Source organism: Schistocerca serialis, chromosome 2 (genome assembly GCF_023864345.2).
Source record: "Schistocerca serialis cubense isolate TAMUIC-IGC-003099 chromosome 2, iqSchSeri2.2, whole genome shotgun sequence".
Taxonomy (NCBI): Eukaryota; Metazoa; Arthropoda; class Insecta; order Orthoptera; family Acrididae; genus Schistocerca; species Schistocerca serialis.
In genome coordinates, this window is record NC_064639.1 from 688,932,816 (window position 1) to 689,004,904 (window position 72,089).

Genomic DNA, 72,089 nt, shown 5'->3' on the forward strand with positions numbered 1-72,089 from the left:
AAAGCCCAGAGTGCAGATTCAGTGGCTTTAAGAAAAGAACTAAATGCCAAGTCAGGTGCTCAAAGAGCAGATTTAAATACTCAAAATGCTTCTTTACGAAAAGAACTAAATGATCAAAGTGCTTCTTTAAGACAAAAACTAGGTGATCAAGGTCTTAAGTTACACTCAGTAAATACACAATTGAACACCAAGTTAGATGCTCAGAGTGAAATATTAAGTAACCAAAGCAAAATGTTGAACAATCAAGCAGCTAATATAGTTTTGTTAAAGACTGAATTTGACTCTTTAAATAATAAGGTAGAAAATCTGAAATTAGATTTAAAGAGTGAACTCACCAGTTCTTTGAATACTCACGATGAACAACTATTGACTGAGTTTAACCAAAGACAGGACGAGCACTTTCAGGATTTAACTAAAAAATTAGAATTTGACATTGAAGATAAATGTAATAATGTAGAAATGGGACTTGTCAAAAAATTTGGATCATTTCAAAATGTATGCAATCTTACATTCAATGCGCTAAAGCAAAGGTTGCATGCCTTAAAAGACAGCACAGAAAGGCAGGATAAGATGATCCCTATAGTCCAATCGCAAATTGTAGGCATCAACACTCGAGTTGATGACGTAGAGAGAAATTTTAATGAAAAAGTGGTAACCTCAGACACACTAAATTTAAGTGGTCTGGAGGAACAGGTTGAGGAAATGATAGACAGAAAAGTTGCCGTGAGGGTAACCTCCAGCAACTTGTCTACAAGTTTCTCTTACGAACTCAATGACACTAAGAAAAATGTCAGTGAGTTATGGAAGGAATTTAAGCTTATGCAGGATAGAGTAAGTAACAGGGTGACTTCTCCTAACACCATATTAATTAGTGAAGTCATAACAGATTTACAATGGGGAGCGAATTCAAGATTGTCGAGGCAGTTCCAAAAATTTAAGCCAGACGGGGACATACATCTAACTCATTTTTTGAAACGATTTAACCAAGCCTTGCCTAAAAACTGGGAAGACTAAAAAAAATAAAAATAAATAATAATAATAATAATAAATTTTCAGTGTTGTTGTTGTCTTCAATCCTGAGACTGGTTTGATGCAGCTCTCCATGCTACTCTATCCTGTGCACGCTTCTTCATCTCCCAGTACTTACTGTAACCTACATCCTTCTGAATCTGCTTAGTGTATTCATCTCTTGGTCTCCCTCTACGATTTTTGCCCTCCACGCTGCCCTCCAATGCTGAATTTGTGATCCCTTGATGCCTCAGAACATGTCCTACCAACCGGTCCCATCTTCTTGTCAAGTTGTGCCACAAACTCCTCTTCTCCCCAATTCTATCCAATACCTCCTCATTAGTTATGTGATCTACCCATCTAATCTTCAGCATTCTTCTGTAGCACCACATTTTGAAAGCTTCTATTCTCTTCTTGTCCAAACTATTTATCGTCCATGTTTCACTTCCATACATGGCTACACTCCATACGAATACTTTCACAAACGACTTCCTGACACTTAAATCTATACTCGATGTTAACAAATTTCTCTTCTTCAGAAATGCTTTCCTTGCCATTGCCAGTCTACATTTTATATCCTCTCTACTTCGACCATGCTATTTTGCTCCCCAAATAGCAAAACTCCTTTACTACTTTAAGTGCCTCATTTCCTAATCTAATTCCCTCAGCATCACCCGACTTAATTCGACTACATTCCATTATCCTCGTTTTGCTTTTGTTGATGTTCATCTTATATCCTCCTTTCAACACACTGTCCATTACGTTCAACAGCTCTTCCAAGTCCTTTGCTGTCTCTGACAGAATTACAATGTCATCGGCGAACCTCAATGTTTTTATTTCTTCTCCATGGACTTTAATACCCACTCCAAATTTTTCTTTTGTTTCCTTTACTGCTTGCTCAATATACAGATTGAATAGCATCAGGGACAGGCTACAACCCTGTCTCACTCCCTTCCCAACCGCTGCTTCCCTTTCATGCCCCTCGACTCTTATAACTGCCATCTGGTTTCTGTACAAATTGTAAATAGCCTTTCGCTCCCTGTATTTTGCCCCTGCCACCTTTAGAATTTGAAAGAGAGTATTCCAGTCAACATTGTCAAAAGCTTTCTCTAAGTCTACAAATGCTAGAAATGTAGGTTTGCCTTTCCTTAATCTATTTTATAAGATAAGTCATAGGGTCAGTATTGCTTCATGTGTTCCAACATTTCTGCGGAATCCAAACTGATCTTCGCTGAGGTCGGCTTCTACCAGTTTTTCCATTCATCTGTAAAGAATTCGTGTTAATATTTTGCAGCTGTGACTTATTAAACTGATAGTTCGGTAATTTTCACATCTGTCAATACCTGCTTTCTTTGGGATTGGAATTATTATATTCTTCTTGAAGTCTGAGGGTATTTCACCTGTCTCATACATCTTACTCACCAGATGGTAGAGTTTTGTCATGACTGGCTCTCCCAAGGCCGTCAGTAGTTCCAATGGAATGTTATCTACTCCCGGGGCCTTGTTTCGACTCAGGTCTTTCAGTGCTCTATCAAACTCTTCACACAGTATCGTATCTCCCATTTCATCTTCATCTACATCCTCTTCCATTTCCATAATATTGTCCTCAAGTACATCGCCCCTGTAGAGACCCTCTATATACTCCTTCCACCTTTCTGCTTTCCCTTCTTTGCTTAGAGCTGGTTTTCCATCTGAGCTCTTGATATTCATACAAGTCGTTCTCTTATCTCCAAAGGTCTCTTTAATTTTCCTGTAGGCGGTATCTATCTTACCCCTAGTGAGATAGGCCTCTACATCCTTACATTTGTCCTCTAGCCATCCCTGCTTAGCCATTTTGCACTTCCTGTCGATCTCATTTTTGAGACGTTTGTATTCCTTTTTGCCTGCTTCACTTGCTGTATTTTTGTATTTTCTCCTTTCATCAATTAAATTCAGTATCACTTCTGTTACCCAAGGAGTTCTACTAGCTCTCGTCTTTTTACCTACTTGATCCTCTGCTGCCTTCACTATTTCATTCCTCAAAGCTACCCATTCTTCTTCTACTGTATTTCTTTCCCCCATTCCTGTCAATTGTTCCCTTATGCTCTCCCTGAAACTCTGTACAACCTCTGATTATACTTTCAGTTTATCCAGGTCCCATCTCCTTAAATTCCCACCTTTTTGCAGTTTCTTCAGTTTTAATCTACAGTTCATAACCAATAGATTGTGGTCAGAGTCCACATCTGCCCCTGGAAATGTCATACAATTTAAAATTTGGTTCCTAAATCTCTGTCTTACCATTATATAATCTATCTGATACCTTCTAGTATCTCCAGGATTCTTCCATGTATACAACCTTCTTTTATGATTCTTGAACCAAGTATTAGCTATGATTAAGTTATGCTCTGTGCAAAATTCTACCAGACGGCTTCCTCTTTCATTTCTCTCCCCCAATCCATATTCACTCACTCTGTTTCCTTCTCTCCCTTTTCCTACTCTTGAATTCCAGTCACCCATGACTATTAACTTTTCGTCTCCCTTCACTACCTGAATAATTTCTTTTATCTCATCATACATTTCATCAATTTCTTCATCATCTGCAGAGCTTGTTGGCATATAAGCTTGTACTACTGTAGTAGGCATGGGCTTCGTGTCTATCTTGGCCACAATAATGCATTCACTATGCTGTTGGTAGTAGCTTACCCGCAGTCCTATTTTTTTATTCATTATTAAACCTACTTCTGCATTACCCCTATTTGATTTTGTATTTATAACCCTGTATTCATCTGACCAAAAGTCTTCTCCCTCCTGCCACCGAACTTCACTAATTCCCACTATATCTAACTTTAACCTATCCATTTCCCTTATTAAATTTTCTAACCTACCTGCCCTATTAAGGGATCAGATATTCCACACTCCGATCCGTAGAATGCCAGTTTTCTTTCTCCTGATAACGACGTCCTCTTGAGTAGATCCGAATGGGGGACTATTTTACCTCTGGAATATTTTACCCAAGAGGATGCCATCATCATTTAACCATACTGTAAAGCTGCATGCCCTCGTGCAAGATTACGGCTGTAGTTTCCCCTTGCTTTCAGCCGTTCGCAGTACCAGCACAGCAGGCCGTTTTGGTTAGTGTTGCAAGGCCCGATCAGTCAATCGTCCAGACTGTTGCCCCTGCAACTACTGAAAAGGCTGCTGCCCCTCTTCAGGAACCACACGTTTGTCTGGTCTCTCAACAGATACCCCTCCGTTGCGGTTGCACCTACGGTACGGCCATCTGTATCGCTGAGGCACGCAAGCCTCCCCACCAATGGCAAGGTCCATGGTTCATGGGGGTAGGTTACCTTTTAGGAGAAGCATCATAATGGGGCACGGTAAACATCGAGAGTTTTTCATCTAGGGCCGACTATCAGAAAAGGTTTAAGGAGAAATATTGGTCAACAAGTGACCAAGGAAAGTTAATATCCGATTTGTGGGACCTAAAGTATAATAACAGTACATCGGGTACGATGAGAAAATATTCTGACTGGCATTTTACACGAGCAAAATATTGATATAAACCCATGGAGGAAGAGGGATTGGTAATAATTTTGATAAGGCGGTTACCCACTTACACTAGGAGAGACATATTATGTAGTGGGTGGAGGGAGGTAGAAGAACAGTTATCCTTTGTAGATGCAATTGGTGCCATAAATAAGGACCGAAATGAGAATGTACATCAAATTGGGAATCAGAACTACAGAAGGAATAATAATAATAATAATAATAATAATAATAATAATCTTAAAAGACATGAAACTAATTTGGCTAGATTACACTGGTATAATCAGAATAGTGGTAACAAAAATTATCAAAAAAAGACATCCACATTCCAATATAGGCCCAGTAACTACAGAGGAATTTATACCTAGTAATAATAGAGTACAAAATGGGAATGTCATACCTCGATTTGATAAGCAACCTGTGATTACAAAAAGTGAGGAAAACGTAGTGTGATCTGGACCCAGGGTCGGGACACAGGTCATAGAAATACATTAGAAGGCCTAAATCATAATAAATATGTTACTTTTATGAATAAGATACCCACCAAAGAATGGTTGTTACTAGAAGAACATACTGTTAATAGCATTAATCCACGACCAATTATAATTGGAAGGGTAGAAGATCTTGATGTTAACATATTTACAGGTTCGGGTAGTGAAGTGTCATTTATTTCTCGGGGTTTCTTTAACACATTAAGAACTAAGCATGACTTAGCTATAATACCAGTGACTGGAGTATATATAATTGGTATAACGGGAACTAAAAGTAAGGTTGTCAAATACAAAACCCAAGTAAATTGTACCATCAGCGATATTACGTGCCATCAAACACTCCTAGTACTAGAAAATATTAATAGGGATGTGTTATTTGGCTTGGATTGGCTATCAGAATTTGTCGTGTTAAATTTTGAGGGAAATTTGCTTTATTGTGGAAAGGGAGACTATAAATGTTGTGTACCATTTGTGGCTTTTTCCGATAATTCGGGTAGTATCAGTGATTATGTATGTAAATTTAAGATCAAAGATAATACTCCGTTCTTCCGTAAACCTTACCCAATACCGGTAAGCTTAAAGGAAACGGTTAAGGAGGAGAGAGATAAAATGATAGACAATAAAATAATAGAATGCAGCACGAGCGTTATAAATAATCCTTTGGTAGTAGTGAAAAAGGCTACAGGAGGTGTGCGGTTGGTACTGGATGCGCGCACCCTAAATAAACATATAGGAACTGAAAGAGATAGACCTGTTAACATCGACGAGTTATTGTCCAAATCTGAGAAAGCACAGTATTTTAGCCCGATGGACCTGACTGCTGGGTATTGGCAAAGCTGGTTACATCCAGATTCAAAGAAGTACACAGCATTTCTACTTGATGGGAAATCCTATCATTCTGATGTGTTACCATTTGGACTAAATATCTCGGTATCAGTATTTACACGCATGTTAGATGAAGCGTTAGGGAGACAGTTATTAAAGGATTTAATAATATACATAGATGATATACTGATAATCTTACCCACCTGGGACGAGCACTGCCTGACCTTGAAGAAAACAGTACAAAGATTTAAGGAAAAAAGTATTACAATAAAACTGTCTTAATTGCACTTTGTGTGGCAAGAGCTAAAATTCTTGGGATATGTAGTAGGTCTGAAGGAATTAAACCAGATCCAGAATGGATAGAGGCTATTAAGGAGTGTCCATAAGACAATTGAAGGGACTTCTTGGAATGGCAGGGTATTACAGACGCTATATACAAAGTCAAGAGTTGAACGACCCTTGACTTTTATGATACATTTGAAAATGTAAAGCGGGCACTATCAGAATCACTGATACTGCACCATCCGGTGATGGGTAACCATTCAAGATTTCAACCAATGCATCAGACTATGGTATAGCCACAGAACTTTTCCAAGGTGAATGGGGTTTGGGAAGTACAGACCATAGGTCAACAGCTTTTGCTAGCCGGAGTCTCAACATACATGAATTGAACTAAACAGCAACAGAAAAAGAATTATTGGCCATACTATAGAGTATACAAAAATTCCAAACACTAATATGGGGGTCCGAAATATATGTCTATATGGATCACCGAGCTCTGTCATTTTTAATGAATATTTGATTACTACATAGCAGATTGATGTGGTGGATGTTGCTTCTTCAAGAATATGACATTAAAATCCAGTATATAAAGGGTTCGGAGAATATTGTACCCGATGCTTTGTCTTGGCTACCAGTAGGCATGAAAGAACTAAAGTGTACGGAAGGACCTGGCACAATTTTTGTGATTAATTTTTTAACACTAGAATATACACTTAACAAAGTGCAAGAAATGGCTCAGAAAATAACAAATAACATCCCACATGATCCTTATTTTACAGATATTTTTGCTATGTGTGTTGTGAAGTCATTCCCTCCTAATCAAGATGGAAAATGGAAGATTGTAGGACATAATTTGTTCTGGAGAGACAGTAAGACAACCCAACATTGACATTTATGCATACCAAGTTTAGTAGAAGATGAGTTAGTGTGGTACGTTCGTAAGGGGTATGGACACATCGGTATAAGGAAATGTATTGCTCATATGAATAAGTTCTATTATTTTAAAGAGCTAGGACATAGAATAGAATCTGCCATTAAAACTTGTAAAATTTGTCAAAAGGTGAAAGAGGATAACACTCACGTTAAATATAAAATGTATCCAATCATTCCTAAAACCTTACATGACCTAACAGCTGCAGATTTCTTTGGACCAATTCCAAAAGGAAAGACAGGAGCGGCATATATTTTTGTCCTCATAGAGTGTTGATATAAGTACGTTAAGTTATATCCTATTTAGGAAGCAAACACACCAACAGTAATACACTGTCTGCAACAGTACTTTCTTCAGGCAGGAAAACCGAAACAGTTCCTTTCGACAATGGACCACAGTTTACTAGTAACAAGTTTAAGGAATTTATAGCATGGGAAAATATTTCTCCAATATCAATTTCCAACTATAATCCCTCTTCTACCCCTTGTGAAAGGGTTATGAAAGAAATTGGGAAGTTATGCCACACATACTGTCATGAAAAACATACACCATGTGCAACGAAAATGAAAGACTGAGCTTATTTTAAATGAGTTACCACATTTATCAACAGGCTTATCACCTTTCAAGGTAATAGGTACCCCATGAGTCAGTCTGTAAGAACATACTTGACACAGCACAACAACGAATGGGCAAATATAGCGAGAAGACTACCGAACTGCAATATAAGGCTGACGAGTTAGTTCTTGTGAAGCAGCATCTTCAGAGCTCGGCCTTAAAGAAAGAAACGCATAAATTTTTTTCGATGTATGAGGGACCTTTCCAAGAACAAACAATAATTCATCCTAAGGCACTATTTTTAGTAGATCCTATAAATGGATCAGAAAAGGGAAAGTACAATGTAAAAGACCTAAAGTTGTATATACCCCAGGGATGTTAACATTTTGTGTTAACGGGCGGAATGACGACTATCGGATCCCGAGTTGTGTTTGGTGTTACTTTCATATTCGTTTTTCCACACTGAATTCTCTTCAAATCTTATACTATCCTGTACTCTATTCTCAAATTCTTATACTGTCGTATAGTTTACTTACTCCTGCATACTCGTCTCAACATGGCAAGCAAGAGTTGCAGCAAATCAGTGATCTCATCATTATACAAAATCTTGCTTGTTTTATGGACACTGTGATTCGCCATTATATAATCACCTTAATGGATTTTGTTGTTATATCAAATCAGGACTGAAGCATATGGTAATGTCTCAGAATATGCAAGTCAACCACCCGCTCTGCTCTAGTCAACAGCGTAATGTTAAATAAAAGGTTACCCGGTGTATCTAAGCCAATACCATGTTCCGCTCTAATCAGCGATAATCTTAAGCTTTGCCTGCAGTGGATTGCCGATTAGGTATATCCGCATTTACATCCAGAACACTTAATACCTAATGTAGATGTAAGTCGACAGCACACTCCGCTCTAGTCCTGATGTAAATGTGAGTTGACAGCACACTCAGCTCTAGTCATCAAGGATCTAGAATTCGATAATAATGAGGTTTTAATTTTGTCTATGGGTGTTACCAAGAAATATTAGTTTCACAGGAGATAGAGATTTAGAGGAAACATAACACAACACATAATATGATATAAACGCCATCCCCATATATTTAGGTTTTATTTTTGCCTAAATTAGTCTTTGTACGTAATCTCTTCATCAGTTTTCCATACAAACCTGTGTATAGAGGTATTGATGAATGGCAATGGATAAGAATTTTTTTTAAAAAAAAAGTGGAGAATTGGACCTGTTAAGTATTTGAAAGTATTTAAATCGTCTTTGGTGGTTAGATGGTAGGGAGTTGGGCCCACTAGGACATTTTATGACGTCCTCCTCGCTTATTCCAGGAGCACCCTTACCAGTCTTTGTGACTTGTCCTGCAGTCTCAACTGTAATGTCGACAGCAGCCAACACAGTCTCGGCATATAGTTAGGTCATATTTTTGCCTAGTCAATCACTGTATACTTAGGTCTTATTCTGGCCCAAGCTATTCTTGGAGAGTAATCTCTTCTCCAGTTTGTTTATGGAAACCTGGGTAAAGAAACTGCGAAAGATGTTAGATAGCTGGAGTATATAATGTAGTATGAATAATTATATATTTGTGATAATATGATACATAGTTTTATACTTAATACAGAATATTCTATGTCTTTTGTAGGATTTAATGCAGAGGGGAGGGTTTGTATTAGCTTTGAAAGGGGTGGGTAGTGCAGGTACAAACATGGCTAACACTACACTACACTACACTACACCACACACACACACACACACACACACACACACACACACACACACACACCACTCCTATCAGACAACCCTCGCAAACAAGTGTGACTAATTCTTCACCATTTGCCATTCCATAGGGCTTGCTAAGATTTTTCTTCGGGGACTTCAAAGGTGAAGGCGAGAATGCCCATTCTGCAGGAGACGTTTAACATCATACCTCCTCTGGCTTCTCACTCAAGTACCAGCGAAGTTCTGGCGAAGGGAAGTGGGAAGGGTTTCCTGTCTTTTGGGCTAACTTCTTTCACTTCTTCGATCTTAGCAACCATTTCTACTTTTTCCTTTCTTACTTCTCTATTGAGTACTGGTCTATCTTTCCCTCTTTCCATATGCATACACTTCTACCGCTGAAGTCCCTCTCAATTTCTGTGGTTTTCTATACCCTTCAACTTATTTTACATAAGTAGGCCAAAGAATCAGGCTACACGACTACCCAAACACTTGCACACAAAGAAACACGAAGACACAAACAGGAAAAGTACAGTTTGAGATAATGTGAGAACCGTCAAATGTTGTAAGGGGAAGTACGTGCACATAAGGAAGTATGCACACATTGTGTTACGGTGACAGTTCCACACTGCATACAGGCATGTACAGGGATATGCTTATATATGTAAGAACTATGAGGATTAATGTTTATTATGATGGTATTACATTGGAAATGTAATGGAGGACTCTAGGACATGAAGTGAAGTATTAAGAAGCACAAGTGGAGAGTGAGGTGGATTTTAATATTTCCAAGTAGTTTTGAGTTATAGTATAATAGGTATACTAGGGAAATGAACTATGAAGCCTATTCAGGAAGGAGGAGGAGGGCACACCCAGCATTTATTGGATGGAAAAGGGCAGGTAGGCAGACCCAAGAAGGGCTGATCGACACTGTGCGATCAGGGGCACCAAGAAGGGAATTGACCTGTACCATAGTAGAATAGGAATTTAAAGGGGCGTAGCTACCAAAATGGAAGGAGGAAGTGCATTCATAGGGTCAACCCGTAGGTAAGGTATAGGTACCGTTCCTAAAGGAAAAAGGCCAGTATCGTGACAGAAGTCACACATTTTGTAGAGATTGTTCTGGTAAGATTGGATTCTCTATTCCACTCACATTGTCATGTTTTATGTGAACTTTCAAGTGTCAAAAAAAGCATTTTCATTTGCCCAGAGTTCCTCCAGACTACAAGCTACTGTACGGAATGAAACTGTTAAGTATGAAAAGAAAAAAATAGTGCAGGGAATTATACTAAAGAATGATGTACTCAAAAGTCTATAACACCTGGAGTTTGTGATTGGAAATCAGAAATGCTGTCCACATGATCCCTAGGTATAAAAGTATGAACTTCAACATTAGGTGAGATGCTCAGATAGTTAGTATCAAAACAAAAAAAGAAGAGCTATGTATTAAATACACAATCGCTAGAAAAAAGGTTATATAAACTGACTGAAATGTAAATTAGCGTTATGAGAATATGATCTTGACGTACATAATGAACATGTATAAAATATTGCGTGTTCAAGATAAGGGGAGGGATATGTAGTGCCTCGAGAATTTCTACATCAGTTCTAGAGACCCTTGGCTTTCCACCATCTGAAACGCCTCATATTTTACGTACGAGAGTGAGAGACGGGAGAGAGTCTACCTCGCACCAGTTTTCTGTGTGCACAGGGTGGACGTGTATCAAGAGAATGCTACAATGTGGACGGTTGATCGACACAGGCAAGTGGTTGCTGCACTTGCCACAGGAGCTACATGCCCAGCACAACGAGCAAGCACGCCTTACTCAGTGACGGTGTTATGTCAGCCATTATTGTGAACAGTTAAATTACGTTATATGAAAAGAAGGAGACACTTACTTACGTATTCTCTTGAGATTCTGATGGTAGGCTTGCGAGAACTTCGAGAGATTTCTGTAACTGAATTTACTGTAAAAGTACTTAATAGTTCTAACGGTCCGCGAGTCATTGGGCTTACGAAAAATTGTTTATTTATGTGAATACTATTATGTGGTGTTCTGTTTGTGGCAGTGACAATATAGTGGGATTGATTTAAAAGTATTTTGAGTGTACAGAATCATTTTGAGAGTTGAGAAAATTATATATATACGGAGAAGAAGTTGGGGAGATTCACACAGCCGGCTGTCCTGAAAAGAAGATCGGCAAAGTACCTCCAAGTAAGTCCAATGATGAAGGGGGCGTGTGAGTCTTGCACACCAGCACCACACGGCTTCCTATAGTCGCAGGAAACCGCCACAGACTGTAATTTTGAAGAATAAATATAAATAAATGGTACACCTTCATCTTGAAATCACATTGTCTCACAGACAAGTTTAGGTTCAGTCACCAACAACTGTGGCAGCACACCTCTTGTGAAAACTAGGTTACATGCACCAATCAAATGTAATGGCAGCAAATAACATCCTATCGACTGATTTTGTATGATTTCACCTACATCTTTAGAAAGAAGTCTCATAGCTAAAGTAGTTTAAAATTTATAACACTTCAACTAAAACTGCATGACTACAGTGGACTTTACTCAAGTCAAATCAACACGACACAGCCATCAAATGGATGGTTAAACTTCCAAGATGCCCATTTCACTGCACATTAAAAACAAATTGTTATTCTGCCTAATAAATGCAATTGTTCACTGAATCCATTTGCAAAAGAACAAATCAATAATGATCTTTCCCTTTAAATAATAACAAATAGAATTTTAATACGTGTCCAAAATCACAATACAAGGAAACAGAATGCAAAATTCCAGTATGTAGCATGACAATGTGGTATGCATCAACCTAAGCACAGCAGTGGGGTGCATTGAAGGAGCCTCCCCGAAGATTGCGACAGCAATACACAAACAAGAACTGCAATCGGGCACACCCCGGGCAACGTTGATCTATCAGCGGCTAATACTTCAACAACCGGAACGGACTTCTGAGAAAATGAAGACCAATAAGACCCTACCCAAACAGTCTTTTCTAAGGCCACTTGTGATGATGTCGATAAACATTGAAGGAATATCGAGAGACAAAGAAGTTTTATTATCTGACTTGTGTAAAGAATATCAATGTGACTTCCTCCTGATTCAAGAAACTCATCGGGGCAGTACAAGACCCACACCCAAAATAGATGGAATGAAGATCATCTTGGAAAAACCACATGAACGGTACGGTAGTGCCATCTACGCCAGGCCAGGAATTAGAGTCACTTCTGCATCACTGACCAACAGGCAAGACATTGAGATATTAACTGTTCGAACTCAGCAATATAACGTTACCTCAGTGTACAAATCCCCATAATCAGATTTTGTCTTCACTGAGCCTGGTAATTTCAGCTACCAAGACTTTAATTTTGTATTGGGCGATTTCAACTGTCAGAGCACTACATGGGGCTGTAAAAAACCTAACAGAAACAGAGTGGAACTAGAGACCTGGGCTGAGGTACACGATCTACTGCTCATGTAGAAATAACAAAAATCCCCCCACAACCTGAGATGTATAACTCTTTTGTCAAACTCATTCAGAAAGTGTCTAGGAAAACAATACCGCGAGGATGCAGAACACAGTATATTATGGGACTGTCTGAGGACGCAAAGCCACTACTGGAAAGATACTAGAAACTCTTTGATAATGACCCATTTGATGATGAGACACTTCTAGCAGGCAATGAACTCATGTCAGTCATAGCTGAGAACCGCAAAGCTAAATGGTGTAACCTCATGGAGAACCTGGAAATGAAAGTGAACAGTAGGCGGGCTTGGAAACTGTTAAAGGACCTTAACGGTGATGCCACAAAGTCAAATTATAAATTTACTAATGTCATGGCAGACCAAGTTGCCACTGCACTCCTTATGAATGGCAAAACCCACAGCAGAAAGTATCAGGAACCATTAGCACGTGATCCGGCAGAGGAAAATCATCACCTCAAGGCACCATTTACAATGCCAGAAGTTACTGCAGCCATTTCCAGCTTGAAGATTAACAGAGCTCCTGGTATCGATGAACTTAAGAGTTGAGCAAATTAAAAACTTTGGCAGTAATACCCTACAGTGGCTGCTAGATTTGATAAACGCATGAGTAGAAAGGCTCCATTTTCCAAAAATGTGGAGGAAAGTCTGAGTGGTTGCACTTCTGAAACCGGGAAAGGACTCTGATGATCCAAAAAACTTCCGACCTGTGTCTCTTTTATGTCACTGTTTTAAGATCTTGGAATGCCCGACGCTAAGTCGCATAGAAAGCGTCGAGGAACAACACATCATCCCACAGCAGGCAGGTTTCCGACCAGGCAAATCGTGCTGCGGTCAAGTCCTGAACCTGACCCAACATATCGAGGATGGGTTTGAGAGGAAAGAGATCACAGGAGTGGTATTCATAGACCTTTCAGCTGCATATGATACTGTAAACCATCGGAGGCTCCTTAGGAAAGTATATAATGTGACAAGAGATCACCATTTGACATCACTGATAGGTACTTTCCTGCATAATAGGAGATTATTCATCTGTCTCCAGGGCAAGAAGAGCAGGTGGAGAAATCAGAGGAATGGCATACCTCAGGGAAGCGTCCTCACCCCAGCTCTGTATAATATATATACAAATAACCAACCAGTGCCAAATATCACGCGCCAATTTATGTATGCCGACGACACTGCAGTTGCAGCCCAAGGTAACAATTTCATGGATGTAGAGGAGAAATTAACCAGTACCTTGGAAGCTCTCTCCCAGTATTATGAGGCGAACCACCTAAGGCTGAACCCTTCCAAGACGCAGGTCTGTGCATTCCATTTAAAGAACAGAGAGGCAAATCATGAATTAAATGTAATATGGAGAGATGAACGTCTCGAGCACTGTAAAACGCCCAAATATCTTGGTGTCACGTTGGATGGCACACTGACCTATAAACATCATTGTAATGCCACAAGGGAAAAAGTCTCAACTAGAAACAACATCATCAGGAAACTAACCAGCGGGTCCTGGGGTGCAAACCCAAAAGTCCTGAGAACTTCAGCCCTTGCGCTCAGTGTGTCAGCCACGGAAACGCTGCTCCAGTATGGTCTGCATCAACACACGTGATAAAAGTTGATGTTGCGGTGAATGAAACGGCACGGATTGTTACCGGATGCTTGAGGCCAACCCCAGTGCACAAAATGTACTTAATCATGGGGATCGCACCGCCCAACATATGACGTGACATCGCTGCCGAAGCCAAAAAAAAACAAGCAAGAAAAGGACATGCGTCACCCTTTATATGGACACCAGCCTGCTGACTGACGGCTTTGTTCGAGGAAGAGTTTCCTGTCACATACCTGAGCCCTGAAAGGGTCGGCTGCAGAGAATCGTTTGAAAAGTGGAAAATCGACCTGAGAAACCCCCATAAAGATGTAAAAAAAGAACTGGCGCCTGGTGGAGACCTACCATACGTAGTCTGGAGAACCCTAAACCGTATGAGGGTAGAAGTGCCAAAGTGCAAGACAAACCTGCAGCAATGGGGTTTCCTAAAAGAGAATGAGAACACACACTATCTGTGTGGTTCTGTCCAGGATCCTCAACTCCTGCTTATCTGTCCATATTTAGACCAACCCTGCACAATGAATGACTCATGGGAGGCAAATGACACGGCCATATTGGCTGCTGATTTTTGGAAGTCTGAAGTCTAGTTCCGGACACGGAAAGTAAGCGAGCACAGCAGTACCATTAATCCAGGCGCATGAATATGAATCATTAATACTCTTCCCATTTAATCTACCGAAGACAGAATTTTAACAAATGAGAAAAATTATGATACATGAGAACAAAAGATTTAATAGAAGATGAAACACTGAAACACATGGACAAAAAATTGATGACTGAAAGCAGATCCATTGGACTTAGATATATACTGTATACGCCACCAGCAAATACCAGTTTTGCCAAATCATCTGACACCACAACTATTAGTCACTAAAATTGTAAGAATGTTATATTACTCTCCTTTCTATATCTGATACGGATGTGTTTGGGTCCTTTATCAGCATACTAGTATCACAGTTTCTTAGGAGCCCTAAGTGTCCCAGATAAATCATTTACATAGACCTATTACAAAATCTTGGAGCACACTTTACTTATTGTTTGCCCAGTCTGAATTGAGTCATATTTGTGTCACCAGTTGTTAGTGTGATCTTCTGTTCTTTACTGTCATGGTAACATCATCCATATGTACTATTTTAGTTTGCGAGATCATATCTTACTGACTTGCTGGCTATATTGGTATTTCAAGCAAGAACTAAAATCTTGTTCTGGCTTAAGTTACATTTGTAACCAGTCTACTGGTAAAAGTGTATTTCCTGAAAGACCGAAATGTGTGGTAGTACCATCCATTTAGAAAATTGGAGAAAAACTAGTAACTTTTAATTACTTACCCCTCCCCTGTGTTCTCAAAAAATTCTGAGAAGATAACTTCAACAGGATGCTGCAGCTAATTTTGGTATCTGTGAAGGCTTTCTCTTGTAAGTCAGTAAGATATGATCTCGCAAACTAAAATAGTACATATGGATGATGTTACCATGACAGTAAAGAACAAAAGATCACACTAACAACTGGTGACACAAATATGACTCAATTCAGACTGGGCAAACAATAAGTAAAGTGTGCTCCAAGATTTTGTAATAGGTCTATGTAAATGATTTATCTGGGACACTTAGGGCTCCTAAAAAACTGTGATACTAGTATGCTGATAAAGGTCCCAAACACATCCGTATCAGATATAGAAAGGAGAGTAATATAACATTCTTACAATTGATCCACAGCAAACACACTGACACTTACTCTTAGAAAAACTCATATTATGCAAGTCTAAATAAATCAAAGTAACGCAAGTTATCAGGAATTAAAATCAATGGGTGCATGCTAGATTAGGCTCCATGGCTACACTGCCTCGGCATCCAAATTGATAATAAACTGAGATGGCACCAGCATATGGCTAAGTTAAACAAAAATGTGTTCATCCACATCTACACACATACTCCATGAACCAATATACATTGCATGGCACAGGGTAATCTGTACCATAACTATTTATTCCTTTCCTGTTCCACTAGCAAAGGGAGCCAGAGAATAACAACTGTCTATGTGCTTCTATATGAATGCTAATTTCCCTGATCCTGTCTTTGTGATCCTTATTCACGATGTATGTGGGCGGCAACAGGATCATTCTGCAGTCCATTCACTAAGCTTTCTCAATAGTGTTTTTCAAAAAATCATCACCCTAAAGATTTCCATCGAGTTCACGTAGCATTTCTGTGATACTTGGGAGTTGATCAAAATTACTAGTGACAAATCTACCAGGAAACTTTTGAATAAGTTTGATTCTACCAATTATGCAAATAGGTGTGAATCCCAAACACTTTTGCAGTACTCAGTAATGCATCACACAAGTGTTCTGTATGTGGTCTCCTTCCTAGAAGAACTACACTTTTGTTGAATTACCCGAGCAAACTGAAGTTTACCATTTGCCTTCCCCACAAACAACCGAACAAGCTCATTCATTCTACATTGCCTTGCAACATTATGCCTAGGTATATAATTGATGTGACTGTGTCAGGAAGAGTACCACTAGTACATATTCAAATATCACAGGACTGTTTTTCCTACTCATGTGCATTAATTCACATTTTTGAGCAAGCTGCCATTCAACACACCAAATACAAATTCTACAATCACTTTAGAACAAACAGTTGCAGATTGTTGCTCACCCTCCCATTAATTCTTTTAAGTACGCTAGGAACAAACATGCTACTGTCACACTTCCCTGGGGCACTCCTGATGATATCTTTGTCTGCCTGCTTTGCACTTAGAAATCTCTCTTACTGACCTGCAGGTGAAGATGCTACCTTACTAGTGTACTTCCTACAGATATTCTCCAATGTCGTAATCTTCTGGGGCAATGAAGCTACCATAAAAAATGTATTTATTCTGTACAAATACACAGTAAGAGACTTACGTAAAACCGATTTTCAAAAATCTCACTAAAGCCTCTTTAGAGATTTAAGATTTCTTTCAGTCTTGTGTCAATACATAATTATGTTCTCTAACGGTATCTGTGGTTTTATGAAAAGGAAAGTTGCCACTCATCATATAGCGGAGATGCTGAGTCACAGATCGACACAACAGAAAGACTGTCACAAATAAGCTTTCAACCAGCAAGGCCTTTGTCAAAAATAGACAACAGTCTCTCTCTCTCTCTCTCTCACACACACACACACGAAAATGGAACTCACATGCACACGACTACAGTCTGGCAACTGAAGCCACACTCGTGTGCGTGCATGTATATGTGTGTGTGTGTGTGTGTGTGTGTGTGTGTGTGTGTGTGTGTGTGTGTGATGAAGGGTTTGCTGGCCAAAAGCTTGTATGTGACAGTCTTTTTGTTGCGTCTATCTGCGACTCAGCATCTCCACTATATAGAGAGTAGTAACTTTTCTTTCCATAATATTGTTACATTCCATCCTGGATTTTCCATTGTTTGGTATCTGTGGTTTATAACAGAGAGAATTCATGATGAATAGTGTAATGCACAACCACAATAGTAGAAACAAAAATAATGTACTATGCAAATATACCCAGGGTTCAGAATGGACTTCTACATTCTGGTGCAAAATTCTATAGGACGTTATCAACATATATCAGGAAGGAAATACGAAATACTCAGCTAACCAAAAACAAGTAAAATATTACCATAGTATCCCATTACTTTAAAGTTTATCTGAATATTTGGAATCATGGATGTAAACAACACATAATTCTAATATATAAAACATGTTTTTACTTTGCCAGTAGACAAACAGCTGTCAGTGAAGTGTGATTTATTAGTCTCATAATGTTTCTATATCAGTCATTTAATATAGGCAGGGAACAATTATGATTTGTAGTTTCTGATAATAGTGGACAAGATAGTTTTGGCTGTGCAGTACAAAAGCATCTAATAATTTTCTTCTGCAGCTTCAGTATCCACAGATGCTATTTGAGCTTCCCAGAAAACTATTCTACACCTAATGATAAATACAGTAATTAGTATATGCTATTTGTAATGTATAGATGTCAGTAGAAGTTGTACTTCTAATTCAAAATTACTTCATTTATTTTTAAGAAAATCGATGTGTGATTATCTTAAATTCTTGTCCAAATTTAATCCAAGAAATTTAACTGTATCATCTTTCTCTCTAACCCAATTGTTCAAAATTATTTTAATCTCCTAGCAATTTAAATGTTTCTTTTGGATATGTACAGTATGGGATTTTGTTTTCAGTTCCAGTTTCAACCCATTTAACTGGAACCAGTTTTCTACGGTACTAAATAAGATTCTTCGAATAATACCATATTCTGCAAAAAATTTTGTAACTGGATTGCAGCCATTTTTGACAGGATTTGAAGAATACAAATTGGACAATAGCTTGCTCTGTTTTCACTTGACCCTTTCTTGAACAGAGGTTTACCTTCTGTTTACTTCAACAACTTGAGTTAAAAATATTAGTTGACTATTTTGATTATTTCAGTTACTGGAGATGCTGTTATGCTTTACAGTGATTTAAGTGTCCTTCACACCCAGTAGTATTTTTTAATGATAATATAACATTTTACACAGTCTTCATCAAAACCTTTTAAAATTCTGTAAGATACTGAGCTTCTTCATCCAGCCCAAAGCGATTTACTTTACTCTGCTGTATCAACAGCTGCCTTCTCTATATTTAACAAGTACTTAGAGGATAGTATGCTGAGGCATTTGAGATAAGTGTGTCAACATTGATGTGGTCTCAGAATTAATCTTTAATGCTCCAGTAGAATATATGTTATATTGAAAGTTCCTGAAAGATTAACACTATGTACAGGACCATGTCTCATACATAGAACCCTGTCTTTTGAGAGAAATGGTCTTTTTCGTAATGTAAGGCCTGCTAGTAATCGTGAATTCTCTGTTCAAGAATCACAAGAAGAGGAGGTATACTTAGAAAAGGTTGGGTGATATGGGAAGATTTCAGTTAGATTACCTCATGGTCAGACAGAGATTCCGAAATCAGCTATTGTATTTTAAGACATATCCAGGAGCAGATATAGACTATCACAAAGTAGTAGTAATGAAGAGCACACTGAAAGTTTATATGCAAGAAGTGGGATACAGAAGTACTAAAGAATGATGAGATATGCTTGAAGTTCTCTAAGGCTGTAGATATAGCAATAAAGAATAGCCCAGTAGGCAGTACAGTTGAAGAGGAATGGACATCTCTAAAAAGAGCATTCACAGAAGTTAGAAAGAAAAACATAGGTACAAAGAAGTTCACTGTGAAGAAGCCATGGGTAACAGAAGAAATACTTCAGTTGATCGATGAAAGAAGAAAGTACAAAAATGTACTGGGAAATTCAGGAATACAGAAATATAAGTCACTGAGGACTGAAATAAATATGAAGTGCAGGAAAGCTAAGATGAAATAGCCACATGAAAATATGAAGAAATCGGAAAAGAAACGATCGCTGGAAGGACAGACTCAGTGTATAGGAAAGTCAAAACAACCTTAGGTGAAATTAAAAACAAGGGTGGTAACATTAAGAGTGCAACAGGAATTCCACTATTAAATGCAGAGGAGTGAGCGGATAGGCGGAAAGAGTACTTTGAAGGCCTCTATGAGGGGGAAGACTTGTCTAATGTGATACAGGAAGAAACAGGAGTCAATATACAAGAGAGAGGGGATCCAGTATTTGAATCAGAATTTATGAGAACTTTGAAGGACTTAAGATCAAATAAGACAGAAGGGACTGATAACATTCCATCAGAATTTCTAAAATCACTGGGGGAAGTAGCAACAAAACGACTATTCACATTTGTATGTAGAGTGTATGTAGAGTGTATGAGTCTGGCGACATACCATGTGACTTTCGGAAAAATATCATCAACACAATTTAGAAGACTGCAAGAGCTGACAAATGTGAGAATTAACACACCATCAGCTTAACAGCTCATGCTTACAAGAATAATGAACTGCAGAATGGAAAAGAAAAATGAGTATGTGTTAGATGATGATCAGTTTGGCTTAGGAACGGTAAAGGCACCAGAGGGTCACTTTTGATGTTGTGGTTGATAATAGAAACAAGACTAAAGAAAAAAATCAAGACATGTTCACTTGAATTGTTGACCTGGAAAAAGTGTTCAACAATGTAAAATATGTCAAGATGTTCAAAATTCTGAGAAAAAAAGGGGTAAGCTATAGGCAGAGACGGGTTATATACAATACGTACAAGAACAAGAGAGAATAATAAGAATGGGCGACCAAGATTGTAGTACTCAGATTGAAAAGAGTGTAAGAGAGGGATGTAGTCTTTCACCGCTACTGTTCAATCTGTACATTGAAGAAGCAATGATGGAAATAAAAGAAAGGTTCAGGAGTGGAAGTAAAATTTAAGGCAGAAGAATATCAATGATATGATTCACTGATGACACTGCCACCCTGAGTGAATGTGAAGAAGAATTGCAGGTTCTTCTGAATGGAATAAACAGTCTAATGAGTACACAATATGGACTGAGATTAAATTGAAGGAAGACAAAAGTAAGGAGAAGGAGTAGAAATGAGAAATGTGAGAAACTTAACACCAGGATTGATGGTCACGAAGTAGATGAAGTTAAGGACTTCTACTACCCAGGCAATAACCAGTGACAGATGGAGCAATCAAAAGTAGATTAGCACTGCAAAATGGGCATTCCTGCCCAAGAGATGTCTACTTGTATCAAACATAGGCCTTAATTTGAGGAAGAAATTTCTGAGAATGTGTGTTAGCAGCACAGAATTGTATAGTAGAGAAATCTGGACCGTGGGAACAGTGGAACAGGAGAGAACCGAAGCATTTGAGATGTGATGCTACAGACGAATGTTGACAATTAGATGGACTGGTAAAGTAAGGAATGAGGAGGTTCTGCACAGAATTGGTGAGGAAAGGAACATGTGGAAAACACTGACAAGGAGAAGGGACAGGGTAATAGAACATCTGTTAAGACATTATGGAATGACTTCCATGGTACTAGAGGGAGCTGTAGAAGGCAAAAACTGCAGAGGAAGACAGATTGGAATACATCCAGCAAATAATACAGGACATAGGTTGCAAGTGATACTCTGTGATGAAGAGGTTGGCACAGGAGAGGAATTCATGGCAGGCTAAATCAAATCAGTCAGAAGACTGATGTCTCAAGTCCATTTCATTTCAGGCACACAACTTTAATTTATTACGAACTTTAATGAGTATATTTGTTGGAAAAGAGTTACAGATGTGACATTGGAAGAGTTCTTGAAAATGCAATTAATTTAAAAAGAAGGTTCACTGACAAAGCCAGTGATCAAACTATTCTTGAAGTTCTACTTGGATTAATGGAAAAGGCAGATAAGGCTTGAACAAGAGACAAATGAGTCAACAAGGGCCTGTGTAGTCAAAGAGTTACATATTTGCTCACCAAATTTAAGCACAGAACATTATAATAATGCTACACCACAAAAAGACTACTCTCTATCTGAAACATGAGGAAAGGAATTACTGTAGTTTAGTGGTTGCATTTCTTCATGTTTTTGTTTGTTGCTTTTATCCAGGAATTTCCATTACAGTTACAAGTAAGGCGCTGGTATTTTATCAGTTACAAAGAGGCTATCAATATGTGAATAACTTATTCTAATCACTGTGAAATATACTGTGTAACCAATCACTAAACAAAAGGATTTTAATTACGTTCATTAGTTAGTGAGAAAATTAAAGCAATGCCTTGCATGTCATACACTGACATTCAAGAATTTACCACAAGATTATTGTGTCACTATAACAATGTGTTAGTCTGTTGAATAGCCACTGTTGTAATGCTATATATTATAATACAGTCCAAAATCTAACAAATCCTCACCATATAATTGAGCCAATGAGTGGCAAACAAGCACAGACATCTCTGAACTACCTCTGCATTTTAACATTACAGAAACAAATTTCAATGGCATAGCTGTTCCTTAAACCAAATAAATTAACCTTTACCTTTTAATATAAGTCTGGCTCCTACTCAATACCTTAACTACATAGTAAGTGGATACAGTTATTCCTTCCATTTTTTCTATTCCACCCAGTACAATAACTTCTACTTATATAATGTCTGTGCATTGTTGTGCCATACAGTTCCCATATTCTTAATAATTTGCAGTTCCCAACAGCACTTTCTGGAACACCACTCTGTTCCGAGTCTCATACCATTTCTTCTCAAAGCTTATACACCTGCTGGTTCACTGCTTGTACAATGCACACACTTGTGAGAGTAAAGTAGGAGGTATGAATAAAAGCTAATGATGGGTTATTACCCCTTCAAGAAGTCTCATTACAAATGGTGGAAACAACTGCTTTTTTCTGTTCATGGCAGGTGTCACAAGACAAGAAATATGGATGAAAGATAAAGTTTACCCTCTCCAAACTGTGGCAAACATTTCCAGAAAAACAAATCACATACTAAATAATAATAATAAGAAATAATATTCACACCCAACAAGTTTCTGCAAAGTGTGTGCTGACATCATTAAGAGCAGGAAGCAAAATGTGTCTGAAATGAAACATTCAGGCAATGCCATGGTTAGGATTTTTATCTTTGTTTGTGCATTTCAAAACAAACAAGAAGTTAAATTATGTTGAACAGTTTGTACAAGTTCCTTTTTTTCTTGGGATAAAAAAAAATGTTTTGGTAAAAGCTTTCGTATGTTTGTCATTAAAAACTGATATAACATACATGAATATACAGACCAGATATGAACTCCATAGCCCATCATTCGAATTTGTTGCACTCATTGTGGCAAGGCAATGTGCTAAATTTGGAGTTCAGCTACCCTGTTTGGGGTATTTGAATTCTGTCTCCAATGTATTAACAGCAACAGATGAGATCTGTGAACTTGACAAGGTAGAAATGGTAGGTTGGGCAGTTTTCAGGACAGTTGATGGGCAAACACAAAACAGAGGTATTAATGGAGTAACAAAGATGAAAAGGAAAGAAGTAGTAAATGGTGCAGGCAGTTAATGTCTGAAAACGCCTGACAGACAATAAATAAATCACAACAAAAAATTGGAAAAATGATAGCAATAGCAAGGGAGTATGAATGAAAAGGAGATTTACAGGTGTACGTTGAGGGAAACGTAGTGGCAACAATCAACTAAATGGTGTAAAGTAATCTCCCAGAGATAGTTTAAAGGTTTGGCGTTAGAAGGAAGAATGCCAAAGTTATGAGCCACTTGCATAGTGGATGATGAGGATAAAGAAAACTGAATAGAACAGATGTTCCCAATTGCCAAATGTGTCAGTCTCCACCGGGAGTAAGGATATGACGCAGGTCACAATCTCACAGAAATGGATACTTTTCTTCTCTATACAGTTTAAGAAGGAACAAATGTGGAACCAACAGGTGATATTTTTGATCAAACAGTCCATTTATCATTTGCTGTTTACTACACACACAAAAAAATCTGCATATAGAGCCCAAGCCTTGGAAACAGGTAGCTTCTTGATTTTTCATTGCACATACAATGTGACAGAAATAGTGGAATCCAATGATGACTTACTTTCTCCATACACACTGAAGGCCAACAGTCATGCACTAGTGATGAATAAAGAAAATGTAACATGCTTCCACAACCGGATGTTGTATGGAATGTTTTAAATACATCACAAATGTGAAGAAAGCAGACAACTATCTTCATCTCATTTAGGGCTTCATACTATTTAAAAATTCACTAAATATTTTAGGAATAAGAACAGAAAACTGTAAAAGTACTACTGATATTTGTTTGTGGACCAACTTTCAGCTGTCATCATGTGAAACTGTTGAAGAGACTCTTGCAAATTTTACTACAGGGTTTGCAACAAAAATAATTCATAAAAGATGCAATGTTTTCCTCCTATACCGTAATATCAAAACTGTGGCAGCAAAAAGGGACAAATTCATTTAACGGACAAGATGATTATTTTTCCCATTAGTAATGTCCTGTCTCTGCTGAAGCAAGTATGTAGAAAAGCTGAACAAATATCTTCTCATCAGATCAACTTCTTTTCATTTCGTTATGTTACATCAATATTTACCCAATTACTAAAAAAGTTCAATATTTATTTTCAAATATACAATTGTCAAACTAAACTGTTGATCACTACTTCGCATTTTCTCTCTCATTTTCTGGAAGCTCAATTTTCTTCTTTTTTATGTAATGCTGAATGCGCTCATCCAAACTATCACATTTTGGCCTCTCAAAGAGCGGCTGGTAAACTTTGCGTTTCACTCCATCAAGAAGGCATGAACTTTGTTCATTTGCATTTTGCTCTATATTTTCTTGCAAGCAGCACAACATAGAACGCACCATTGTTGTTTTAACAGCATTAATTGTCCAAATTCTCTGGAGTTCATGTATCACACTTATTAGTGTATCATTGTCCACTATCTCCCCCATTTCATCAAATTCACAATGGAAGAGATTAAGTGGAACTTCATTAGCAAGACAATACTGAGGTTTCTGTGGGTTAATATCAACGTTTAGTAAGTCCTTTATAACAGTGGGCTCCTCCTTGCCTTGACCAATTAAGAACAAAACACCGACAATGCATCTAATCTGGTGCCAAAGAAATCCTTTTCCTTTTACCGTTAGTACACACACGTCATATGATACTACTTTTGCAGGATCCTCGGAGACAACTTTCAGTTCAATGCTAAGAATTTCCCTTATATAATTGATTACTCCATTCTTTACATCCATTTTACACAAATTACGAAAATCATGGCTACCTACCAGATAGCATGTAGCTTCACTAATCCTCTGTAGATCTAAATTTCCTCTAGGGAAAAAATATTTGTATGTCCTAGATTTGCAATCAAATCTTGCACTGAAGCCTTGTGGTACAGGTGTCCAGGATAGAACCCTAATGTCACTTGGCAAAACACGGTTCAAAAGCTTTGGATACGGTAGTTCTGAGTTAGTGCTTCCTGAGTGTACTTCCTCTTCAGTCAAGTTGCTTCTAACATCTAATGTGAATGCCTGACAGAAAGCACTTACACCCTTATCTGTACGACCACATCGATGATAATTGGCAGTCTCCCTGCTTTCAACAAGGCAAGTTTTGTACAGAGCTGCAAACAGCTCATGTTCAATCGTTTTAGTGCTGTCCTCCTGTGTTGCTAGACCCTGATAATTCCATCCAAGATACAATACTTTCAACATAATATGCCTCTTAATGCAACTTGAAAAATCAAAAGCTCGTTTGCGCTTTGCTTCTTCAATACTGACTGTATTCTCCACTTCACTCAGTCGTTTAGTTAGTGAACACTTTAATTGTGTGTTATAGGCTTCCAACTGCAGAACTCTTGAGATCAGTTCTTCTTTTGACAACTCCTGAAGTTCTTCTTTTGTAAAGGTTTTTCTCTTCTGTTTTCGGGCAGGATTTTGGGCCATTTTGCACCTTTATTTTCAGATGATTTGATTCTGAAAGAAATATTGAAATATGAAAATTAATTACACCTTCTTTACCATTTCGAGAATCAAATCTGTATGGAATATTAACATTCTCTTTAATGAATTAGGAAGGAATACAGTGCTTTCTTGCACATAATCTGGTTACTACATTAATTCTTTGTTATTGCACTTACTTGCAGTCTAAAGACAATGCAAGAAGAAATGGTGGCTTAATGGTTTAAGGAAAAGATTTTTGTGGGCAAGGGGGAGGAGGGGGGGGGGGGGGGGAGTGAGTAAGCAATGAGGAACATATTCATGGTATCACAATAATTTTTGAGCAGCTTATAACAAACAGTTTTCAAACTCAACAGGCAGCAAAGTAGATAACTGGGGGGGGGGGGGGGGGGGGGGGTCAACATAAATTGCCTGGTAAAAAAAGAAAATTACATTCAGTGCAATGAAAACATAGTACAACTTACAGCATCTCAATCCCCTAATCAAATGCACCAAATGGTAATAGTGCACATGAGTATGTAATAAGCTCAGCACTAAGGTGCCTTGTGATTTGGACAGACACGGGGAGTCACACACACATTTCATATTTACTAATTCAAAAGTGACAACAGTGAAACAGATACACCAGCAGTATCGAAAAAGCACTTGTCCATCTGCACGGGTTCAAAAATCCAGATTCGACGATATAAAACAATAAAGTTAAGTTCAAAGTCAGGCCTTTGTAGTCATTGATAATGTGCGACTCTTCACAGTAATGGAAACTGTTTTCACTAAACTGTAACACAGATATCATCCCTGATATTGGATGTATTTTTTTTCCTCACTTCAATGAAACTCAAAGAGGCAGAAGAAAGTGTAGGTTCTCTTCCAAAGACCTTTTCATTCAACCGAGACTTCATAACGAATTTTTCCTTTTATATTCACCTATTTCTGTCTGATTACCACCAACTAGACATTCATTGCTTTCATTTGAATCTAAAGTGTAGTATGATTTCACCATTTTGAATGCTGATCAGATTAAAATATCAGATCTCTGTTTAACTTTATCGACTTCTTCTGGCAGATATTTGGATAACAAAGGAAGGAAAATAAGAGTTTCACAATCTATCAATGACATGGTCATTATGGGAGTGCACAAGCAGGATAGCAGAGGTATAAAGGGGATTGGCTTTGGTATTTTCAAAGGAACAACCCGTCAATTGTGTTAAGTGATTTAAGGGTACCATAGGAAACCTAAATCTGGACAGTTAGAGAGATTTAAATACTACTCCTGAGTATGAGTAAGTGCCTTAAACAATGTGGTACTTCAGTTGATGTTACTGCTTTTCCTGTACATACTATATTGTAAATAGTAAATTTTTATTTTTCTTCCCAATTATTTTACCACCATTCAATATTACATATGCAAGACTTAATCTATGTACCCTACTCAATACTAAAAGAAGTCAATGTTTTTAAAAAACATCACAGTGTCTTCGGATTAAATGTTATCAGTTCTGAGCACAGTCCAATGCTGAACCCAAGGTCTTGACTACCTTATGCGTGCTATTAATACGATATTGCTCTTCCTCACCTGCTTCATGAAAAATGCTATACTCAACTTCTTATTTAACATTAAACTGATTTTCTTTTGAAAATCATACCTCATATCAAAGCAAGTCTTACTAATAGCATATATCTTTCTCAGCTCCAGTATATATATTTACAAGCCAAAGAATAATCTTGTTTAACTGAGTGACCAACCAAGAAACATAATCACAGACACTGTAAATTAAAGCTGTAATTATGCTGATGCAATTTTGTGTTGCTGATTACACTACTGTTGACATGGTGAGCAGACAGCAGCATTAAGCAGTTTGTTTTCATTCAATGCACTGCAGTTTATCAAACACATCAAATTAGTCTCTTACATCGCTAGTGTAGATTTACATTTTACTCTAAAGGGAAAAGAAGATTGAGGTTTACTGTACCGACAATATTTATTCCACATAGTTCCATTTAATTATTTACATTTCATTAACTTTCCATATTATTGGACACTATTTCACTGTCTAAATTTCTGGCAAGCAAATAACCAAGTTATCAGAAAAACTTTTCTCTAAGAGTCATACATTTAGTTTCAAATTACTGTTCGGCTGTGTAACATGTCTGACTGCCAACTGCACTACATTACAGCCATATCTAAGGAACTCCAGAAATTCAAACTTGCATCATCAACAGTAACTTATTACTATGACTCCTTAGAGATTTGGAACCAGAATGTCTTACATGTAGAGAGAGAGGCAGACAAAGCTAACAAACTTGCAGTTACATGTATTATGCCTCTCAGTAACACAAACTATTTCACAAATATTTCATTAACATTGTTCTCCTTTACTTGTGAAGGCATAAGGCTAACAAATTTTTATTAATGATAATCATCCATTATCAGTATCTGATAAGTCATTAACACTACATTCCATCTTTGATTCCTTTTCTTTCATGATAGTACATACAATCAAAACATTCTTGCAGACAAAGTCAGCATTATGGCTACAAAATGCAGTTAATTAAAAATATAACATACCACAGTCTTACAGTAAAAATTTTGTATAGAGCAATTTAAAATCTGGTAATCATCAGTCACTGCAATATAACTGCACACTCTTACATTTCATCAGCCATTTTTCTTACATTTAAAAATACATAAGATATTACATGATCATATCAGCAGAACTACTATTGCCAAATTATTTGGAACTGCTGGAATAAATAGAGGACAAACCATCACAACATTATTGTTTTCCACAGACTAAATTAATTTTGGAAACATTTTTCAATGTATTGTTGTGTGGTGATATAGAATGAGTCCAAAAATAATGGACAATGAAGTAAAGTGCTATTTCAATATTATTATTGATTTTTAAGTTTTACATTAAATAATACACAATGAAACAAAGAAAGTACTGCAGAAATGCAACTTTCAAAATAAAACTTTTCGGCTGAAGAGTAACTTATAAACAGGTTAAATGTAACTTGATTCTCTCTATACATACGAAGGATCCCTATAACACAGTTGTCAGATATTTGAGAATTACTGAAACTTCAAGAAATTCTTCTTATAAAGGCCATTTACTCCATAAATATTATTGTTTGTCCAGCAAATCTTAGGCATTGATTACATTTCATATAAAACAAATGACTGAAACTAATAGTGAATGCACAGTCAATGACTTGAGCTGATTGTCAGTACAATTAACAATCACCATAAACAATTACAATCATTATCTCAATAATAGGAAGTAAAACAACTTAAATATCACTTTTCCATAATTTAATTGTCTTGTCATTTTCTAGTGCTGCTGAAGCAATAATATTTTCTGTTGGATGACATGTTGTGCAAAGCACTACATCTGTATGTCCTTGTAGCTTCTGCACTATTTCCTTTGTCTGGAGATTCCAAATATACACCATATTGTCCTCTGAACCAGAAACAATCCATTTACCACCAGTTACAGAAAAATTAGCAAATATACAATATTTTTCATTACGATGTCCTGTGTATGTTTTCAAACATTTTCCTTTGCTATAGTCCCAAAGCTTCAATGTGTTATCCAATGTAGCTGCAAGGATGTATTTGCCATTTGGAGAAAATTTAACAAATGACACTGGAGGATTGTCATCATCTATCAGTGTTTTCAGGCACTGACCTGATGCAGTATCCCATATTCTGCAGAGGCCATCATAGCTGCTGGACACAATTAGGGAACCATCTCTGTTAAAATGAACAGCACTCACTGGATCTGAATGAGCAGGCAATGTCTTTAAACACTTTCCAGTTCTTACATCCCAGATGCGAACACTCTCATCAAATGAGCCAGAAACAATTAGGTTAGACTGAGGATTGAAGTTACAGCAAAAAACATAATTACTATGACCTTTAAGAGTTTTCAAACACTTTCCTGAACTCAGTTCCCAAATTTTTAATGTTTTATCATCAGAAGCACTTACTAATAACCTACTATCACTAGACCATGATACATCTGATATACCCAATTTATGTCCTGAAATTGTCTTTTCAAACTTTCCGTCATATGCTCCCCAGATTTTGATTAATTTATCAGCAGATGAACTTGCAAGCCATTCACCATTTGGGCTGAATTTTACAGCAGATACTGCCTTTGTGTGACCAGCAAGAGTGAACTTTAGTGCATAGTTAGGTTTCACCCCGGAACTTGCTTTAGCAGATCCTCCTGTTGGATTATTAGGAGTTCCTGGAGTAGTCGTATTGTTGACTCCAGTTTGTGAAATATTTTGCCCCGAGCTTACTGGTACCATTGTAATGGTTTTCAAAAAGTGACAGTTATGTTAAATGTATCAATATCATGTAATGTCTGGAATTCATAATAATCAAATTAGGGGCTGTCTGCTCAACACACCTAGTCCACTATATGCACTTGCGAAGCAAACTACAGCGTAACCCTCTCAGTAGTGTTGACGCCTTGCAGGAACAGGAACAATTCTGAAACAATTACAAGTTTCTTTGTTAGCAAATACTTTGAAATACTTTGCACCCTGGTGTGTGTGTGTGTGTGTGTGTGTGTGTGTGTGTGTGTGTGTGTGTGTGTGTGTGTCCACTCTTGTACAAAACACACCAATTTGTTCTTTCTAAATGAGTGATGGGTGAGAGGCCGTAAAATGAAAGTGAATATGATACCTGAAAATCCTGGGTGCAATAATAATAATAATAATAATAATAATAATAATAATAATAATGGAAGGAATAGGGGTAATCACTCTCCTATAGTTGAGATGATGGACAGTGCACAGGCACCTAAAGAAGAATGAAATTATTGCTAGGCTTTCAGACAATGTCCTTCCTTGGAGATAAACTAACAAGAACACATACAAATGCATGGTTATATTAGCTCGAACACGCAGTTGTACTGCACCACCAAGATGACGCAACTATGTGTTATGTGTACGAATGTGGGTTTTGCTAGTCTATTGTGAACAAAAACTTGGTTAATTTCAATTTTCGTTACGAACTTGTCACCTGTTCAAACACACAATTATTCGGCGAGAGGCTGACTTTACTCCTACCATTGTTTAAAATGAAAGTCAGCAACACGTATCTGGGAATAATATTACATTAATTAACAGATTGTCTTCCATTAGGAGACCAGAATGTGCTCAACAACCACGATATAACTTTCGAAGTGATAGAGAGCAGCAATCAGTAGTAGTTTCCTTTCTAGCTTTATTAAAGCAGAACTAGGTTTCGAATAGTAACTAGCCTTTATCAATGCAGTATTTCAAAGTTTTTATGCCTGCCTTAGTATGTCTACACCTGCTGTTTGAGATCCTGTCACAGTTCATTCCAGTCTGTTATTTAATTCACAATCCCTATTTCCACATGTGTGCCACTTCCATACATGATAGCTTGATACAAAATTTGTCAGTAAAAATTATTTACCTTTAAGAGGACATCACTGTTCTGTCCACCAATAGTTACCTATTTCACTTCATCTATATATAAATAAACAAGATTCCTCTTTGTCTGTTGGGAAATGAGAATGCAGTGCTTCATATAATAATTCTTGTTGATTTCAGTGTAAATACTGCAGCCTTTTTACCACTATGCATGATCCATGTATACAGGCAGCAAGAATTCTTCTTTATTCTTACACAGGCTTAATGAAATGTGTACATATAGCTGACAATGCCCTCTTAACGAAAAATGATTCATATTGATGCACATCAAGTTGACAAAGGCAAACAAGCTGACTGTACAATGCTTTTTAGCAATACAACAGCAGACAGCTAGAGACCAGATTTCTGTGAACAGCACTGGTGATTAAAAAAAAGAGGAAAATACTAAGCTCAGTTCTAGCAATGAAAAAAAGATGGTAGCTGATCATGTATTGTATACACGATAAGGTTCGTGGACCTGATATGAGTAATCAAAACCAACACAAGAGTGCAAAATAAAATCACAGATGGAGCCAACTGATGAATGAATCAATAGTAACTATCTAAGCTGCTATAACCATAGATGATTTGAACAGTTATTACTATCTGTATCTGGCTGACATCCACTTTTGTATCGGGATAATCATGAATCTATGTCAAGGGAGACAGTAGGTGGGTGGTATACAACATGTGTCTCAGAAGAAGCAGGGCTAGAGTTTATTGTCTTGTCAGAAACCAAGCATAGTTGGGAAAGGATAGGGGAATAAATCAACCAAAGCCTCACTGAAGTAATTGTTATGGCATTTGCCAGAGGTGCTTTCTGAGAAAAAGTTATTTTAATGCTTTTTGGGGTAAATGATGTTTTCTGGTTATTATCCAATACTTGCAGATATTTACCTTTATTTTTAAACAAATATAGGATGTTGCTGGTAAGTAAGTCTTTCCAGTGTCTACAATAAAGTAATATTTTTACATAAATTAATGTAACTGGTATCTATATATGTTTGTAAAATAGAACTGACAAAGGCTCCACGACAGTCTTCACTTGTTTGAAATAAATAAAGATAAAGCTGTTTTGTCTGGCATCTCACAATTCCCGTTACAAAGATTGGCACTTACGACTGTGTCTAGCCAATGGACTATTAAGAGCAGCACTGACACATAACTCTTCCAGTACCAATGTATTTATCATAACATGTAGTGCCAAGGAGGATTGAGGAGGAGAGAGGGGTGTATATTGTGCCCACGACAAAAAATTTTATAATTCAGATTTCTTTAACTTTTATTGACCTTTATTAACAAAATATTGTATAATATGTAATAAATGTCCAAAAATTGTAAATATCTTTTAGCACGCTCTACAAAAATGCATTTAGTATTTTTCACTTTTTTCCATCACATGAGTTTATTTAGTCTTATTTTCTTGAGCAGCATCTCTCTACATTGGTAGTAAAAGTCATTACAGAGTTATTGAAGAAACTTCATTATAATTAAAAAGTATTACAGATATTTTAGGTAAAACACAGCAGTTTACATTACATAGCTTCTGGGATAACTTATTCATCCCTTTCTTCAGGCATGTCTTCGCACTTGGAACATGCAGCAGTTTTCTTGCTGTGTTTATTGTATGTGTATCTGTTACAGTTGTTACAGATAATTGTTGTTTTGTTCACTTTATTGTATTTCACTGCTTTTGACTGGCTTTCATTACAACATAAAAGACACCTTCCCCGTCCTCCTTCAGCTTCCTTTGCAGCAAACTTCTGTTTGATACTCCATCTGAGAATATGTCCCTCAGTGAAGCCATACAGTTCTGGAATCCTCTAATATTCACTGCCCTTTCTTCACTGTATGATTTTGTGAATTGTAGTCCAAATTCGTGAAGAAAAAGTCATTGCTTATTAGATTTCATCTTATTCCCCTCTGAGAAGCTGCACAGAAACAATGTACAACCATTCAACGTTGCTATGTCCACAAAAGTATAGAAAATAGATCGCAACCACCTTCTTGTAGCCCTTTTAGTTGGAAATTGACTCACCCTTTGATCAACTGTGCCAATGCTGCCTTTAAACTCATTATAATACAAATTTATGATTGTTTTCTTCTTAGTGTCAGTATGTGAACCAAGCGCAGCATCATAATGTTGAGTCAACAGCAACGGAAGGCTTTTTATTTTTATTATTTTCATGAGTGATATATGATACAACTGTGATTGGGATGATTCCAGTAATAGAATCACGCAACGAAAATTTACTGGAAAATAATTCTCTTCTTGAGTTGTCTTTCAGTTCTTGAGGAATATGCTTCCTATTAGCTTGCAATGTTCCCACAAGTGAGCTTGTGATTCATCCATAAATCTTTGGCCAAATTAACTGAAGTGTAATATATCTCTGTCTGGTGGCTTTGCATCCTGAATTATGTGTAGGAACAACCAGATGTTCCACTACAGCTGCAGCTGAATTTGATTGTTGTGGACTGTCATTTTTCCTCCCCGGATATGGGTCCACACTGAGAACATATCTGGTTTTATAGTCTGTGAGCATTGTACGTATACCATACTTTCCAGGTTTTTCCTTAATGTAGACCTTGAAGGGACACCTACCAAGAAACAATGACAATATTTCATCAACAACAGTGTACATACCTGCAGAATAGAATCTTGGTAGTAATTCATTCATTTTATCAAATACTTCTCAAATTGCAGCAAACTTGTCATATTTCCTGCTCTCTCTCTCTCTCTCTCTCTCTCTCTCTCTCTATCCTCAAATTTTACTATTTTAGTATGCTCATGGTCTCTGCTTCTACTCATAGTAGCAGAGTAAACAAACCTTCTGTAAGTGTTGGACCATAAATCGGGAACAGGCGACGGTTATCTCTAGCACTGGACAAAATGGCACTGAATAAGAAGTAACAAGAAACAATCATAAACCCAAGACACATGAATCACTTTTGAGATCATTGTTGCTACCCACACAGAGAAATTCAATGCCCAGAGGATTTACACTGCCAAAATTTTTAAATTTAAGGAATAAGGCATTCGTTGTCAAGTCACATCTACTACTAAGGAGGTAGACTTTATGACGAGTGCCATTAGACTAACATTAAGTTTTGATGAAAGAATTTACACATTTATAAAATCAGATGAAGGAAATAAAAAACAATATTTTTATGAGAATTTTAGAATATGGAATACCAATCTAAGTTACAATATTTACAAAAGGTTGGCTCAAAGTACCTCCTCCTCCCCCCCCCCCCCCCCCCTCTATTACAGAGATACAGAAACCACAAAACATCTAGAATATTGAGCAGATGGATACTGTCCCACTACAAAGTTAGACATTTTACTTATCTCACTACTATGAGGGGTTCAAAGATTCAGGTTGGAGGCATGCGAGGGCAGATATTAACTGTGTGCGAGAGCAGATATTAACTGTTATGACACAAACCAGAAAAGAGTTTCTTTGTACCCGGACCACTTTCAACCAACTCCTTCCTTTGCTAGATTCAGGGTTCAAAGATTCAGGTTGGAGGCATGCGAGGGCAGATATTAACTGTGTGCGAGAGCAGATATTAACTGTTATGACACAAACCAGAAAAGAGTTTCTTTGTACCCGGACCACTTTCAACCAACTCCTTCCTTTGCTAGATTTCACACCTAGGTTCATTCCTTGGTTCACACAATCATCACTTCTGAAATCCATTCTACTTTTGGGAAAGACTCTGATTAACTGCAAGGAATTATATCAAATGTAAGGATAAAAGGTATCTGTGAATTCTTAAGTATTGTGGCCTGAGCACTCTAACTCTTTTTCCCAGGTAAACAGAAAGCATGCTCACTTAAGTGACCTGCAGGAAGTAGCTAGGACTTGTGCTATGTAGGACGTTCTGTGTATAGCTGAACTTGCAATTCGTTGGATATAGATGTCTACTTTTACCTTGAGATTTAAACTGATTTTCAACTCTGCAGAGGGATATTTATATACCCAATACATCTGCTTTTGTGAGAATGCCAAAAAGTTGAAGTGGAGAAAGGGTCTTCACCAACAAAAGAATTCCAAAAGCCAGATTTAAGACATTAAGTATTTGTTCGGCTATCGCCAGTTATTGTATCAAATTGATCTATAATTTTTTTTTTAATTAAAAAAAAAACATGTGTTGCTACATTTTGACTGATTTTACGTTTTCAAATTCACACTATATTTAACTTCTTATTATTTTCAGTGGTAGATATTTCAATGGGGTATGTCGTGCTTTCTTACCAGCTCCCTAACAAACACTTATCAAACAACATAAATTTTTACCATCCACCAATGCCTCACTTCTTTAAACAACTCCCCAGAAGTGCATTTGAATACATCAAGGGACAGATGCCCTGGTGCTATCGCTGTAACTGAAGCACAGAAAGTAATAACAAACAATTTTGGTGGTAGTTTTCATTTGACGTTTAAACAGAAAAATATGGCCATCACAATGACATGAGGGCATGCTGAAAAATAATGCCTCCAAATTTTATATGTGAAAACCCTTAAAGCTTTTTAAATAAAACAAACTTTATTAACATTCTGCATATTTATTGCACATGTCTACAGATTTATTTCTCAACAGTTGTCCTGGTAACAAACACCTTCCTTCCAGTGAGAAACAAGTTGGGTGACACGGCCACTGTAAAATGTTTGACTTTCTCGACAACCTCTGTTGCATCGCTTCATCACTATAAAACTGTGATCCCTGAAGGTTTTCTTAAGTTTTGGAAGCAGATGAAAATTGGGTGGAGCCTAGTCAGGACTGTATGGAGGATGATTGATGACAGTAAAGCTAACGCATCTAACTTTGCAGATGACATACTGCTCGTCTGATCTGGTATTGTAACACTGAAGGAGAGGGTGCTCCATGTGTGGATGAACTCTTTGCATTATTGTTTTCAGCTTTCTGAGAGTCTTACAGCACACTGACATAGTTACATTAGATGCTTTAATTCAGAGCCCTCTAGCAGCAGAGGGTTGTAACCTGTGTCAGCAAAGCGGAAAAGTCGGCCGAGTAATATGCATGACATATAACACCTCAACCAATCTTGAGAACAGAATAGAAAATTTGGAGGCATCACTTTTCAGCACACCCATGTACATCCTTTCTTGTTTTTGTATTAGTATTATAAAGTACTTCAGTACGTTTTGGATATTTCTCCTGTTTTGTATATCTATTGAAGTATTCTAATATAACAACAAAATAATCAATTTTTGACAATTTAATGTAACTGGACTGATAAAAAACTCTACTCACCAAGCAACGGTTGAACACACACATAAAAGAAGGTTATACTTATGTAAGCTTCCAGAATCAGTGGCTGCTCCTTCCGGCAAAGAGGTTGGAGGGAAAGAAAGAGGGGTGAAAAAAATGACTGGAGAGGTTTCAGAAAAGAGGAAGATTTTGGAAAACAGCAGTTCAGGGGAGACTTTTCAAAAACCTGCCCTTTCCCTAAATCTTTCCAGTCTTTTACTTCACCCCTCTTCCTCCCCCTCCAACCATTCTGCCAGAAGGAGCCACTGGCTCCAAAAGTGTAACCTTTTTTTATGTGTGTGTTCTGCTGCTGCTGGATTTTTTTGTCTATTCAATTACATTATATTGAAATATTCTGTAAGTCATTAAGGCAACTGGAGCAGATAAGAGAAATCCTCCCCTCAATCATAGCATGTTTTCTTCAGAGCTTTCAATGCACTGGATACCATGTGGAACATGAATCCTTTATCACAAGTAGGTCTACAATTTACAACAGCATATTCTTCATTTAATTTTGTCATGTTTAAAATATTTCAGGTCTGTTGAAAAATCAGTGTGGAATTAACAAATGAGATTTCCTAATGCAAGTCTCAAAGGACGTCACAACTCACAGAGAACTATTTATGCAATTACCCGGTGAGCAACAGTGTGGTGTATTAGTGCCTAAGTAAGGAATACATTTTTTAAATGCCACTATGTGGGATAGTTGTTTGCATTTATGGGGCGACTCATGATACAGGTTTTATCTGTTCATTTCTTGCAATTAATACCCAATAAAAATATTTGTTTGGCGAAGTAAGCCATAAGGTGCCATAAGTGTGGCAGTCAAATGATTATCAAATGTAAATCTGTGACATTATTACAAAGCTGAAATATTAATGGAAAATAGAAACCACAAACATAGAATAATGAACATGTTCTCTCTCACTGAAGGTTACTTTTTAATTAAAATAGGAAAGACAATTACATTTGAAATACTGCATTATACTGTAAGTTCCACTAGAGGGAACCTCCTGCATACAGTGAAACATGCTGCACAGCATTTGAAGCAAGAGCAAGCTATCAGGATGGAATAGTATCTCCCAAATCCTCACTGAAATCAATTACATAGCCTTCTGCATTCCAAATACATTAACAGTTCAATGTCTGTCTGATACTCCCTGTGCATTATTGAAGGAAACACCAGAAAAACTACTTGGACAGTTTTCCTGATTCCTGGAGAAGGAAAGAAGGAGGTTTAAAAAACTTTTTCCACAAGTCGGGAACTGCTCTTCCTCCTCTGGTGGCTTACTTATTTTGCTTTGTCTGTGTGCTTTTGTAATGGTGTTGTGTAGGTTTCAAATGTCTTTAGTATAGCTAGGGACTGTGAATGGACTGATGACCACTGCAGTTAAGTCCCATAGTGCTCAGAGCCATTTGAACCATGACTGTGAATGCTGTGTTTGCATGTAAGGCGAGTTGAAGACCCTTCACTCACAGCTCCATGAGGTTCTGGCTTTGATCATACAGCTTGAGACTGTTGCCAATGGGCATCAGTGGACTTGGGATTCCAAGGAATATCCAGCACATCTCATGAGTCCCCTGATATGTCCACTACAGTGAATAAACTGGTTACTGCCTGCACTGAGTCGAGTGTGAGATTGTTTCAACATGTGGCAGACAATGATAATTTTCCGGGCCACTGACTGAAATGCCTCCCCAGTCTGTCTGACAAACAGCCTTCAGGTGCTACCTGGCGCTAATGATGATCCTGAGCCAGATGCAGTCATTAGCCTTGTTTCAGTGGAAGCCTCTCAGTTTACAAGGTTGGGCACTCACAGAGGGTGAGAATATTGATAGTCTAGAGTGTGGTGGAACGTATCACTTTGGTAAAGCAACATCTACCTAGCCAATGAATGATATTCACAACAATTGCACACTGTGTGCATACTAGACACAATTATATCAAGTGTGGACTGGATTATTCTGGATGACATGAAGCACACAGCATACAACCAAGAGCAGATGGTGCCTCATGTCATTACTAATGTGTGTTCCTTTGACTCAGAAGAGATTCTCTCTAGTTTCCGGAGGTTATCTGAAGTGGTAAAGACAGCCAATGCTGCGTCAGCTAGGTGGAAGTTGGATAACACACTGCTCTACCAAAGTGATATCTTGCAACACTCTCAAAAGTGGAGCTCACCATCAGTAGCACTGTTGACAGAACCATTCTGGACCTTCAGTACAGAGCTGAGTGGAATGCCTGATCAAAGGCTCAGACGGTTCTGCAAATGTGTGGCCTGAAGATTCCTTGACTTGCACCTTACATTAGAGGTGCTGTGATCCACTCAATACATCAGGGACCCATTACACACAGGAGGTGGCTGCATGGGTATCGGAGGGTTGTGTGGAATGGACTTGGCAGTGGCCCATCTTAGAGACACCCGGAAAAGGGTTCAGTATCAAAAGGTGTGGGTCAAATGAGGAATGAGGGTAGACCCAAGAAATATCACTATTACAAAATGAAATATGAAGTCTGGAAGCTAGGAAATGAAATACTGGTGTACGTAAATTTGTGAGGACAGGTCATGAATTGTGCTTACATAGCTCAGTTAATAGAGCACCTGCGTGCAAGAAGCAAAGATCCTGAGTTTGAGTCAGGGTCTGACAAACAGTCGTAATCTCCCGTAAAGTTTCACATCAGCGTACACACTGCTGCAGAGTGAAAAATTCATTCTGGGAACATCCCCCAGCTTGAGGCCAAGCCATATCTCTGAAAAATCATTTCTTCCAGGTATGTCAATCCTGCAAGTTTCACAGGAGAACTTTTGCAAAGTTTGGGAGATGGAGATGAGGTACCGGCAGAAGTAAAACTGAAGATTGGAAGATTGGTCTTGAGTTGTACTTGGGTTAGCTAAGTCGGTAAAGCATTTGCTCTGATTGACAAAGATCCCGGGTTCGAGTCCCAGTCAGGCACACAGCTTTAATCGCCACGAATTTCACTTGTATTACAGTTGTAAACTGTTATAGCTGTGTTGGGATAGAAATAGTGCTCCAAGCTCTAATCAAAAGCACTGAAACACAAGTCTTTATAGGTACTTAAAGTTGGCTTAAGCCGGAGGCAACCACACAAAACTTTTACAAAGGACCTGGCATTATTCGGAAAAGATGAGTAAATTCGGTTGACAGTGGCATGATTGTTGCTGTTAAAATTAGTTTCCCTTGCAGTGAAATTGAAATAGACAGTTGCTGAGAGTTAGTACGGGTACAGGTTTTAGGGAACTGGAATAAATTAGCAGTTGGTCCCTTTTACAGACACCCCCCCACCTTGAATGATAAAGTTTCTGAAAAGTTCAAGGACAATTTGAGTTTCATTTCAAATAGGTGCCCAACTCATACAATTACAGTTGGTGGCAATTTCAATCTACCATCAATATGTTGGCGAAAACACACATTTGAAGTTGGTAGTAGACATAAATCATCATATGGAATTATACTACATGCTTTCTCAGTAAAGTACACTCCTGGAAATTGAAATAAGAACACCGTGAATTCATTGTCCCAGGAAGGGGAAACTTTATTGACATATTCCTGGGGTCAGATACATCACATGATCACACTGACAGAACCACAGGCACATAGACACAGGCAACAGAGCATGCACAATGTCGGCACTAGTACAGTGTATATCCACCTTTCGCAGCAATGCAGGCTGCTGTTCTCCCATGGAGACGATCGTAGAGATGCTGGATGTAGTCCTGTGGAACGGCTTGCCATGCCATTTCCACCTGGCGCCTCAGTTGGACCAGCATTCGTGCTGGACGTGCAGACCGCGTGAGACGACGCTTCATCCAGTCCCAAACATGCTCAATGGGGGACAGGTCCGGAGATCTTGCTGGCCAGGGTAGTTGACTTACACCTTCTAGAGCACGTTGGGTGGCACGGGATACATGCGGACGTGCATTGTCCTGTTGGAACAGCAAGTTCCCTTGCCGGTCTAGGAATGGTAGAACGATGGGTTCGATGACAGTTTGGATGTACCGTGCACTATTCAGTGTCCCCTCGACGATCACCAGTGGTGTACGGCCAGTGTAGGAGATCGCTCCCCACACCATGATGCCGGGTGTTGGCCCTGTGTGCCTCGGTCGTATGCAGTCCTGATTGTGGCGCTCACCTGCACGGCGCCAAACACGCATACGACCATCATTGGCACCAAGGCAGAAGCGACTCTCATCGCTGAAGACGACACGTCTCCATTCGTCCCTCCATTCACGCCTGTCGCTACACCACTGGAGGCGGGCTGCACGATGTTGGGGCGTGAGCGGAAGACGGCCTAACGGTGTGCGGGACCGTAGCCCAGCTTCATGGAGACGGTTGCGAATGGTCCTCGCCGATACCCCAGGAGCAACAGTGTCCCTAATTTGCTGGGAAGTGGCGGTGCGGTCCCCTACGGCACTGCGTAGGATCCTACGGTCTTGGCGTGCATCCGTGCGTCGCTGCGGTCCGGTCCCAGGTCGACGGGCACGTGCACCTTCCGCCGACCACTGGCGACAACATCGATGTACTGTGGAGACCTCACGCCCCACGTGTTGAGCAATTCGGCGGTACGTCCACCCGGCCTCCCGCATGCCCACTATACGCCCTCGCTCAAAGTCCGTCAACTGCACATACGGTTCACGTCCACGCTGTCGCGGCATGCTACCAGTGTTAAAGACTGCGATGGAGCTCCATATGCCACGGCAAACTGGCTGACACTGACGGCGGCGGTGCACAAATGCTGCGCAGCTAGCGCCATTCGACGACCAACACCGCGGTTCCTGGTGTGTCCACTGTGCCGTGCGTGTGATCATTGCTTGTACAGCCCTCTCGCAGTGTCCGGAGCAAGTATGGTGGGTCTGACACACCGGTGTCAATGTGTTCTTTTTTCCATTTCCATGAGTGTATTTTGAGCAATTAGCTCAAGAGCCCACACACAGAGCAAATAGTTGTGATAACATTCTAGATCTGACAACAAACAATCTTGAACAAATAGGAAGCATCACAATGGGTACAGAGACTATTGACCACAAGGCTGTTGTAGTGAGACTGAACACCTTTAACATCCAAATCCATCAAAAATAAATATATTTAAAAAAGAAGAAAAATTTTGCTTGATATCTTCAAAAGAGACAGACTGTATTTCTTCCAAACTAGCTATGTAAGCACAGACTGGATGTGGCTTAAATTCAAAGAAATACTGACAGCAACTGAGTTTCATATCAAGTAATTTAATAAGAGATGATTCACAAAACAGGTCAGGACACCGTTGCACAGATTTAGCGGAACACAAAATTGTCAAGATTTATGATGATTTACAAAAGCCCAAAATTTAGCACAGACTTCAATGCAAAATGCTTCTAATAATTTCCACAATGAAACTCGTCTCGAAACCTGTCAGAAAATCCAGAGAGATTCCGGTCATATGTAAAGTACGGCAGCAGCAAGACACTCAATACCTCCGCAGTGTGGTATCAATGGTAAAGTTACTGATGACAGTGGCACCAAAGTGGAGTTAATACAAATGGTTTTCCAAAATTCCTTCATCACAGAAGTCAAAGTAAATATTCTTGAATCAGTACCATATCTACGCTTACTGTCAAAAGTATGACAATATGGAGTATATCATGCGAAATTTTTGACTCGACTGATAATTTTTTAGCAGGACACAGCTCGTTATCTTGGATTCATTATCAGAATTAGAGGTAACTTTGGGTGTTGGGATACTTCCTGTTCATGTTGTATATTAATGACCTCATGGACAATATTCGTAGTAGCCCAGGCTTTTTGTACATGATGCAGTTATCTATAATGAAGTACTGTCTGAAAGAAGCTGCATAAATATTGTCAGATCTTGGTAAGGTTACAAAGTGGTGTAAAGATTTGACAATTTGCTTCAAAAGTTAAGAAACGTAAAACTGTGTGCTTCACAACATGAAAAAATGTGGTATCCTCTGACTGTAATATCAATATGTCACAGTTGTAACTGGCCAACTCATACAAATACCTGGGTGTAACACTTTGTTGGGATATGAAATGGAATGACCACCTAGACTTAGTTAGGGGTAAAGCAGGTGGTAAACTTCGTTTATTTGTAGAATATTATGGAAATGCTATCAGTCTACTAATGAAGCTGCTTAAAAATAACTTGTGCAACTTATTCTAATATTACTCAATTGTGTGGGATCTGTACCAAACAGGACTAACAAGCAATACTGAACGTATACAGAGAAAGTCAGCATGGTCACAGGTTTGTTTGACCTGTGGGAGAGTGTCACTGAGTGGTTGAAGAAACTGAACTGGTAGACTCCTGAAGACAGATGTAAACATCCTGAGAAGTTTCAAGAACCAGCTTTGAGTGATGACTCTAGGAATATTCTACAATCCTCTATGTATTTCTCACTTAGGGACTGTGAGGATAGATTACATCAATTACAGCAGTAACTGATTTTTCAGGCCCACTTTCCAACTTACTCTATGAAGCTCTTTCATTGACTTTGTGGTTTATTTGCACTCGAGGAAATCAGATTGACAACATAAATGTGGTTCACTTATGTTCTATTAACACACATTCGTTCTTTGTTTTAGCTGACAAAGCCAAAACATTCCTGTCTGAGAGATCGTAGATGAAGTTAACATTTAAGTTGGATCAAGTCATGAAATCCTCACACAGCATCATGGTGTTGCCACCAAGTTTGTTCACTGCTCATGAGTGAAAATCAGAAAGACCTTTGTCTCGCAATCTATGAAGATCACAAGAAATGAAATCACTGTGCTGCCTCACCCACCGTACTCTCCAGACCTGGCCCCTGTGGGCTTTCTTTTATTTCCAAAGCTGAAAATCCCATTGAAAGGATGAAAATTTGCAATAATAAATGAGATAAAAGAAAATTTGCAGACAGTGCTTCGTGCAAACCAGCAAGAGATGTACCAAGACTGCTTCCAGAAGTGGAAATGGTGCTCAGAGTTGAGCAGCAAGTAATTCGAAGGAGACCATTCACAATAATTAAAAGGTGAGTGTAGAAAAATTTTGTGGAAAAAGCATCGGAATTTTTTGAAGAGACCTTGTTTACTGGTACCTGTTGTATCAGATATGTTCAGCCAGCACTGATGATGTATGATGTCCTTTCAGGAATTCCAGTTTTTAGTCTTTTTTTCACAGAAGATGCAAAAATTCTTGTGGCCTATTTCAGAAGGCCTAAAAAGTACATTTGCAATATTTAGAATAACGCATTGTAGCAGTAACTACATCATATTGTCAGTAATGAATAGCAGTGATGAGAAAAGGCAACAATAAGTAGTCGCGTATTACAGGTGAAACCTTGATATTTAATTCATACAAACACCATGATCTTATTGATATTTTTGGGAGTGAAAAAATATTTCTGTAACTTTATGCCATGAAGTCTATAGTACACAGTTTAAGCCAACAATATGTCATCAGAGTCAAGGACATTATTACCCACACTTTGGAAGAGAATTAGTTAAGTCTATGGACAGAAGTAAGAAAGATATACCACTTACAAAGCTGAGTCTTCAACAATAATGCTAACATTCAGAAGCTTTGGGACACAAAGCAAAAAATGTTGATCAGAAGGGTAAGAACAGAACTTATGGTAAATGAAACCTGTCACATATGGACATACAAACACAAACATTTTTCTTGCTATTCCAATCTAAGTTTCATATCCTCTCTACTTCGGCCATATCAGTTACACTGCTGTCGAAATAGTAGATTTTATTTACAATTTGCTTGCTACTCCAATTCCATCAGCATGACCTGATTTAATTCAACTACATTAGATTATCCTTGTTTTCCTTTTGTTTATGTTCATCTTAACAGCCTCCTTTCAAAGATGGTTTATTAGACCCTTTCTGTTACATCACAAGTGACGAAACGCGGTTTCATCTTCCTGGTCATGAGAGTTCACAGAACATGGGGTACTAGGCAACAGATAACCCTAACACTGTTAGCAACCACTTCGTGAGGAAAATATCAACATTCAGTGCAGTGTAACAGCAACATGTATTATTGGACTGATATTTTTTGACACTACTCTCAATATGGTTGCATATATGGAAATTTTTGATACATTTTGTGCTCAATTCTCTGAATATGAAAGACAATACTGGTTCTTCCAGCAATATAAGGCAACATGCCACACTTCTATGGTATCCCTGGAACGAGTCCATGATGAGGAACGAACTACCAGCAAACATTTTGGCCACCACATTTGCTGGAACTAACAATATGTGATTTTTGTTTTCTTTTCCTGTTTTCCTGGGGAGGGGAGAGGGGGGAGGGGGAGCACATGAAGAGTAAGGTCTATGAAACAAATCCACACACAATACAAAGACCATCATCAGACGTGAAGTTGCTGCCATAGACATCCAAACTATACACCAGGTGTATCTGAACATGCCTCGATATGCACAGCCGTGTACTGAAGTCGCAGGGGGTCACTTTCAGCATCTTCTATTGTTGTATTTTCACTTTATTTTTCATTATAAATAAATGATAAGTCTATTTCAGCTCTTTGTTTCTGTAATTTCACAGTATTTCCTTTATACTTAAATAGGCTACATTTATCTGTGCCACCTTGTATTTTCTTATTTCATCAATAAATTCAATATCTCCTGTGTTATCCAAAGATTTATATTAGGCCTTGTCTTTTTACCCATTTGATGATCTGCTGCCTTCATTATTTCATCTCTGAAAACTGCAGTAACCAATATTTTAGTCCTCTAAGTCTTGTGATAACTTTAAAGACAGAACATGCTGATTAGAGCCAACTAGATGTTGTCTGCATATGTTTATTGAGGTCCCTTAACCACTGATAATTTAAACCTGTTTCTAATGATGTGACCATGAAATTCACTCCTCATAAAGTGGAAGCATTGGTGATACTCAGTAGTGAGCTTCGTAGCAGGACTATCAGTTACTGGCTATTGACATGCCGTTATTGACACAGTTTCCATCTGTGTACTTGTTAGGTAATTCAATCAAAATCACAACATTAAATGGGTATGAAACTCTACAACATTTCATACAAATCCCATGATTCTAAAACATGTACAACCATTCTGCAGCTGCCCATTTAACCACATTCAAAATGCATTACATCACCACACAGCTGATGACCAAATAAGATACTTGTGTAAATATGGGTAGATCTCAATCTGATGGAAAAACAGAAGGTTTATAAATGGTAAAACACTTGTCTTGATCACCAAAATAATTTTATTTATTGTCTCATGATGCATTTCAGAAGAAACCCATCACTAGATTTCTGTCATGGAACAGCAGATGCCATATGACAAGATATCAAATGGAATACATTGTAACATTGTATTGAAGCTGAAAAATATATCTGCCAAAATCAATACTGAGTATCTTGTCACTTCTTACTCCTTTCTGTAAGCATAGGCAGTTTCATACTTTACAATGTAAACAATTTTATCAGTATGTGCTGCTAATGACAGTAATGCCTATGACATCAAGCATAACTGTTTCATGACAAATGCTTACGAAAATACACACACACACACACACACACACACACACACACACACACACACCATAACTGGCCCATGAAACACTCCCTCAATATTCACCAACTCTGACTCATACTTGTGAGTGGGTCTACGAGGAAACTGCAATGATTTGCATAAAATTATACCATACACACACAAAGTGTGTAAGACACTAAAAGGTTTAGCATAATCATTTCTATTACGTTTATATGCCTGTCAACTGCTCAATGCATTAAAAATATGGTGAGTGGTCCCCTTTACTGATTCCACTGTTTGTATTCCAATCACATCCTTTCTGCATTCATTACATCTCTGGAAAAGTTTCCCATAGTCTGCAAGTTCTAGTTCTGTCATTCTCAGCATCTGTATTCCAGTTCTGAAATTGTGGATTTGGTCCTGTGAGACACAAGAGAATTTACTTCCATTGCTTGGGAATCTGTGGGCATTTTTGGAGGCCAAGGGAGAAAGACTTTAAAATTCCCATTTTCTTTACATAAATGAATTGCTCAGATTTGACGCATGCTATGCAATAACTAAATTTTGTAGGTGACTCAAAAAACAAACATATAATACCACAAAGAATTGATGGTTATCCACTCAATACATGAATAAAAACTCTGTAATCCACATTTCAAATGGGAGGGAGGAGGGGAGGAGTACAGCAGCAAATGCCCCTCTTCTGAATGCTATGTTCTCTCCTGTACAGCTGGTCGAGGACTGATATTGTGTTCACTATGTTATTAAATGAAGGTTATTATTAAGCAAACACATGGTTATGCAAACATTCACAACTGATGGAGGAAGGAACATTAAAACTTAATGTACTATTGACAGCGCGGTCATCAGAGATGGCGCAGGCCCAGATTACAAAAGCATCAGGAAGGAAATTGGCCCGTCTTCTTCAAATGGAGCAATTTAGGAAAATGATACAAAACGTAAATCTGGAGGCATTCCAGAATAATGTGATCCATTCCACAAACACTGTCAGAGTGGCTGGGAATTTAGAATGCATTTTCATGCATTAATCGTGGTGATCTCTGGTCAAGACAAGATTAATTATATATTACATAAACATAAAAATTATTTTTTACTAAATGTTTGTGGAGGTAAATGAAGAAAAAGACTGTATTTGTAGAAGTCATTACCGTAATCATGAAAATGATTTCAGCTGCTCCAACAGAAGTATGCAGATTTAAGGATTAGTGTTCACAATTACTTTATGAATTTAATTTATCAATCTCATGAAGCAGTGCCCCCAGGGATGAAAAATCAGTGAACTTTTGCACAAACAGGAAAAAGCAGCCATTGTAGTGTACTTCTGCTGTGTAGACTAACCCATCTGTATCCATACTCTGCAAACTACTGGGTCATTCCATGTCAGTTCAACCAGGGGCACAGTCTCAGATTTGACTGAAGTTCAGTACACAAATTCTACCATGTGTAGAATACTCGTGTACAAAGAATTAGTTTCCCCTGCCTATTAGTTCCAGAATTATGACTTGTGAAAGAAGGTGGCATGACCCGGAAATTGCAACCCGCTTCTGGCAATCTGCCTTCAGACCCATCTTCAGGTCTTAATAACTTTGGAACTATTCCACACAGTCCACTGAAATTTTTACAATCCAGTAACATTCATGTTGTTCCAGTGATACCCTTGGATGGCATCTTGAACAATAAATGCATAATTTTCAGAAAAGTCTAGTATTACTATAATTTCATCTTGTTTCAAATTATCCTTACAAAACTGGAGATAAGCCGATTGTGCTGTTGCTGTGAAGCTGTGTGTGGTCAGTTTGTCCATTTTTTGACAACACATTTCAACAAAATCTTCCACTGTACTTTGTTTTGTTTCAAGACTTGTGCGATCCATGTGTGTCCATTGTTTATAAGAAACAAGTTCATCGTCATCCATTAGGAGTTCACAATACAGTTTGTTATTCATGTGTTCTGCAAGATTTGCCTTACCAGGACACTTTTCACACCTGTGTATCATGCACTGGTAGGAACTGATGTCACACACTAGCAGCTTCATTGCACCTTTGTAATCCAGACCAGAATCCTTTATAGCAGCAAACATCAGCTCAGCATTTTGATGGGTCTCTCATACACAAACATTGTGTGTGCCCCTTGCACTTACAGGCACAGCCCATTTTGGCCGAAGATTGAAAAAAGATGATAAGCCTACTTTGGTACTGGGATACTTTTCCTTGAATTCTACATATAGTTCTGATATGTTGCATAGCAACAATCTTTTTTGCGTCTGTACATGTATATTTCCCATTTTCACCGTTACATAGTCTTTTTTCAAGGCATTATTCGGCTGTAGTCATTATTTTCATAAAACTTCGACACTAGCACCTTTATTTCTGAACTCAATTGCTTACTCCGAGCCTGCTGAAGTTGTGGAAGCACTCCTTGGGTTGTTTTTATTTTCCTAGCTTGCTTTACCATATATGTAGAAACATTGAATTCCTTTGCAGTGTAGTCAATAGACCAGCTGGAAGGTGCAAGGGTAAGAATAGCTACTTTTTTCTGGCATGTGGATATGGCAGTTTTCTTTCAAATCATGCACAATTTTGTCCAAATCAGAGCATTTCCGTCATGATTTCTGTTCCTTTGGAGCAGATAGTTCTTCCTCTTCCACCATTAGTGTGTCAGCTATTTTGTGTTTTAATTTCATTTGAGCTCCTTGTAGTTTTCTTCTACCATAGCTGGGCCTGCCTCTTTTCCCAACTTTGTGTGTCTTCATGGGAGAAAAAACCAAGAGCAGTCACTGAAGTATTTAATTGCTCATCCACTGTGGTTGTAGGTGGCTGATACTCTTTGTCACTGTCATGTAAATTATCATAATATTCATCATTTTTTAGTAATGTAACACACCTGGAACATAACTTTTGTCCTGGTTTCATGTTAAGTCCGATTCAATTTCTCTGAGGCTACACTTCACTGTCTTCTTATGAATCCAAAATGGATCAAAACAACTTCTTTGTAGGAGAGAATACTTATCCAGAAACACTTTCATATGATGGTAACAAAGACTAAAAGTTTCCTGGAACTGTACTTCTTGTGCCCACATGGTGTATCCTGGATCTCCATACCAACAAATCTTGGTCCGATTCATCCAGATCATACAGTACAAAGCAAATGCCACATTTTGTTCCATATGTTGTTTTATTACATTCAGATGCTTGTGCTCTACCAATACTGCAACTTGTTTGATCATAAGCAACACTAGCACACTCTTATGCCTCCATACTGACTTTCCACAACAGTACTGACAGTCTGAACTAGAATCTTAAAAACATGAGTAACCTGTAATTGCTGCTTGTTTCCTTTGTTGTTCCTAACTAACAATGACTCATTCTGTCCCTGAAAACTACCATTGTTTAACTTTCTGTTGCCTAATGGTTCCCAACATTGCTGCAGCTTTATCTGAAACAAGCTGTCTGCTACATCACTATTACTTGCTAAATCGCGTTAAAAGAAACGTAACCAAATACATCTCTGTCAACTTTTATTGTACACAAATGTCTTGCAATAACAAGTTGAAATTTTGCCACATATAATATTATGGTCTACTTATGCCGTGTTTCAAATTTGGCTTCGATATCACTTGTCCCTTTTGTGCTACCACACTTAGGGAATCTACGTCTTTCAGGTAATTTTTCAAATTTTTGTTATTTTCGTGTGCATGTAAATCTGTTTGTGTGACTGATATGGGCACGATGAGTTCTGTGTGTGTTTAGGCCACATTAAGCTTACCACCAAAAAAATTTATAACGTTTTTGAGTTAATTGTATTTGGCATAGAGGGCACCTACAATATGTACCTTTTAACATATTACATTTTTTAATCACATTTTGGAATTTTTTATTTTCCCTCAGAAATATGTTGGTGTTTTGATTCATAGAGTGTGTTCTCTAAGTGGATGTTACTGGGTTGTAAAAATTTCAGTGGACTGTGTGAAATAGTTCCAAACTTATTGAGACCTGAAGTTGGGTCTGAAGATAGATTGCCAGATGCGGGTTGCAATTTCCGGGTCATGCCACCTTCTTTCACAAGCCATAATTCTGGAACTAATTGGCAGGGGAACTTTAATTTTGTACATGAGTGTTCCACACTTGGTAGCAATGGTGTGCTAAATTTCAGCCAAATCTGAGACTTTCAGCTGGAACATTTTCTCAAATTGGTTGAATTGACATGGAATGACCCTAATGTGAAGTGTACCTACTTGCAATTATGGTTATTGGAACCAATTCATACCTCCAAGTAGAAATCTGATTACAAATCATTGGTGGAGTGGCTAATAGGGTATTCGGTTAATTCAAACAGATCATCACTGTTGCAAACTGAGAACCATATGTAACTCAAGTGTTGCAACACACATTTTATCTAAGATATAGCAAATTTCTCTTTCTTTTGTTAGTAAATAGTAAATTTTAAACAAAGGCATACTGTTAGAACGAAGTGAACAGAAGCAACATAACAGGTCAATGACAACAGCATCTCTCACCCACTCCGACATGAAATTCAGTTCGTAGATGCACGACAGGTCAGTATGGTATTAGACGAATTTTGGATGATAAACTTGGGTCGTATTCAAAGAACTATCATCTTACAAACGTAACTTCCGGTAGTGTAGCTGCAGGACAAATACCTATTAGGCCTACAGTTCTTACATACCGTCTACGAACGTAAACATATTAGCATACCGTATCATTCAGCTGTTGTTGACTTATCCTGCCGACGGGCTTTAGCACGCTTCAGTCATGGTAACAGGGGTCTTCAATGAACAGTTAAATCTGCCTCATGCTTCTCAATTTCGTCTAACACTCAATCATATAGAAAATGGTTAATCAAACGAGTATGTACATATATGTACTAGACTACGTCGTCTATAAATTAATATCAACAAAGATATTTACATCAAAATGTACTATCTTATTTACCTACATGTCATTTTAAAGACTCCAAACTCTTGGAAAATTGTGTTACGCTTTCTCTCACCTTTATCAAAACATCAACATCACAGACATTTAACGCTGCCACGGGTAGTCATTTGATAATTGGCGGCAAACACTCTCTGGTTTCCAACTTACACAACCGAAATAATAAATAATACTGTATCATTAGCTATAATCTTGCTTATTTACTGTATGACGGCTACAACGTCCATACTGTAAACAAATGCGTATTAAAAGGAACAAATAGAACTGCTTTCCTTTACGACAACAGTCTTGTTTATACATTCAATCTGTAGTACGAATTATACAGTAATACACAAATGCTGCGCAAGACGTAGCAACTCATTAAAATAATTTATTGTTTTCTGAACGTCAGTCGCAAGTAATTCAAATTGTTTTTTATTATAAGATTACGAGATAACTTTGCAAGTTATGTTTTTCCATAGAATGATGAACTCTTCGGGACAGTTCACAGATGAGACAAAGTTTGCCTATAAAAACAGATGTTTACTAAACTTCTCGAGTAATTTCGGTACTTGCCTCAGTAAACTCTTACGTATTTAGGATATTGAGAGTAAATCACGTGGATTCAAGTGCTATACCTAATCGGAAATAAATCTGAGGGCGAAATTTCGCTGCAACTGCCAATAGCAGTATCGAATGAAAAGAGCTGTCTGACCATACCGTAGTCTTATTCAGTGATTTAACAAACTTTCTCGATAATTTAGTATAGTTAACAGACGTGCAATTCTTGAAATTCTTTTATTTCTTCACTTTGACTCCAACTGGTGGGTCACGTAAGAGTAGTTGTATCAGATGTAAAGGAGTCGTCAGCATTCATCGATAGTTAGCAATATAGCAAATAAGAAAACCCATTTTTTTACGGAACAACTGTTGTTTAAATACATTCTAAGAAGGGGAACATACAGGGTGATCAAAAAGTCAGTATAAATTTGAAAACTTAATAAACCATGCAATAATGTAGATAGAGGGGTAAAAATTGACACACATGCTTGGAATGACATGGGGTTTTATTAGAATAGTAATAATAATAAACAAAGTTTACAAAATTTCCGACAGACGCGTGAACCCTTGCGCTCATCGTTTAGTGATGATAGTGTGCTCAGCCGCCACTTTCGTCATGCATGGCCTCCCAGGTCCCTATTATTGGCTTTGCGGGTACCTGAAGTCGCAAGTGTATCGTGATCGACCGTCATCTCTAGGGATGCTGAAAGACAACATCCGACGCCAATGCCTCACCATAACTCCGGACATGCTTTACAGTGTTGTTCAGATTAGATTAGATTAGTACTTGTTCCATAGATCATGAATACGACACTTCGTAATGATGTGGAACGTGTCAGATTAATAAAAGGTGTCTATACAAGATATTCCTCGACTACAGCTATTGTTGAGGAATGATGGTGGACATATTGAGCATTTCCTGCAAAGAACATCATATTTGCTTTGTCTTACTTTGTTATGCTAATTATTGCTATTCTGATCAGATGAAGCGCCATCTGTCGGAAATGTTTTGAACTTTCTGTATTTTTTTTTTGGTTCTAATAAAACACCATGTCTTTCCAAGCATGTGTGTCAATTTGTACCTCTCTATCTACATTATTCAATGATTGATTTATTCAGTTTTCATATTTATACTGACTTTTTGATCACCCGGTACTTGTCCTCGACACACTTCTACAAAAAAAAAAAAAAAAAAAAAAAAAAAAAAAAAAAAAAAAAAAAGAAGAGCGCTTGGCAAGAACCAAAAGAAACTAAAAACCAAATCTACTATTTTTGTAAAACAATAAAGACAAGGGGCTAGATGTAACGGTCCTGAGCCGCTCTTGAATAGCAAGTGTTCATTAACTTGAAAATTACAGATGGAAAAAACACTGTACAGCCAAAGAAAATGGCATAGGCACTCGTATTCAAATACAGAGATATGTAAACACGTAGAATACGGCGCTGCGATCGAGAATGTTCATATAACGCAACAAGTGCCTGACACAGTTGTTAGATCGGTTACTGCTGCTACAGTGGCAGGTTATCAAGATTTAAGTGAGTTTGAACGTGATGGTGTAGTCGGCGCGCGAGCGATGGGAGATAGCATCTCCGAGGTAGCGATGAAGTGGGGATTTTACCATACGACCATTTCACGAGTGTACCATGAGAATCAGGAATCCGGTAAAACATCAAATCTCCGACATCTCTCCGGCCGGAAAAAGATCCTGCAAGAACGGGACCAATGACGACTGAAGAGAATCGTTCAACATGACGGACGTGCAACACTCCGCAAATTACTGCAGATTTCAATGCTGGGCCATCAACAAGTGTCAGTGTGTGAACCATTCAACGAAACATAATGTCTTTCGAAGCCGAAGGCCCACTCGTGTACCTGTGATGATTGCACGATATACGCTTTACACCTCGCCTGGGCCCGTCAACACCGAAACAGGACTGTTGATGACTGGAAACATGTTGCCTAGTCGGACGAGTCTCGTTTCAAATTGTATTGAGCGGATGGACGTGTACGGGTATGGAGACAACCTCATAAATTTATGGATCCTACATGTCAGCAGGGGACTGTTCAATCTGGCGGAGGCCCTGTAATTGTGTGGGCCGTGTGCAGTTGGAGTGATATGGAACTCTTGATCCATCTAGATACGACTCCGACAGGTGACATGTATGTAAGCATCCTGTCTAATCACCTGCATCCATTCATGTCCATTGTGCATTCCGACGGACTTCGGCAGTTCCAGCAGGGCATTGTGACACCCCACACGTCCAGAATTGCTACAGAGTGGCTCCAGGAACACTGTTCTGAATTTAAACATTTCTGCTGGCCACCAAACGCTCCAGACATGAACATTATTAAGCATATCTGCGATGTCTTGCAACATGCTGTTCAAAAGAGATCTCTACCCCATCTTACTCTTACGGATTTATGGACAGCCCTTTAGGATTCATGGTGTCAACAACTTCCAGCACAACTTCAGAAATTAGTCGAGTCAATGCCATGTCGTGTTGTGCCACTTCTGCATGCTTGCAGTGGCCCTGCACGATATTAGGTAGGCGTACCAGTTTCTCTGGCTATTTAGTGTGGAACAAACCAAACAAGAAACTGGTTTAATTGAGCAGAAAGAGGTGAAAATTTTGAGAATTTTTTAAGAACATCGAGGCGCCATTAATATGGGTTGCTATACTCCATTTTAAGTTCCATTACAAATTCTTATGTTCTGTTACTGTGAAGTACGTGGCAGAGGGTACTTCGCACAGTAGCACATGTTAGGGTTTATTTCCATTCCAGTCGCATATGGAATGCAGGAAGAATTCTGCAGTGTCTGCTGTAATCAGTCCAATTTTGTCTTCATGTAAATGATATGTAAGGACACAAAATCTCTAGATTTTTCACTTAATAGTACTCCTTGAAATTTTTAAATTAGCCTTTGAGGGATTATAGATGTCTGTCTTCAAGAGCCTGCCAATTCATGTTTCCAAAACATTAGAGATTTTAACTCCACCATGTGTGTACCTTTACCACTCACTTATACACATGAAAAATAACCTAGAATACGAGGGTGGTTTTAAAAGTTCTCAGAATCACCATGAAAGGTCAGCACTAGCACAACAAGTTGTTCACGTGATACTCATTGGACTGTTGCCTGTTAACACGTGCCATGTCAGCGCTCTTGAAAGAAAGCTGTGGTGGTGACATCCTCTCTTGTTCCTGCGTAGTGATTTGCGAAGATGGAAAACGTCGAGGTTCGAGCAGTCATTAACACTATAACCGTGTCTGGGTCACTCGTGACCCACTTGATAATTTTTTTGTTTGTCACTCTTTTGTATTATTGCCGAGAGTGTTACATTTCTGTGACTTTTTATGAAATAAGGTAATTAGTGATTATACTTCATTCCACATTTTATGGCGACAACATAAAAGAGAAATATGAAGATTCACCTAGAACTGCAGAAGGGTCAGTTCTGACCCACCCGGCGCAGTCGCTACAACAATCGCATTTTTCATGTAGCTTCATGCCTATTATTAGTGTGTGTTTGGTCAATAATCGCAAAACTCGTTTTTACTTCGTTCCAGTTTTCAGCAGGGAACGAGAGGGAGAGAGGTTCAAACAAGTCTGACCTTGTATGCAGATATTGCGCACCCAGAGTTCTGTACCACGAAAACGTGTTTAGTAGTGCATTCTGTCTGTGTCGATAGTGCTTGTAACTTATGAATATATTATGGCCAAATTTCTACGTACAGAAGAGGGCATTATAAATGCTCTAAATGAGATTTTATATAATGAATCTGAGGGCGAACCACTGGAGTCTTTATCTGAGGAAGAATTTCCATCGCCAATAGTTTCGGATTCTTCATCAGAAGACGATGTTACTCCTGAGAGTGTTCTACTGAATGCTGATGAGAAAGGTATGCTTGTTTATGTGTTTGTTTTATAATAACTTTTGTTTATGTATATGTTGCATAGACACTAATTTCAATTGCAACAATGTTTATACTTTGCTACATGTTGGATTTTTACAAGTTATGTATTACATTTATGAAGGTGTTTTTTTGTTCTAATATCACATAATATATTCAATATTAAATCGCGTTCTAATACATATAATACTATTACAAGAACAGCTGCCACAAAGACTAAGTCAACTCAAGAAGTGGACGTCCTCAAGGTCGGTGTGGACCACAAAATGCCCAGGGTTCTGGACTACTTCAGTTTCCTTCAGGTAGTGATATTGTAGCACCCAATGGAACAACCTGGAAAGTTGGAGTAATAGGTTCAGTTGTAAGATATGGACAACAGAATGTTTTCAAAGATAGGACAGGACCATCTCCGCATGCAAAACGAAACGTGAATGAGAGCTGTTACAGTGCATGGCATCTAATGATAACAGACAAAATTTTGAAACATATTGTAAAATCTACAGAAGCTGAAGCACGTCGTGTACTGAGCTCAGATGAGTGGACTATAAAAATTGAAGAACTGGAAGCTTTTATAGCTATATTGTACGTCCGTGGTGCTATTGGAGCTAAGAGCTTAGAACTAGACACATTGTGATCAGTGAAATGGGGAAATAATTTTGTGAAATGGCTCGTGACAGATTCAGAGAGATAATGCATTATCTCAGATTTGACATTAAATCCACAAGATCAGAACGACTAAGAGAACACAAGTTTGCTTTGGTATCAGAAATCTGGAACGAGGTCATTGCGAATGCGTGTCTAGCTACATATTGGGTCCATATACAACAATCGACGAACAGCTTTTTCCTTCAAAGTGCCGTTGCAGATTCATGCAGTTTATGGCCTCAAAACCGGACAAATACGGGCAAAAGTACTGGGTGGCGGTAGAGAAAGACTCAAAATATATTATGAATACTATCCCTTATCTAGGAAAGGATGACACTAGGCGAAGTGATGAGTGTCTCGGTGACTTTTTTGTAAAAAAATTGAAGCAACCTTACCTCAACAAAGGAATAAATGTCACATTTGACAATTTTTTCACCGCGGTTCTAAGAGTCTTGTGGGCACAATAAATCGATCTCGCAGGGAAATTCCAGTCTGTATCAAGAAGGCAAGAGAACAGTTATACAGCACAGTATTGTTGAAAAAAGATGATAACACAGTGACTGTTTATCAGGGTAAGAGCAACAAGAATGTCCTGATTGTGAGCACTATGCATCCTTATGTGACGATTGAGGATGGTATAAAAAAGAAGCCAGATACAGTTACATTTTATAACTGCTCTAAATATGGAGTGGACGTGGTCGACCAAATGGCTCGCAAATACTCTGACAAAGCACCATCGAGACGTTGGCCTGTTCACACATTTTACAACTTGATCGATTTGTCTGTGATAAATGCGTGGGTATTGTTCAACTCCCTAAATAAAAAAATTTGAAACGTAGGGATTTCATCCTGCAGCTGGGGGAGGAGCTTGCTGAGAAGTACGCAGTGACTAGAAAGACTAGCGTCCCTGTCAGACCTGAAGATATTCCTGACAGACAAAAAAAGCGAACATGTTGCCTTGTAAAGTCTAACTGTGAAGGAAACAAATCATTTGTAAAGTGTCACATCTGCAAGAAAACTGTGTGCAACAAATGTACATCAAAAGACTATTATTTGTGTTCATCATGTAACTGTAGCCAGTAAAAACACTCAGCAAATATATGTAAGTTTTAAAATATAAAATTTAAATTTGTGTAAACCTTGTTTATTTTCGTTAATTTAATTCTAAATTTCCTAGTGCTTCTGACAATAGATTCATTGGCAGTAACAATAACCCATGGACATAGGGCAAATAAAGGAAAAGATGGCGGGTCATTAGTGACCCAGCCGCAGTTCTAGGTATGTCAAAATATCAGCGGTTCTAGTGTTCAGTACTTCATAAAGAAAGATATGAAAGCAAAGGACATTCATGCGGGTTTCCAATGTACACTGAGGGACTCTGCTCCTTCATATTCAACTGTTGCCAAGTGGATAAATGAAATTAAATTTGGTCAGGAGAGCTTAGTGAAGATCTGTGCAGTGGTCAGCCAAATTTGTCACTACTCCAGAAATCATTGCAAAAGTGTACAAAATGGTCATCGAGGATCGCCAATTGAAAGTGCCTGAAATTGCCCACGCTTGACAGATGTCATCTGAAAGGTCGCAACACATTTTAACTGAAGAATTAGAAATGAAAAGATTATCTGCAAGATGGGTGCCATGACTCTTGACGATGGATCAAAAACGTCTTCCGTTGCCACGGCAAAATTACACGAACTAAGGTATGAATTGTTGCTATGCCCACCTTATTCACCTGTATGGCTCTGTCAGACTTCCATTTCTTCCCAAATCAGAAAATTTTTCTTGGTTGACGATGATTGACTTCCAACGAAGAATTGTTAGCCGGAGTTGACAACTATTTGCTGGCCTGGATTAAACTCGTTTTCGAGATGGGATCAAGGCACTGGAACATCGTTGGACCACATGCATTAATCTACAAGGAGACTACATTGAAGAATAAAAAAAGGTTTAAGTGATGTAAGTATTTTTTTTTAATCCGTTCTAAGAACTTTTCAGACCACCCTCGTATTACTGCACAAACTGCTCTGTTCCTGACCATGGACTAAGATCTATGCTGAACTTACGTGTACCAAGAAAAAATAAATATAAAACTCAAAATAGCGTTTTCTCTTCAGAAATAAAATTATACAACTAATTCCCTAAAGAGTTTACTGAAATTAAGTTGCATGAAAACCAAAAAGTTCCTATTAAGTAATACATTCTGTGCAGTGAAGGATTACTTAAATACACTGACAGAAAAATTGTAACACCAAAAAATAATTAATGTAGAGTACAGTAAAGAAATTTCGGGAATACATTTGTCTTGGTAACATGATTAAGTGATTAACATTGCAAGATCGCAGGTCACCATAAGCACGAGATAAGCCATTGCAAATGTGAATTGCTGGTACATTAAGCAGAAAACATAAAAGATCTCCACCCTGCCCTCCAGTGAGCTCATGCTTGACACCACTGCACTCGCAAATGGCGGGGGTTTGGGCTACTGGGCATCTGGCGCAGAGCTGTCCTTGAAGTAACCAATTTATAACAGTTCGTTGTGCCACTCTGCTTCCAACTGCTGCTCGAAAGTGCAGCTGCAGATGCACCAGAGCCATACGCCAAACACAATGATCTTCTCTCTCGGTAGTGACATGTGTCCATCCAGTGCCTGATCTTCTTCAACTGTACATTCTCGCGACCACCGCTGCCAGCAGACATATACAGTGGCTACGTGCCTGCCAAATCCTTCTGCAGTATCACAGAAGGAACATTCAGTTTCTCATAGTCATATTACATGACCTTGTTGAAACACACTGAGGTGTTGACAATGGCGTCTCTGTTGCTTTATAGGGTATTCTCGACCAACATCAACTCACCACGGCCAATCTGAAAATTAACTAATTCTCATGACCATTACAGCGTTTATTTAAAGCAAACCTGACTCACATCCTTAAAGTGACACTACTAGAGCAACTCTTGTGCGACAGGCGCGAAGTTTGAATAGACATCGTCGTTCAAATGAAAAGCTTGCTTATCAACTTTCGTTTACGTCACACAACTCCTTTATGGTGTTGCAATTTCTTTTTCTTTTAGTGTAACATGGAGTAGGGGAACAGTAAAAAATGTGGCGAAAGTAAATAATAATTTAAACTCTGTCTCACTTGACAGCATATTTTTTCGCTATAATCCTTTTCTTCTCTTTTCATGAAAATATTAAAGCAAGACTCTTTTTGAGTGCAACATCTCACACATTATATGGAGGCAAAATTTTTCAGTCAAGCACATTGGGAAATTGTGGCACATAAAATAGAAACTAAACATCATCCTCATCATTTTGATATCAGCTGACAGAGCGTAGCAAGAATGTATAAACAAACCAATATTGTACATTAGGGATAGACCGAATGTGGTTGCATGGTTTTTAACATACTGGCTTTATATCTGGATGGATGGAAGCTGTAATATTCATCTCTTCTTCCTAATTTAGGTTTTCTTTTCTTTAATTAGATTTCTTGTGCTAAGTGCTGGGGTTTTATTTCTTTACGAGTTTTTGTGGCACCATGTGAGCCAAAACTACTTTATCATGGGACGAGTTTACAGAATGCTGATTAGAAAATTTATAAACAAAAGAATTAATAAAACGTGAAAGACGTTTTTGAAGAATATACTAAAACTAATACATTACAAGTTACTCCTCTATGGAATAGTAGGAGAAGGAAACCTTACAAGATGGACTGGAATACGCTGGGTTTATAATTCAGTTTTCTTAGTTCTGATGGGAGCCTATCGAAAATGCAAACTGCTGAATAGTGCATATCTTTCTGATCAGTGCTTAAGAAAGTGTTATTCCAAGAGCACATCATTTGTCCATTTAGTGTTCACTGGATGAATATTGCAGACTCATACGAGTGAACCAATATTTTCAACCACAATTTCCATGGTGGAGTATATGAATAGGACGAACATGGATAGCAGAGTTAGAATTCTGAGACACCAAATTTTGGCCTCCATGAAGCTCGTGAACTGGCACTGCAGTTCAGTTTGAAATCCTTTTGTGGGCTAAGAATGTTCTTTGTGAGTGCACAGAGTTGCTCCAGTATACAATATCTTGTAACACAATAAAGAGAAAGTAAGCAATTAAAACAAGTCTTGAGAGTTCAGTGCCAGAAACAGTGGCGTACTTTTTTTCCAGTGAAGATATAACATTTAGGTTCTGCACAAGAAATTAAAAACGATACTTCCAAGAAAGCCTTCCATCTACATTTAGTCCCAAGAATTGAAAATAATTGACTTCACTGATTGTTAGATCATTTTGGGACAATAAAATTTTGTTTTTACAGGATTTTCATGTCAGAAACTGAATGCATTACATTTTGTTACAGTTAATCATTGATCTTTTCTCTAAAAACCACATGCTGATGTTGCAGACTACCCTATTATCTGCAGCGATTATATTATAATCCACACTGTTCACATTAAGACTCGTCATCTGCAAAATGAAAAAAGTTGTATCATGCTTCATGTTTAGTTTCATGTTTCACGTTTTGATGTACGATGTATGAACGAAAGTAAAGGATTTTTTTTTTATTTTGCAGGTTTCATACATCCTATTTTCATTTTTTCTCTTGTTAGCACACGTCATGTTCCTGATGTTTGTTTGCATTTTCAGTTGTTTTGCATATTTAGTTTATTGTTGAGTGCTCGGCGAATTTTTACTTTCGAAAAAGATGGATCAAAGAATTTTCATTAAAATTTGCTTGGAAATGGGGAATAAAGTGCAGCACCTCATTCGAAATGTTGACTGTTGCTTTTGGCTAATTTGCTATTAGAAAGACTTGAGTTTACAAGTTGTACAGACGCTTCAAAGAAGATCGAAAAGACGCTGAAGACGAACACCCTGGACGACCTGGCACAACTGTTACTGACTACAGTTTGGAAGAAGTAAGGAAAATGGTTCTGGAAAATCGCTGAATCACCGTCAGAGGTTGTTGATGATGTAAGCGTCTTTTTGCTTATGCCAAATACTTTTTTCGGATGTTTTGGGATGAAACGTTTTACAGCAAAGTTTGTTCTGAAACTGTCGAATTTCGACCAAAAAAGATATCACTTAGATATTGCTGGGGAGTTGTTGAATAAAGTCAACAATGATCCCAAACTTCTAAAGAAGGTTATAACAGGTGATGAAACATGGATATATATAAGGTATGACGCCGAAATTGAGGTCAGATCGTTCCAATGCAAACTGCCTGAAGAGCTAAGACCGAAAAAAATCCAACAAGTTCGATCACATAAGAAGGTTCTTCTCACTGTTTCCTGCCCACACCTCAATGCTTAATCGTGATTTTTTTTACACTAGCCTACAAATTGTAGTAGCTTTATATGACAATTCTTATTATTTTTTATAAGTTTCACCATTACTTCTCTTATTTAATACTATTAATTAGTTCATATTTATTTTATGAAGAATTGTCTTCAGCTTTTTGCAAATTCTGGAACAGAAGTCCTATTGAAACAATTTCTATTCCCCATTTAACACTAATTTCTGTAAATGAAAACACAGATATGACAATAAAGATACAGTATGTAATGAAATTGTAGCACATCATGTACATTAGTCAAATTAACTCATACAGTACACCTGAGTCTGGATCCCCACCCACCCAGAATTTCATACATGAAACTTATACATTAGACTCTGCCAGAATATCCACGCAACAAAAAAGTTAACATGTATTTGAGTTAGAACTGTGTTGAGACAGGCCCAACAGAGTCAGTACTTGTGTTGATTTGTTACGAAAAGCCCTGTAAAAAATCAATGTTTGTGTTGTCTTGAAACAACCCTAACTTGTATAGTTGTCTGCTTTCTTTGGGGGACATTGAAATGTAAAAAATTTAATTAGTTTTCTTCTTCTTTCTTGTTTCTTGTCCTTGTTTCATGGGATAAGTTGTCCACCTTCATCTCCTTCACTAGAATTCTTTCTTGAACTGCTTACCAAATCTCTCGATTCTCTTCCTATGAATCATACAATATCACATTGTTGATTCAAATCTAGGGCATAAAAGATACAATACACATGAAAAAAGTAATTCTCAGATGGTGGATAAAATTCATTAGTAACTGCAAAATTTATTCCAAAACAAATTATAAACATCATTACTAATATAAGTTTTGATTTTATTTTTCTTCTTTTCTGTCTCTTTTACATTTTGAACACCTTTTGCAGTACATTTAATGTGCATTATGTTGTAGGTCTGTCTAAACATTGACTTACTGGTAGTCGTTTTGTAGATCTGACATCCATTCACATACTGAACTCATTGCTTGTAATGGACTATAGATATTCGCACAATTTTTATAGGACCTTTTGCTATGCACAGCTGTGCTAGTGCCTTTTATCTTGTTACACAAGGGAAGACATGAAATACCATTTTTAAGTTTAGGAAATATCTTGAGTTGTTTTAAAGTTCTATTAGCTCTGACGTTTTTTACATGGACCTGGCCTTGTAGAATAATACTGAATTTACAGTATTAACGAATTCAATACAGTACTGGAGGTTACATTCTTTTTGTAGTGAGATAAAAGTAATAGATTTCGTAATATTTATTTAGTGTTTCATATTTAGGTTTTTCTTTTTTGCTGTAGGTATTATTTGACTGTGAGTAGAAACTGTGGGAACTGTCATATGAAACTAATTGGTGGGATGTATTGTATAAGCTGTGGTAAATGATTTCATTGGGGAAAGACAGTTTGGAGAGCTCTGGGAAGGTCTCCAAGGTCTTTTCCTGGAATTGTAAAATGTGCTGGTGGAATAGATTAATAGATGAGCAGAGGGAAAGATATATGCCCTTCAGGCACACTTAGATCAAGCTAGAAAAGAACTAGTGAGGCTGAGAGAAGGCAATGGTGAGGTGGATGGTTGTGAATTGGCAGTTGGTCGAAGGGCTAGCAGGAACAGGATGTGGTCTGACAATGCAAAACCAGCAATAGGTGCCAACTGCCAGAGGTGAGGGTAGAGGAGCCTAAATATGCTGTAAGATGGTGAATGTGCAGTGTACTCTGCCCATGAGTAGGAAGGATGGAAAAGGTATATATGTTAGGAAAAAGAGAGTACTGCTGCTATGTAGCAGTCATGACAGACCCTCAGTTACAGGAGAAGTTAGAGGAGTAGTATCATATCACCAGTGTTTTCAAGCCAAGTGATGGGTTTGATCAAGTGATTGAAGATTTAGTGTTTTTTCACACAGGATGATCACATAGCGATAGTGGGTGGGGTAGGGAAAAGCTTGGGTAGGGACAGAGCGTACAACATAGATGAGTAAGATAGCTTCTCTAACAGGTGACACCCATTTTTAATGGTAGAGCTGTTTTAATAAAATGAGAGGTCTAATCTAGGCAGTGCTGTACAACTAGTCAGTATAGAGCTGGAGATGACGCTGATGACTGGCGGCCAAATGCACATTGCACTGGTGCAGCTGGAGACAACTGGGAGATGAGGCTGCACTAGGTGTGTCTGCACTTCAATAGAGTTGGGAAAGGGAGGCTGGAGGAATTAATTAGTGGGGGTATAGCCAGTGGGTGTTGGGCCAACATGGTCAAATACCTGCTGTCATATGAAGGAGAAGTAGGTCTTTTTTAAGATAAAACCATTACAACCAATGAAATGCCAAATGTGATTTATTTGTCTCATAACATGCATACGTTAATCATTAAATCAGAGTACAGGAGACGCACCAAAATATGTTTAATAGAATTTCACTGATACAAAACTGTAATAAGATGTAGTTGTATTTAAACAGTAATGTAACTTTTTTACGAATAATTACCTTCCCATATTCACACAACAAGACAACTGGTACACTATATCTACCCAAATATTTAGTTCATCATTCATGTAATCTTCAACTGAGTAGTAGCATCGCTGAAGCAGAGTATCATGCTACTTTCTTTTCAGGGTATCTAGGTTAATATTCAGAATGATCTTGGCTTTTATAATCTGTTGTAAGTTTTCATTCCCATTTACTAGAGAGTCTGATTATAAAAGTTTAAAAAATGTGCAAGGACCCAAAAGTTTCTCTATTTCTTTATTATACATGTGATCAAAGTAGTGCTCTTTACAGAACTATAAATTGCTACACAAGAAAAGTATAATGTCGTAGATATATTGAGAGAGTACAGTTAATAATTTCAGATTTTTAAATAATGGGTGACATGATTTCCTCAGATGCATAGCGAAAATGTTTCTAAGAATTCCATTCTGTAATTTCAGAATGCACTTTAAGTTACTGGAATTTCCACAAAAAGCAATACCATACCTTGTAACTAACTAGAAGCAGCTATTGTACACAATTTTCCTTCTATCCATGTCAGTGGCTTTTGCTAATATTTGCACTGCAAACACAAAGCTACATAGTTTGTTAACTAAATATTCCAGATGTCTGTTTCAATTTAAATTCTTGTCTAGATTTAATACTAAAAAATTCACAGAACCCATTTCTTCTAGATGTTGATTTTTCAGTTTATTTTAATTTCCTGGGCTGTTGACTGATTTGTTCTGATCTGGATCATATGGGTTTTTGGGATGTCCAGGGTTAATCCAGTGAGATGAAACCATGTTTCTCAATTATCTGTTGTATTGATTGTGGATGGTTGGTTGGTTTGGGGGGGGGGGGGAGGGGACCAAACAGTGAGGTCATCAGTACCATCAGATTAAGAAATGATGGGGAAGGAAGTTGGCCATGCCCTTTCACAGGAACCATCCCAGCATTTACATGAAGTAACTTAGGGGAACCACAGAAAACCTAAAAGAGGTTGGCAGGACGTGGGTTTGAACTGTCGTCCTCCAGAATGTGAGTCCAGTGTATGAACTACTGCACCATCTCGTTCAGTATTGATGATGCAGATAGGGATAGTTTCTGGCTTACGATCTTCAATTAATATGGATATTTCATCTGCAAATAAAACTGATGGGGCATTAGTGTTAATTGATTGTTTATCAATGTAGAATACAAATAAAATAGGTCCTAGCATATAACCTTGAGGGACATCTTGCATTACTGTCTTCCATTTGGAAGAATAATTTGGTGCATTTGTAGAGACAACCACTCTGTTTCCCATTGCACAGGTATGAAACAAGCCACTGCAGAACACTACTGCTAATTCTATATCTATAAAGTTTACAGATAAGAATTGCAAGATACACTGACTCAAAGGATTTTGTGACATCACAGAGGATCCCTGTAACTTTATTTTTATTGTCTGATGATGTGCTAAACTTGTCAACAAACTTGTTAATTGCATCTACATTTCTTTTTACACCCTGGAAGCCACATTGATTTTTCAAAATAATGTTATGGTTTTCAATAACATTTTGAATCTGGATGGCAGCTTTTTCGAATACTTTTGACAAGACTGGAAGAAGAGTTGTGGGATGATGATTTCCCATATCGTCTCTTGACCCTTTTTTGAACAGCAGTTTTAATTCTGCTTAGTTTAGCACCTCTGGGAAACATCTATGATCAAAAGATTGGTTTATAATATAGATAGTGGCTGTCCTACTGTTTTAAGCACAAATTTGAGAACTATTGTGGGAATCCTATCCTAACCTGTAGATTTTTTGTTTTTTTATTAATATACTATTTCTACATCTGTTCCTTAGACTGTTTTAAATTTTGTGGAGCACTCAGACATTTGATACAGGAACATAGCTTGTTGTCATAATCTGCAACACTGATACTTGACTTTGTTACATTAATGAAGAATTCATTGAAGCATTCTGAAATTTGAGCTAGATTTTCAATTACCTTACCTTCAAGTTTGATTTTACAAATTTCGTGACCAGAGTCTTTAATACCTAATTCGGATTTCACAACTGACCACACTGCCTTTAATTTATTCTCATGTCTTAAAATTAAATTACTATTTGCCATCCGCTTTGCTGCCTTCGCAACTTTCTTAAATGTAAATTTCTATCATCTAACATATTAAACAATGTGAGTATTTTTGTTATATCTTTGCTCATTATGTTGCTGCGAGGTCCATCAATTTGTCACTTTATTAAAACAAATTTTATGTGGAAACATTACATTGAAAACATTTAAAAAGCTACTTAAGAACGCTTCAGAATTTACACTGCTTGGAACATTTTCGTCAAAGTGCCTTTCTGTCTCATGCAGCTTGCCATGAAATGAAATCATGTTTTTCCTGATTAAAGTTCCTTCTTAGGTACACATTTTCACACAGAACTTCCTTACTTGATCTCAGCTCAATGAATAACGCAATTGACCAGAAACTCCTACATTGAAAAAAAAATTTATGTGCATCTTCAAAAACATAGTTAGTTAAAATATTATCAATACTTGTAGCTGACTGTGCATCTTCTTTCACTGATTCCGAAAAATTTAATTTGAAACCGTATTTTTTTATTGTGTCAATGAATTTTGGCGCTTCACCATTTTCACTCAACACATTGATGCTGAAGTCAGCAGCAATTACAATTTTTTCTCTTTATCTAGGTGTTCTAGCAAACACTGGAGTTTTCATAGGAAATGCTTAATTGTGACTTTACCTGGGTTTCAATAAGTCGACATTATAACAACATTTTGGATCCTTAATTCGATACAGCAGCTCTCAAAAATATACAGTTTGCAGTCACTTCTTACATGCTTATCTACAGCTCAATGAATAAGTATGCATGAATCTCCTCGTGACTGACTTTTCCTACAAAAACTGGTAGCTAATATAAAATTTTCAGTTTTATTTAAGACTTTTATTATTTTTAAACTCAGACAAAAGGATTTGAAGCTTATCTATTTTAGAGCTTTTGTCACCTGAATATTCAGCATTTAATCAATTTACATTCGAGTGCCTTATATATGAACTCTCAGTTCTATTTATAGTTTTACTATTGGTTGGAAGTCATTTAGGTTCTTTAACATTCTCATCAACACTTATTGGTTTCCCTAATTTCTTATGATATGACATATATCAGTGAATATTTTACTAGGTATTTTGGAACTCAGTCTGTTAAGATGTACCTAAATCATCTTTCCCCAGACATTTATTGCTTAAGAATTTATTAGGATCAATAAATACAGCTCCTAATCTGTTGAAATACTGCTTGATACTAAAATTTAGTCTGCTATGTACATTTCATTAATCGATCTTCTGTATATTACGCCGCTTGTTGCATTCCTATAAAGCTTCGTATAGGTGTCTTGCCGTTCAAATCATGTTTCCCGTTTCGTTGTTGTTTTCTTCCTGGCTGCTGCTTTGAGGAGAATTTGTCCACACGTGTAGGAATATAACTTCGAAGTTCACGCTGGATTCGTCTCTTGACGTTTCTTTCGAGCATAATATGTTACTGAGATAGTTACTCATTTGCCGAGACTTGATGTCTGCACGCACCGGTTCTTCAGTTTTTTTTTTCATTTGGTACTTCGATGTTTTCCAGCATGGTGTTGCCAATAACGAGAAACTTGTCTTTGACAGTATTTGATTCACTACTGCGCTGCTATTTACTATTTTGTTTATCGATTCATATTTGTTCATTGATTTACAGTCTTTAGTTGATTCTAAAACTCCTACATATTCTTTTGAGGATATTGTAACACTGTGCCGCTTTTCGTGTCTTTGTCCATTAATAACGTTTCGCTCATTTTCTTGTCTATGGTCCGCAATAACGGGTGTTTTCACACAACTACAGTTCTCTTGACGCTTCAGATCTTCATTTTCTTCTGCCAATACACGTATCTCAGTTTTCAAAACGTCTATAACACTAAATAACACTGTTATAACTCCATCTTTCGATTTCACTGCTGATGCTAATCGCGCGGTTCCTTGTTTAAACAGTCGGACCACGATCACTGTAAATCGTCGCAAATGAATTTTAAAAATACTTTGGCGCACTTTTGATTGAATCAAAATTTGCATTTAATGCACAGAATTCCTTCAACTACACACACGTTTTGTGCACCTTTTACACTAGACACTGTTTATTTTATTCTGTTGCGTGAGTGATGCGACTCTGCACTCTACACCATCCTGATTCTCTTCTTTGTGTTAGACGTTCCAGCATCTTTTATGTAAAAAATAGAATGTACTGTACAACACTGAAGTGCACAAACACCACACAAATTTGCTCATAATGATTATTAATCAAAATGGGCAGTCCAAAGTACACAAACTTGAAGTTAAATCACAGTCTTTGTACAGCATGGTAGTGTACATTGCAGACCACTGGTGCAGAGATGTAAATTCCAATGTATAGTACTATCGTGACATTAACATGTATGTTACTACTGTCGAACTTCTTTAAAGGGAGGGGAGTCCGGCATTTCTGTCATGGGTCGCATGAGTTTTAAAGCTGGAGAAGATATGACCACAATTAGTGTAGATTAGTGACAGCCATTGAATTAACAAAGCTAGACATATATTAGGGACAGTCAAATGAAGGTTAAATGTACCTAAAAGGGCCGGACAAACTGTTTATTATTGGAAAGGTAATTACTGTAACTGTTAGTATATCTACCTCACTGTGAGACAAGACAGTCCACATACTGGTCATCTTCTAGGAATTCTTTACCTCCAACTTGGCCTCAAGATCCTTCCTCAGGTCCTCTGCTCTGAACACCAAAATTTCAGCAGGAGACAGGTCAGCCATACACAACCTCAAAACAAAGCCTGACGTAATCATCAGACCTGCATAGAAAGATTCCACCACTGTTGTTATGAATCACAGCGACTACCTGGCAGAAGGTCCTGTCTATTATTTGTTTCCTCCTCCTACAGACTCTGCCAGAATTATCCCACCCCAGAAGTCCAACATAACTTCCAATTCCTACTTAAAGCCTTTGGCCCTTCCAAGAGTCTCTCCCCTGAATCCATTTTCCTCCTCACACCTATGGCACCCCACACACCCACCTTCTACATGTTCCCAAAATCCACAAACCCAACAATCCTGTACATCCTTTGTAGCTAGTTATTGTGCCCCCACTGAAAGAATTTCGGCCCTCATTGACTAACATTGCCAACCAATTGCCTGTAACCTAGCCTCCAATGTCAAAGACACCAACCACTTCTTTCATCAACTCTCCACCATCCCCACCTCTTAACTTACTGGGTGTCTACTTATCAGTGTTGATGACACCTCCCTATACACCAACTTTCCTCACGCCCATGGTTTTACTGTTACTGAACACTACCTTTCTCAAAGTCCTTCTGACTCCAAACCCACTACTTCATTCCTCATTTGAAGGGAAGGTATATAAACAAATCCATGGCGCAGCCATTGGCACCTGCATGGTACCCTCCCATGCCAACCTTTTCCTGGGCCACCTAGAGGAGTCCTTCCTACCCTCCCAAAACAGCAAACCTCTAGTCTGGTTCAGCTTCATTGATGATACCTTCATGATCTGGACTCAGGGCCAATACATCCTAACTTCATCCCTTAACTACCTCAACACCTGCTTCTCATCTACGGTACATTAGCTGGTTCCCCTCAACACAGCCTGCCACCTTTTTGGATGTTAACCTCATCCTCTCTGATGGCTCTGACCACAAAACACATTAAACCCACCAACCAACAACAGTACTTGCATTTCAACAGCTGTCATCTCTTCCGCACAAAAAAATCCCTCCCACACAGCCTCGCCACCTGGGGACAACATTTCTGCAGTGACAAGAACTCCCTTGCTGAATATGCTGAAGGTCTCACTGAGGCCTTTACAGACAGGTGTTATCCCCAGACCTACTTTGCAACTGATCTTCCATGCCATTTCTCCTCACACCCCCAATCCTCCCACCACACCCAACAACCAGCTAGAAAGGAGTTCCCCATAGTCACCCAATACCACTCTGGGCTGCAACAACTGAACCACACCTCCATCAGGACTTTGATTTCCTATCATCATGTCCTGAAATGAGGCACACCCAGCCCTCCCTGGCCAACCTAACCTCCACAACATGCTAGTCCATCCCTATGCCACTCCCAGTTCATTGCCAGTAGACAAACAAACCACCTTGTGGCACAACATGCTACTGAACATAGAATGCTTAATTTCGATTGGCTCCTCACTCCTTAAGCAGCTTTCATGAACTGTACTGATGATCCTCATAACACATTCTTCACTCCCAAACTTATGCTAGCCACATTCTATGGTAACCTACTGTCTCCACACCATCTACCAAACAGTTTCCACCCTCTCTGTCCTATCCCATCCTCACTATTCTCATCTCACACCACCATTCTGTGGCACACACTGCCAATATACCAGCCTATCTTTCCCGTTCCTTGCTTCTCTCCTTTTCTGCTCCCCATTTCTCCCAAACCGTACCTGCCCCATAGCCTCCTTATGCTGCACCTGTGGCACTCTAGTCCCTGCATGCTCTGCCGGACAATGCTCTTCTCTCCTCCCATCCATATCCTGCTATCCCTTCCCAACTCCCTCCAGATTGCTGCTTCCAGTCTACATGACAGGTGCATTCCAGTCCAGGCTGATGGAGATAGCAGTCATGTGTGCATGAGGTGTGCTTGCTTGTGTGAATGAATGTGTGCATGTTTCCATTTCTGATTATGACTTTGGCCAAAAGCTAATGAGTAAGTGTATCTCAACATATCATCTTTATGGTGAGTGGAAATCTATATTTTTCTTGTATTATTAAAATACTTATAAGATATCTTGAAATTTTGGATTATTGCTGTCAAATAATAAAGCTAAAACAGATTTACTAAAACCTGCAAAACTGCAGATCTACAAAAGGCCTTTTTTACAGAACATAAAATAATACTCTTTCTAGGGCATTGGCAAAACAAACCAGGATTGCAATGTGTGTGTGTGTGTGTGTGTATGGAAAATAATGTACGGTCTATTCTCCAAAAGCTGGGAAGAAACATAAAGAGTTTCATGTGACAGACCAGGGATGTCAGAAATCCTATGTGTAAGTCGTGCAGTTGCCGCCAGGCTGACATCACAGTGAAGTGTGCATTGTTCATGTGAAACCCTTTATTGTGAGTTGTGGCTACAATGTAATGAAATAAAGAATAAAAATTGACAAGCAGCACATCAGATTCAAGTACAAGCAATTTTAATAACAATGATGTTAAAGGAACAATGAAATTAATTTCATTCTGTTGAACTTGCAAAGAAAAAACATCATCATTATGTTATGCTCAATGGGTGAAGGCATCACTCTGTAGCAGCTGATGACTTGTGGTGACATACTAGCTCTACATACACTCAATTCATAGCTAAGGAAATTTTTTCTGGGGATCAAAAGCACAAACACAAGCACAGACAGCAATCTATGGCACATATCAGGGAAACATTAGTAAATACTTCACTAATAGTTCTATACATAATCGTATAGCAAGAGCTAGTTTGGAATTAAATTTACCCCTGAAAAACAAACAAAAAACTAAAAATAGCATTTTATATCAGGGGATAAAAGTGTATAATAAATTACCAAAGGAAATAAAATGATGACTGAAATACATCTATTTAAAAGGGCAGCTAAAACATTTTTCATGAGTAAAATGCATAATATGCAATTAAAGACTGCTTAAGGAATATAGAGCAGAGGGCAGTAATGGAACTAGATAACTGCCACACCTTGTCACATTTCAGTTCATTATAGCTTTCACAAGGAAATAATGTGTCAAGATGTAAAATGCATGATAGTATTGTCAGATAAATCAGTTTATCAGGTGGACTGAGGAATATATGTGAACATGACAGGAATAGAGTCTGTTTTGTACAAAGGGCACAACTGCATCTTTGCAGTCCAGGGGGCAGTGGGTGTGCAGCAATGAAGACTGAAGCTATGTTTTATATTACAAGTTACCTGAAACAAGTTGAGTGTAAATCAGGGAACGTTACACAATAGGGACTTACTGAATTAGATAGTGTAGTTGTTAAGACTG

General features: G+C 38.1%; 2 protein-coding genes across 5 annotated transcripts; both read right to left on the reverse strand.

Annotated features, from left to right (window-relative positions):
* Nucleotides 1-23,101: 23,101 nt before the first annotated feature.
* LOC126457819 (tRNA pseudouridine(38/39) synthase) lies at nucleotides 23,102-51,326 on the reverse strand. 4 transcript variants are annotated; one of them, XM_050094442.1, is made up of 3 exons: nucleotides 51,150-51,326; nucleotides 30,284-30,366; nucleotides 23,102-25,880 (listed from the first exon to the last, which is right to left on the reverse strand). In XM_050094442.1, exon 3 carries the CDS (start codon nucleotides 25,848-25,850, stop codon nucleotides 24,558-24,560), a length of 1,293 nt encoding a protein of 430 aa, XP_049950399.1. In that variant the 5' UTR covers nucleotides 25,851-25,880; nucleotides 30,284-30,366; nucleotides 51,150-51,326; the 3' UTR covers nucleotides 23,102-24,557. The 4 variants fall into 4 exon arrangements, with proteins under 4 accessions (XP_049950399.1, XP_049950398.1, XP_049950400.1 ...); XM_050094441.1 differs by having other exon boundaries at nucleotides 51,096-51,326; XM_050094443.1 differs by having other exon boundaries at nucleotides 51,092-51,326.
* Nucleotides 29,157-30,182, reverse strand: LOC126456329 (WD repeat-containing protein 5-like). Its single transcript, XM_050092079.1, has one exon. The coding sequence runs from the start codon at nucleotides 30,180-30,182 to the stop codon at nucleotides 29,157-29,159; it is 1,026 nt and encodes a 341-aa protein (XP_049948036.1).
* Nucleotides 51,327-72,089: the final 20,763 nt, after the last annotated feature.

Excerpts from the sequence above, each read along its gene's own strand:
- LOC126457819 (XM_050094442.1), bottom strand. The coding sequence starts at position 25,850 with ATGGCCCAAAATCCTGCCCGAAAACAGAAGAGAAAAACCTTTACAAAA.
- LOC126456329 (XM_050092079.1), bottom strand. The coding sequence starts at position 30,182 with ATGGTACCAGTAAGCTCGGGGCAAAATATTTCACAAACTGGAGTCAAC.